The following is a 72,089-nucleotide window of genomic DNA, read 5'->3' on the forward strand; positions in this document are numbered from 1 at the left end:
GCCAAAGTGCTGGGGCTGCGGAGCAGAGATGACCATGATGAAGTGGAGAAGGTCCATCAGGTAGTTCATGGAGCTCTGGACCCCGTTGACCACACCACGTTCCGACTCACAGATGTTCTCCTGAAGCAGCTGGGTCACGGTCAGGTCAAAGGACCACAGACCTGGAACACACAGGATAAACAGACAACGGTCAGTGGTTGCTTTGGTCTACACAGATATACTGCTACACAATGATCTATACAGATAGACTACTAGACTATGACCTATGCAGATAGACCACTACACTATGGTCTATGCAGATAGACTACTACACTATGATCTATACAGATAGACCACTACACTATGGTCTATACAGATAGACTACTACACTATAGTCTATATGGATAGACCACTATACTATAGTCTATATGGATAGACCCCTATACTATAGTCTATATGGATAGACCACTATACTATAGTCTATATGAATAGACCCCTATACTATAGTCTATATAGATAGACCCCTATACTATAGTCTATATGGATAGACCACTATACTATAGTCTATATGGATAGACCACTATACTATAGTCTATATGGATAGACCACTATACTATAGTCTATATGGATAGACCACTATACTATAGTCTATATGGATAGACCACTATACTATAGTCTATATGGATAGACCCCTATACTATAGTCTATATGGATAGACCACTATACTATAGTCTATATGGATAGACCACTATACTATAGTCTATATGGATAGACCACTATACTATAGTCTATATGGATAGACCACTATACTATAGTCTATATGGATAGACCACTATACTATAGTCTATATGGATAGACCACTATACTATAGTCTATATGGATAGACCCCTATACTATAGTCTATATGGATAGACCACTATACTATAGTCTATATGGATAGACCACTATACTATACTATATATGGATAGACCACTATACTATAGTCTATATGGATAGACCACTATACTATAGTCTATATGGATAGACCACTATACTATAGTCTATATGGATAGACCACTATACTATAGTCTATATGGATAGACCACTATACTATAGTCTATATGGATAGACCACTATACTATAGTCTATATGGATAGACCCCTATACTGTAGTCTATATGGATAGACCCCTATACTATAGTCTATATGGATAGACCACTATACTATAGTCTATATGGATAGACCCCTATACTATAGTCTATATGGATAGACCCCTATACTATAGTCTATATGGATAGACCACTATACTATAGTCTATATGGATAGACCACTATACTATAGTCTATATGGATAGACCCCTATACTATAGTCTATATGGATAGACCACTATACTATAGTCTATATAGATAGACCACTATAGTCTATATAGATAGACCCTATACTATGGTCTATATAGATAGACCCCTATACTATAGTCTATATGGATAGACCACTATACTATAGTCTATATAGATAGACCCCTATACTATAGTCTATATGGATAGACCCCTATACTATAGTCTATATGGATAGACCCCTATACTATAGTAGACATTTTTGTAGACATTTGAGTCATTTAGCAGACTATAGTCTATATAGATAGACCACTATAGTCTATATAGATAGACCCCTATACTATGGTCTATATAGATAGACCCCTATACTATAGTCTATATGGATAGACCACTATACTATAGTCTATATGGATAGACCACTATACTATAGTCTATATAGATAGACCCCTATACTATAGTCTATATAGATAGACCACTATACTATAGTCTATATGGATAGACCACTACACTATAGTCTATATGGATAGACCCCTATACTGTAGTCTATATGGATAGACCCCTATACTGTAGTCTATATGGATAGACCACTACACTATAGTCTATATGGATAGACCACTATACTATAGTCTATATGGATAGACCCCTATACTGTAGTCTATATGGATAGACCCCTATACTGTAGTCTATATGGATAGACCCCTATACTGTAGTCTATATGGATAGACCCCTATACCGTAGTCTATATGGATAGACCCCTATACTATAGTCTATATGGATAGACCCCTATACTATAGTCTATATGGATTGACCACTATACTATAGTCTATATGGATAGACCACTATACTATAGTCTATATGGATAGACCACTATACTATAGTCTATATGGATAGACCACTATACTATAGTCTATATGGATAGACCACTATACTATAGTCTATATGGATAGACCACTATACTATAGTCTATATAGATAGACCACTATACTATAGTCTATATGGATAGACCCCTATACTATAGTCTATATGGATAGACCACTATACTATAGTCTATATGGATAGACCACTATACTATACTCTATATGGATAGACCACTATACTATAGTCTATATGGATAGACCACTATACTATAGTCTATATGGATAGACCACTATACTATAGTCTATATGGATAGACCACTATACTATAGTCTATATGGATAGACCACTATACTATAGTCTATATGGATAGACCCCTATACTGTAGTCTATATGGATAGACCCCTATACTATAGTCTATATGGATAGACCACTATACTATAGTCTATATGGATAGACCACTATACTATAGTCTATATGGATAGACCCCTATACTATAGTCTATATGGATAGACCCCTATACTATAGTCTATATGGATAGACCACTATACTATAGTCTATATGGATAGACCACTATACTATAGTCTATATGGATAGACCCCTATACTATAGTCTATATGGATAGACCACTATACTATAGTCTATATAGATAGACCACTATAGTCTATATAGATAGACCCCTATACTATGGTCTATATAGATAGACCCCTATACTATAGTCTATATGGATAGACCACTATACTATAGTCTATATAGATAGACCCCTATACTATAGTCTATATGGATAGACCCCTATACTATAGTAGACATTTTTTGTAGACATTTGAGTCATTTAGCAGACTATAGTCTATATAGATAGACCACTATAGTCTATATAGATAGACCCCTATACTATGGTCTATATAGATAGACCCCTATACTATAGTCTATATGGATAGACCACTATACTATAGTCTATATAGATAGACCCCTATACTATAGTCTATATAGATAGACCACTATACTATAGTCTATATGGATAGACCACTACACTATAGTCTATATGGATAGACCACTATACTATAGTCTATATGGATAGACCACTATACTATAGTCTATACGGATAGACCCCTATACTATAGTCTATATGGATAGACCCCTATACTATAGTCTATATGGATAGACCACTATACTATAGTCTATACGGATAGACCCCTATACTATAGTCTATACGGATAGACCCCTATACTATAGTCTATACGGATTGACCCCTATACTATAGTCTATACGGATAGACCCCTATACTATAGTCTATATGGATAGACCACTATACTATAGTCTATATGGATAGACCCCTATATTATAGTCTATATGGATAGACCACTATACTATAGTCTATATAGATAGACCCCTATACTATAGTCTATATAGATAGACCCCTATACTATAGTCTATATAGATAGACCACTATACTATAGTCTATATAGATAGACCCCTATACTATAGTCTATATGGATAGACCCCTATACTATAGTCTATATAGATAGACCACTATACTATAGTCTATATAGATAGACCCCTATACTATAGTCTATATAGATAGACCACTATACTATAGTCTATATAGATAGACCCCTATGCTATAGTCTATATGGATAGACCACTATACTATAGTCTATATAGATAGACCCCTATACTATAGTCTATATAGATAGACCCCTATACTATAGTCTATATAGATAGACCCCTATACTATAGTCTATATAGATAGACCACTATACTATAGTCTATATAGATAGACCCCTATACTATAGTCTATATGGATAGACCACTATACTATAGTCTATATAGATAGACCCCTATACTATAGTCTATATAGATAGACCCCTATACTATAGTCTATATAGATAGACCCCTATACTATAGTCTATATAGATAGACCACTATACTATAGTCTATATAGATAGACCACTATACTATAGTCTATATGGATAGACCACTAGACTATGGATCCATTGCAGTAGTCTCTTTTCAGTCAAGCACTGGTATAATACAAAAATGATTATCTTCCAACGCTATTTGAACTCATTTACTGAGTCTCATAAGAACTGAATACCCACAGCCTATGTTAGAAACATGCATAATACAGTTGCTATTGTTAAGCTGTGGATCAGCAACTCAATCCAATTGTGAAGGGCCTGGGCCTGGTCGTCCCTCTTACTCACCGATGCGTGCTGTGATGACCCCCAAGAACAGCAGGATTATAGAGATGTAGGAGTCTGGCTCCATGCCTGATGGCATATTCTCAAATAGCACCGTGTTGTTGGTCCAGTGGATGGACGAGCGGTCGGGCAGCAGCGGCTGATTAATGCCACCCCGCATCGGGTAGGTGTGTTTCTGCCTCTGGCCCTCCACCATCCCCCCAGCCTCCACCAACGTCGAGTTGGCGTTGGCGTCCAGGAAGGGCATGAGCAGGCGGAGGTCCATGGGGCTGCCGGGGGCGAACACAGAACACACACACAGCAGCAGACAGCAAAGATGGAGACAGCTGGAGATGATGCCTGTGTTAACTAAACCATAGGCCTTCCTCAGCTTGGTGAACATGACAGTGCCCATGAGGCCTGTTATAGCCGAGACCCCCATCAGCAGACTGAGCAGGGAGCCACTGATGCCCTGGGTGTAGGCGTAGCCCGTGGTGATGCAGTCGAAGCCCAGGACAGTTGTGTAGAGGAAGGCCAGGCCCATCCCAGCCAGGAAGACATCCTGGCGGTAGTAGGCCCTCCAGCCGTCCTTACAGGTGCTCAGCAGCCAGCGGAAACGTCCGAAACACAGAGGCAGATTGGTGATCTCCTTGAGGTTCAGGCTCATGTCGTCATCACTGAGGCCCGGGGCTGATGTCACCACCTCACTTTGCTCTACTGAGAGGGAGAGGACAAGCATCAGTCAAGCTACTAACAATGATCTACTGAGAGGACAAGCATCAGTCAAGCTACTAACAATGATCTACTGAGAGGACAAGCATCAGTCAAGCTACTAACAATGATCTACTGAGAGGACAAGCATCAGTCAAGCTACTAACAATGATCTACTGAGAGGACAAGCATCAGTCAAGCTACTAACAATGATCTACTGAGAGGACAAGCATCAGTCAAGCTACTAACATGTTCCATCAACTAACTTAGGGCAACAGTGTTTCAAGTAATACTTCGTTTCCATAGAGATGAATAAGCATGTACACTACCGTTCAAAAGTTTGGGGTCACTTAAAAATGTCCTTGTTTTTGAAAGAAACGCACCTTTTTTGTCCATTTAAAATAACATAAAATTGATCAGAAATACAGTGTAGACATTGTTAATGTTGTAAATGACTATTGTAGCTGGAAATGGCAGATTTTTTAAGGAATATCTACATAGGCGTACAGAGGCCCATTATCAGCAACCATCACTCCTGTGTTCCAATGGCATGTTATGTTAGCTAATCCAAGTTTAGCATTTTAAAAGGCTAATTGATCATTAGATCATGATCTAAAGTGTTTCCAAGATGGCGTAGCAGTCAGACGTCTTTGTCCTCATCTTGTCGTGTCCCGTGTATATATCTTTTTATATCTTATTTCTTCACATATATTTTTTAAAATATTTCTCTTAACCTCAACTTCAACATACTCTCCTGCAATCCGCCTCACCCAATGTGGTGTGGATCTGCAATTTTCTTTACTTTTGAACCGGCACCGCCAACAAAAGCTAGCCAGCTAACTAGCTAATAGCTAGTAGTCGGCTAGCCACTGCTAGTGGTCATCAGCTAACCTTTAGCCCGGACAACTCTTGCCAGTCTGCACAGCGCTTCTCAAACCACAGCAAATCGGACATATTTTTCTCCATATCTCCGGATTCCTACCGCAAGCTCTGAGCCTTTTCACCTGGATCATCGCAGCTAGCTAGCTGCTATTTCGAGTGGCCACTCCTGGCTAACGTCTCTGTCCCGAAGCAAGAACCAATTAGCCTGGAGCAAGCCTTTGCTAGGCCCATCTCCCGGCTAGCTGAAGAGGTCCATCAGCCACTCCTTGGGCTTCAATACCTATTTTGCCAATTGGCCTGGACCCCTTTTACTGCCGACACGGAGCCCCGCCGATTCCATCACGACTGGACTGCCAACGTAATCTACCCAAGTTTTTTTTTTAACTGGCTCCTCCGTCGCGATGTCCCCTGAATGTCCATCTGCTAGCCTGCTAGCCGGGGCCCGCTAGCTGTCTAGAGCATATCGGACTGTTAGCTGAAGAGGCCCATCAGACTAATTCTTTGGCCACTATACCTATTTTGCCAATTGGCCTGGACCCTTTTACCACACGGAGCCCTGCTGATCCATCACAACTAGTCTGCCGACGTAACAGCACGAGGGGGCTACAACAGACTTCTTCCATTGTGACGTCCATCTAAGGCCCTTCTGCTAGCTTGCTAGCCCCGGCCCGCTAGCTGTCTGAATCGCTGTGTCTCCAGCCCACTGAGCTACTCACTGGACCCCTATGATCACTCGGCTATGCATGCCTCTCCCTAATGTCAATATGCCTTGTCCATCGCTGTTTTGGTTAGTGATTATTGCCTTATTTCACTGTAGAGCCTCTAGCCCTGCTCAATACGCCTTAGCTAACCCTTTAGTCCCAACCTTCCACACATGCGGTGACCTCACCTGGTTTAAATGATGTTTCTAAAGACAATATCTCTCTCATCATCACTCAATGCATAGGTTTACCTCCACTGTACTCACATCCTACCATACCTTTGTCTGTACATTATGCCTTGAATCAATTCTACCGTGCCCAGAAACCTGCTAGTTTTACACTCTGTTCCGAACGTACTAGAAGACCAGTTCTTATAGCCTTTAGCCATACCCTTATCCTACTCCTCCTCTGGTCCTCTAGTGATGTAGAGGTTAATCCAGGCCCTGCAGTGCCTAGCTCCACTCCTATTCCCCAGGCGCTCTCATTTGTTGACTTCTGTAACCGTAATAGCCTTGGTTTCATGAATGTTCACATTAGAAGCCTACTCCCTAAGTTTGTTTTTTTCACTGCTTTGGCACACTCCGCCAACCTGGATGTCCTAGCCGTGTCTGAATCCTGGCTTAGGAAGACCACCAAAACCCCTGAAATTTCAATCCCTAACTATAACATTTTCCGACAAGATAGAACTGCCAAAGGGGGCGGAGTTGCAATCTACTGCAGAGATAGCCTGCAGAGTTCTGTCTTACTATCCAGGTCTGTACCCAAACAATTAGAGCTTCTACTTTTAAAAATCCACCTTTCCAGAAACAAGTCTCTCACCGTTGTCGCTTGCTATAGAGCACCTTCTGCCCCCAGCTGTGCCCTGGACACCATATGTGAATTGATTGCCCCCCATCTATCTTCAGAGCTCGTGCTGCTAGGTGACCTAAACTGGGACCTAAACAACACCATGGCCATCATACATTCTAAAGTTTCTAAATTTAGAACCAGGAACAGATATAGCCCTTGGTTCACTCCAGACCTGACTGACCTTGACCAGCACAAAAAAAGCATTGAAAAGCCCCCGCGATATGCAACTTTTCAGGGAAGTTAGGAACCAATATACACAGGCAGTTAGGAAAGCAAAGGCTAGCTTTTTCAAACAGAAAATTACATCCTGTAGCACAAACTCCAAAAAGTTCTGGGACACTGTAAAGTCCATGGAGAATAAGAGCACCTCCTCTCAGCTGCCCACTAAACTGAGGCTAGGAAACATTGTCACCAGTGATAAATCCACGATAATTGAGAATTTCAATAAGCATTTTTCTACAGCTGGCCATGCTTTCCATCTGGCTACCCCCTACCCCGGTCAACAGCCCTGCACCCCCACAGCAACTTGCCCAAACCTCCCCCATTTCTCCTTCACCAAAATCCAGATAGCTGATGTTCTGAAAGAGCTGCAAAATCTGGACCCCGACAAATCAGCCGGGCTAGACAATCTGGACTGTACGTCCTGACCAGTAAAGGGGTTATTTGTTATTATAGTTTGGTCAGGACGTGGCAGGGGATATTTGTTTTGTATGGTTCGGGGTGTGTGTGTATGTAGAGGGGTGTTTGATTTATGTATTCTGGGGTTTTGGTCATTGTTCTATGTTTGTATATTTCTATGTCTGTTCTAGGGTGTTTAGATCTGTGTTTAGGTAATTGAGATTGGGGCCTTCAATTGGAGGCAGCTGTCTATCGTTGCCTCTGATTGAAGCTCCTATAATTAGGAATGTGTTTGTCATGGGAATTGTGGGAGGTTGTTCTTTGCATAGCTGTGTGTTGCCTGCAAGACTGTTTGTCGGCCGGTCTTTGTTTTCGTGTTTTATTTTGTAGAATAAACATGAGCATTCACGTACCCGCTGCGCCTTGGTCCATTCACTACGACGACCGTTACATTGACCCTCTCTTTCTAAAATTATCCGCCGAAATTGTTGCAAACCCTATTACTAGCCTGTTCAACCTCTCTTTCGTATCGTCTGAGATCCCCAAAGATTGGAAAGCAGCTGCGGTCCCCCTCTTCAAAGGGGGAGACACTCTAGACCCAAACTGCTACAGACTTATATCTATCCTACCCTGCCTTTCTAAGTTCTTCGAAAGCCAAGTTAACAAACAGATTACCGACCATTTCGAATCCTACTGTACCTTCTCCGCTATACAATATGGCTTCCGAGCTGGTCATGGGTGCACCTCAGCCACGCTCAAGGTCCTAAACGATATCATAACTGCCATTGATAAGAGACAATACTGTGCAGCTGTATTCATCGACCTGGCCAAGGCTTTCGACTCTGTCAATCACCACATTCTTATCGGCAGACTCAACAGCCTTGGTTTCTCAAATGACTGCCTCGCCTGGTTCACCAACTACTTTTCAGACAGAGTTCAGTGTGTAAAATCGGAGGGCCTGTTGTCCAGACCACTGGCAGTCTCTATGGGGGTGCCACAGGGTTCAATCCTCGGGCTGACTCTTTTCTCTGTATACATCAATAATGTCGCTCTTGCTGCTGGTGATTCTCTGATCCACCTCTACGCAGACGACACCATTTTGTATACTTCTGGCCCTTCTTTGGACACTGTGTTAACTAACCTCCAGACGAGCTTCAATGCCATACAACTCTCCTTCCATGGCCTCCAACTGCTCTTAAATGCAAGTAAAACTTAATACATGCTCTTCAACCGATCACTGCCCACACCCGCCCGCCTGTCCAGCATCACTACTCTGGACGGTTCAGACTTAGAATATGTGGACAACTACAAATACCTAGGTGTCTGGTTAGACTGTAAACTCTCCTTCCAGACTCACATTAAGCATCTCCAATCCAAAAATTAAATCTAGAATCGGCTTCCTATTTCACAACAAAGCATCCTTCACTCATGCTGCCAAACATACCCTCGTAAAACTGACTTTCCTACCGATCCTTGACTTCGGCGATGTCATTTACAAAAAGCCTCTAACACTCTACTCAGCAAATTGGATGCAGCCTATCACAGTGCCATCCATTTTGTCACCAAAGCCTCATACACTACCCACCACTGCGACCTGTACGCTCTCGTTGGCTGGCCATCGCTTCATATTCGTCGCCAAACCCACTGGCTCCAGGTCATCTATAAGTCTTTGCTAGGTAAAGCCCCGCCTTATCTCAGCTCACAGGTCACCATAGCAGCACCCACCCGGAGCACGCGCTCCAGCAGGTATATTTCACTGATCACCCCCAAAGCCAATTCCTCGTTTGGCCGTCTTTCCTTCCAGTTCTCTGCTGCCAATGACTGGAACAAACTGCAAATATCACTGAAGCTGGAGACCCATATCTCCCTCACTAACTTTAAGCACCAGCTGTCAGAGCAGCTCACAGATCTCTGCACCTGTACGTAGCCAATCTGTAAATAGCCCATCCAACTACCTCATCCCCATACTGTTATTTATTTTATTTATTTTGTTCCTTTGCACACCAGTATCTCTACTTGCACACTCATCTTCTGCACATCTGTCACTCCAGTGTTTAATTGCTATATTGTAATTATTTAGCCATTATGGCCTATTGATTGGCTTACCTCCCTTATCCTACCTCATTTGCACACACTTTATATATACTTTTTTCTATTTTATTATTGACTGTATGTTTGTTTATTCCATGTGTAACTCTGTGTTGTTGTTTTTGTCACACTGCTTTGCTTTATCTTGGCCAGGTTGGTTTGCGCAGTTCTGTGAAGGGAGTAGTACACAGCATTGTTTCAGAAGAAAGGTATTTTCTTCTGGCCATTTTGAGCCTGTAATCGAACCCACAAATGCTGATGCTTCAGATGCTCAAATAGTCTAAAGAAGGCCAGTTTTATTGCGTCTATAAGTAGGACAACTGTTTTCAGCTGTGCTAAAATAATTGCAAAAGGGTTTTCTAATGATCAATTAGCCTTTTAAAATGATAAACATGGATTAGCTAACACAACGTGCCATTGGAACACAGGAGTGATGATTGCTGATAATGGGCCTCTGTACGCCCATGATGATATTCCATAAAAAATCTGCCGTTTCCAGCTACAATAGTCATTTACAACATTAACAATGTCTACACTGTATGTCTGATCAATTTGATGTTATTTTAATGGACACAAAATTGGCTTTTCTTTCAAAAACAAGGACATTTTTAAGTGACACCAAACTTAGTGTATGTGCTGTGCGTGTTGTGGAATAATGTTTCTTGACCTCATGTATCTTTCAACTGATTTCATCAATTTTTACTGTAAAGTAAAGCTATACTTCACTGTAAAGTTGGATGAAATAGCTCGGAAGATCCACTATGCTTTACCAACTCAACTGCTGAAGCAGTCACACAGTGACCAGGACACCAGGACACTGACCTTGTGACCCCCTCCTCTCCACCAGTCCCTCCGTCCTCTCTGCTGGTCTCTCCAGGGAGGCCTGGCCGTCCTCGGGCACGGGGGGTTTGACGGACAGCGCTGGGACAATGCGGTAGACCCGGGAAAGGAAGATAAACTCCACTATGAGGGACACCAGGTTCCAGCCCAGGATGAAGCCGCAGCCGATCACGTTGGAGGCCAGGGTCATGACCTGTCCCACCGCCAGCGGTGCCAGGATGTTGGTCACCTGATCGATGCGCCGCATGGTAGCATTCATCCCTTCAGATCAGAATCAAACCAAAAGGTACAGGGTTTAGTTGTGGTGATATGGTATCTGTGTTACCAGCTTTACTAATGCCTACATTATCAAACTATTCTGCCTCTATGGTAACGCATGTGATACATCCTAGAAAAACGAAATACACTGCTCAAAAACATAAAGGGAACACTTAAACAACACAATGTAACTCCAAGTCAATCACACTTCTGTGAAATCAAACTGTCCACTTAGGAAGCAACACTGATTGACAATAAATTTCACATGCTGTTGTGCAAATGGAATAGACAACAGGTGGAAATTATAGGCAATTAGCAAGACACCCCAATAAAGGAGTGGTTCTGCAGGTGGTGACCACAGACCACTTCTCAGTTCCTATGCTTCCTGGCTGATGTTTTGGTCACTTTTGAATGCTGGCGGTGCTTTCACTCTAGTGGTAGCATGAGACGGAGTCTACAACCCACACAAGTGGCTCAGGTAGTGCAGCTCATCCAGGATGGCACATCAATGTCTGTCAGCGTAGTGTCCAGAGCATGGAGGCGCTACCAGGAGACAGGCCAGTACATCAGGAGACGTGGAGGAGGCCGTAGGAGGGCAACAACCCAGCAGCAGGACCGCTACCTCCGCCTTTGTGCATGGAGGAGCAGGAGCAGCACTGCCAGAGCCCTGCAAAATGACCTCCAGCAGGCCACAAATGTACATGTGTCTGCTCAAACGGTCAGAAACAGACTCCATGAGGGTGGTATGAGGGTCCAACGTCCACAGGTGGGGGTTGTGCTTACAGCCCAACACCGTGCAGGACGTTTGGCATTTGCCAGAGAACACCAAGATTGGCAAATTCGCCACTGGCGCCCTGTGCTCTTCACAGATGAAAGCAGGTTCACACTGAGCGCGTGTGAGTCTGGAGACGCCGTGGAGAACGTTCTGCTGCCTGCAACATCCTCCAGCATGACCGGTTTGGCGGTGGGTCAGTCATGGTGTGGGGTGGCATTTCTTTGGGGGGCCGCACAGCCCTCCATGTGCTCGCCAGAGGTCGCCTGACTGCCATTGGGTACCGAGATGAGATCCTCAGACCCCTTGTGAGACCATATGCTGGTGCGGTTGGCCCTGGGTTCCTCCTAATGCAAGACAATGCTAGACCTCATGTGGCTGGATTGTGTCAGCAGTTCCTGCAAGAGGAAGGCATTGATGCTATGGACCGTTCCCCAGACCTGAATCCAATTGAGCACATCTGGGACATCATGTCTTGCTCCATCCACCAATGCCACGTTGCACCACAGACTGTCCAGGAGTTGGCGGATGCTTTAGTCCAGGTCTGGGAGGAGATCCCTCAGGAGACCATCCGCCACCTCATCAGGAGCATGCCCAGGCGTTGTAGGGAGGTCATACAGGCACGTGGAGGCCACACACACTACTGATCCTCATTTTGACTTGTTTTAAGGACATTACATCAAAGTTGGATCAGCCTGTAGTGTGGTTTTCCACTTTAATTTTGAGTGTGACTCCAAATCCAGATCTCCATGGGTTGATAAATTGGATTTCCATTGATTATTTTTGTGTGATTTTGTTGTCAGCACATTCAACTATGTAAAGAAAAAGTATTTAATAAGATTATTTCATTCATTCAGATCTAGGATGTTATTTTAGTGTTCCCTTAATTTTTTGAGCAGTGTACATAGTGTCTGATAACCTTGAAGTGCTTTAACCAGCAGCCAGTTTAGCAGCTGAAACAGAAACAACAATCCCTCGTGATGTAATAGCGTGTGGCAGGTCTGCCAGTCTCACCGGCGAGGTGACCCCGGTTGTATCCAGTGATAACCACAATCCAGTCCCTCTGGATGGCGATGGTCAGCGCTGTGCTTGCTAGGTTAGCCACATCTGCCAGGACGATCACCACCGTATAACAAACCACCTTGTGTAAGTTTTGTGATGCAACACGTTACTACGCATGACAGCACAGAGCAGCAGGAGGCTCAGAACAGCAGCAGCAACAACATGGACACAGAACAGTGCAGGAGAAACAGCAACCGTCACAGCAGTTTGCAATAATATATCTAGCCTGATTCTCAACAGACCTGGGTTTAAGTAGTATTCATTTTCTTTCAAATACATTGAGAGTTTGATTGAGCATGTTTGGAGCACTGGATGGGTGGAGTTTGTCATTTTAGGACTATTCCATTGGTTCCATTGCACCAGGCAAACTCAATCAAGTGCAAATAAAGTCTTTGAAAGGATACAAATGCTATTTGAATCCATATCTGATTCCAAAACATACTGTTGGTTCACATCATGAGAGTTTAGACAGTGTGGGAGAGAAAATGAAAAATATACTCACAGTTAACCAGCCATCCCAAATGCTCTCAATCCACTGTTTATATAAGAAGACCAACATCAGCACAATGCTACACACCGTCACTGAAATGTTCTGAACCAACAACGATGCATGCGCCACTAAAACCAAGGAGGGAGAAGAAACTAAGATTCTAAAATATTCTGGGACAATGCATTTCAGAGAACCATAAAGACTTCTACAGAACCATAAATGTATCATTGGTCTTAAAGGGGCATTCTGCAGTTGCTATAGCACATTCATTTTTTGACTTTTAAAGTAATGATATATAGCTATTGATTGTAAAAGAATATAACTTAGTATTGACTCATGAGCTTAGTTCATCTGTTGTACCCCATTAGATCCCCAAATATATGCTTCTTTTACTTTGTAATTGTAAACTAACTCTGTATATCTTCAAAACATGATTAAAACTATAATGTTCGTCTCATGGATGGTCAGTACTTGCATCCATAGCTCCATCTATGAATTTGTGAGTGGTTACATTTATCCAGCCAAATCCCTCAACAATTTACCAAAATAGTGGTGGGGTGCAACTTGGTTACTGTTTGAACTGCAGAATGCCCATGTGAGGCAGACAGGCAGGAAATTAGGACTGCGTCCCAAATAGCATCCTATTTCCTATTGTATTACAGTACCTTTAGGGCGCCATTTGGGACTAGATGTCAGTCCCTATAGCTGTAAATAGAAATGATTGTTGGTCTAACCTTTGTTCCTGGGGTTGCGGTCAACCCAGTCCCCAATCAACGCCCCTAGCAGCAGCACTGACCCCGCCACCACCAAGCCGAATATTGCGGTCAGCAGCAGGTTACGTCCATACAGCTCGATCAGGAACACCGAAATGGCAAAGTGCCACATACGGTCACCCTATTAGAAAGACAAATAGTCATCATGATGGAGAAGAACGTTTTTAGCCTTTGGCTTTTAGCTTTTACTCTTTCTAGGGGTAAAGGGCATAAAGACAAATGTAAAGTATGTCCATCTTTCATTGATTTGCAAGACACTACCAGGTTGATGACATAAACCTTATAGTGTCCAGCCGGTATGGCTTTGTAGCTCCCTTACCCATTGTTGTTACATGAAAAGGCTTCTTACCCACATGGACAGTGCCCCACTGACGTAGATCAGGAATTTAGGGCCCCTGAGGTAGATGAGGGCTGACCCTGGTGAGTAAGTTCAACAGAGATACACAGTAACATGAACAATAACCAGAGATAACATCATTATGAGTCTACAGGACACATTCTGCATCTATAGCTGGAAAACCACCTAATATTAAGCACTTAGCATCAGAGTATGTCTGAACATATTTTGGAACAGGATGTGTTCTGATCAGAAATCAAAAGCATTAAGTTGCTCTTACACCTAACACTTTACATTAAGTAGATCGTACAGCTAAAACTTTACATTAAGTAGCTCTTATACCTAACCCTTTACATTAAGTAGCTCGTACATACCTAACCCTTTACATTAAGTAGCTCGTACACCCAAAACTTTACATTAAGTAGCTGTTATACCTAACACTTTACATTAAGTTTCACTTATACCTAACACTTTACATTAAGTTGCTCTTATACCTAACCCTTTACATTAAGTAGCTCGTACACCTAACACTTTATATTGGGTTGCTCTAATACCTATATAAATGTAACGCTGTGATTCCGACAATCAGAACATGTTGTTACATCATCATTAAGTAATAGCTGTGTAGTTGTATTGTCAGGTCATGAGGTCAGGGTAAACTCTTGGTCATCTCTCTCTCCACTCCCGCAATAGACGAGCTGACCTGATGTACTCCTGGCCTTCCTGGCCCGAGCCTCCCTGATGTCATCAGACTCAAACTCCACCACCACCCCTCCACACTGGGCTGCGTCTGCTCGCAGGGACATCGCCTGTACAGAGTCCAAACCAGGTCACCGGTCAGGGGTCAGAGGACATACAACTACTGTAAAAGAATCCAGAAGGGGCTTGTCAACTCAAAGGAACTAGTAGAATTAAGAATGGGCCTGCTCAACTCAATTGAACTAGAATATACAGTTGAAGTCGGAAGTTTACATACACCTTAGCCAAATACATTTAAACTCAGTCTTTCACAATTCCTGACATTTAATCCAAGTAAAGATTCCCTGTCTTAGATCAGTTAGGATCACCACTTTATTTTAAGAATGTGAAATATCAGAATAATAGTAGAGAGAATGAATTATTTCACCTTTAATTTCTTTCATCACATTCCCAGTGGGTCAGAAGTTTACGTACACTCAATTGGTATTTGGTAGCATTTCCTTTAAATTGTTTAACTTGGGTCAAACGTTTGGTAGCCTTCCACAAGCTTCCCAAAGTAAGTTGTGTGAATTTTGGCCCATTCCTCCTGACAGAGCTGGTGTAACTGAGTCAGGTTTGTCGGCCTCCTTGCTTGCACACGCTTTTTCAGTTCTGCCCACACATTTTCTATAGGATTGAGGTCAGGACTTTGTGATGGCCACTCCAATACCTTGACTTTGTTGTCCTTAAGCCATTTTGCCACAACTTTGGAAGTATGCTTGGGGTCATTGTCCATTTGGGAAACCCATTTGTGACCAAGCTTTAATTTCCTGACTGATGTCTTGAGATGTTGCTTCAATATATCCACATAATTTTCCTCCCCTCATGATGCCATCTATTTTGTGAAGTGCACCAGTCCCTCCTGCAGCAAAGCACCCCCACAACATGATGCTGCCACCCCCGTGCTTCACGGTTGGGATGGTGTTCTTCGGCTTGATAGCCTCCCCTTTTTCCTCCAAACATAACGATGGTCATTATGGCCAAACAGTTCTATTTTTGTTTCATCAGATCAGAGGACATTTCTCAAAAAAGTACGATCTTTGTCCCCATGTGCAGTTGCACACCGTAGTCTGGCTTTTTTATGATGGTTTTGAAGCAGTGGCTTCTTCCTTGCTGACCAGCCTTTCAAGTTATGTCGATATAGGACTCGTTTTACTGTGGATATAGATACTTTTGTACTTGTTTCCTCCAGCATCTTCACAAGGTCCTTTGCTGTTGTTCTGGGATTGATTTGCACTTTTCGCATCAAAGTACGTTCATCTCTAGGAGACAGAACACGTCTCCTTCCTGAGTGGTGTGACAGCTGTGTGGTCCCATGGTGTTTATACTTGCGTACTATTGTTTGTACAAATGAACGTGGTACCTTCAGGCATTTGGAAATTGCTCCCAAGGATGAACCAGACTTGTGGAGGTCTACAATTTTATTCTGAGGTCTTGGCTGATTTCTTTTGATTTTCCCATGATGTCAACCAAAGAGGCACTGAGTTTGAAGGTAGGCCTTGAAATACATCCACAGGTACACCTCCAATTGACTCAAATGATGTCAGAAGCTTCTAAAGCCATGACATCATTTTCTGGAATTTTCCAAGCTGTTTAAAGGCACAGTCAACTTAGTGTATGTAAACTTCTGACCCACTGGAATTGTAATACAGTGAATTATAAGTGAAATAATCTGTCTAAACAATTGTTGGAAAAATTACTTGCGTCATGCAAAACTATAGTTTGTTAACAAGAAATGTGTGGAGTGGTTGTTTTAATGACTCCAACTTAAGTATTTGTAAACTTCTGACTTCAACTGTAACTAGTATTATTAAGAATGGGTCTGTTCAAGTCAATTAAACTACAATATAACTAGTATTATTAAGAATGGGTCTGCTCAACTCAATAGAACTACAATATAACTAGTATTATTAAGAATGGGTCTGTTCAACTCAATTGAACTAGAATAGAACTAGTAGTATTAAGAATGGGTCTATTCAAGGCAATAGTCTGTTTAATAAAGGTATATGGGTGCATTGCCGAGTCCTTAGGGCGTACACTAGTAATAGAAAAACCCAAACTCATTGAACATGTTCTTTAGAACACGTGTCAAACTCATTCCATGGAGGGCCGAGTGTCTGCAGGTTTTCGCTCCTCCCTTGTACTTGATTGAGGAATTAAAGTCACTAATTAGTAAGGAACTCTCCTCATCTGGTTGTCTAGGTCTTAATTGAAAGGAAAACCAAAATTCAGCAGACTCTAGGCTCTCCATGGAATGAGTTTGACACCCCTGCTTTAGAAGTTCAATTCCTTTTAACAGCACATCAACATTTAAATGACAGGTTTAAGAAAAGTTTGTTGACATGAAGTAAAAGAGCACCTTATTAAGCCTCAACCATGTCTAACATGTTCATCTGTTGAAGTCAGTATCTGGTTGCATTTGACAAGATCAGATAATGTTCAGTGACTGACAGAGGATGGATTCTGATTCATAAACCCTCATGTTAATTATCTTAGTGCCACCAGTCTTCACATCTTGTACCTTATCCTTTCATATCTCAGAAACCATCTCAGATAAACGTATCTCAGACAAAATATTGTCAACCAGAAAGTACATCACACCGCAAATGTTGTTCTCAAGTTGTTTGTGCTTTACCTGTCTGAAATTAATACAAATAGTATTTCAGTGTTTTAACATGACTTGCAGTTCAGATTCTGAGGCCTACATATAAGATGGCTCCCATAGGTCATTAGGTCAAACCATCTGCAGCAGGGTACACATTCTGTTTACCTCAAATCTGGCAATAACATTCTGTACCTCAGGAAGACATTTCACAACACATCAAGCCAAGAACACACATAAACACATTTTAAACTTAAATCTCTGAAAACAAATACATTTGAGCATTTCTAGCACTGTGCGTCGATGTGCTGCTTCAATGTGCACTAAACTGCAGAGCAAAACCAAGCCAACATTTCCAGTCCTCCATGTAAAAAAAGATATTAACACTTCTCAAGACATTTCTCAAACAATCCCAACATCACCTTGGCTCTGATGTTAGGGTGAATCCTGGCAGGTGCTCCTTGATGAGGTGTCTTTTGCCATGTATCCTACATGGAGATGCTCCTCTTTCCGGAGAGCTGGAATTCAAGCTATAGTAGTCTGAAAGGCTTGATAGAATCAGTGTGTAAAAATGCACCATTGTATGAAAGTGCCAGAAAAGCAGAACGAGGGACAACAAAAGCAGCCAGAGTATTCCAAAGCACGTGACAATGAGGGGACAATATCTCTGTCCCCCCCGCACCACAGAAAGGATAACCGTGTCACTCGTATGACACATGCACACACAGACAAAAACCCACACACAGACGCACACGCACATGCGTGCACACACACACACACACACAAGGCCAGTTGAGTTCTGACAAAACTGGACCATGATAACATGAAACCATAACAAATAACGCAAAAGTTCTTCACAGTATGTAAGTTATACGGAACAAAAATATAAACACAAAATGTAAAAGTCTTGATCCCATGTTTCATTAGCTGAAATAAAAGATCCCAGAAATTTTCCATACTCCCCAAAATCGTACTTCTTTCAAATTTTGTGCACAAATGTGTTTGCATCCCTCTTTGTGAGCATTTCTCCTTTGCCAAGATAATCCATCCACCTGACAGGTGTGGCATATCAAGAATCTGATTAAACAGCATGATCACTACACATTACACATCTTCATTATCACAAATATTGGCACATCAAACAGAGGATGTAAGGAGCTTTCTGTATTTAGTTGCGTTCTGTGTCTTTCTTTATTTACAGTAGATACAGTCGGCCTGTCTTTCCACATGGATATAATTGTGCAATGATGAACTTGGCTGCCTACTGGTCCTCTTGCATCAGTCTCACCAATAACAAGCCACACATGCCATACAAAAAGCAGGAAGCTGAGGGAGTAAAAAATAGTGCTCAAACACTGTTGAATCATAACAATTAAATAAGGTTTATTTCCTTAAAATGAACCTATCAATTTTATCAATATCATTGGCCATCTGACCTACAGTATGTAGCAATAAGTAATAATGTTTTGAAAGATGGAGAAGGTAATTAACTACTGAAAGGGATAATTAATCCCACAGAAAGATTATGATAGTGAGTGTTGTTTTACTGTAGAGTGCAGGTAAAAAGTATGACACTGAATTCACCACCAAGTACCCTGCCGTGTGTGTGTGTGTGTGTGTGTGTGTGTGTGTGTGTGTGTGTGTGTGTGTGTGTGTGTGTGTGTGTGTGTGTGTGTGTGTGTGTGTGTGTGTGTGTGTGTGTGTGTCTGTGTGTGTGTGTGTGTGTGTATCAAAGGGGTTGGGTACAGCAGAAGACACAGTTCTGTCTGATATGGATAAAGTATTCTTCTTCATTGTTCTACATGTCTCCGAACGTAAGTGTCATTCTAAAAGGGGGTTATGATTTTGTCTGTCCATGATACGTTTCTTCAGGAAGAGGGTGAATCTGTAGAGGGCCACCAGAGGGATTGAGACTCAGGGGAGAGCAGACAGCATCACACAGCAAACACCCAGCGGGATAGGGCTGCAACTCAGCCATGGGGAAGTGGACCTATGGAAAGGAGAGGATGTTTCTTTACCCAGTTCATCTAAAAATATGTCAAGTTTGCATCGATCACGTTTATTGGATGTAAAATGACTGGATTAAACATTAAGTAATATCATAATTTACTATTATCTGTATCTTGTCCTACTTCAGCCTGAAGTGATGCAACATTGCAACATGCAACAAAAGCTGCCTCGTCAGGGTTCCTATCTAATCAGGGTTCCATAGTCAGGGTTCCATGTTTATTGGATGTTCCACGTTTATTGGATGTAAAATGACTGGATTAAACATTAAGTAATATCATAATTTATTATTATCTGTATCTTGTCCTACTTCAGCCTGAAGTGATGCAACATTGCAACATGCATCAACATGCAACAAAAGCTGTCTAGTCAGGGTTCCTGTCTAGTCAGGGTTACATAGTCAGGGTTCCATGCAGCGTAAGTGGGTTGAGTTTCAGCCTGGACAACCGCGTAAGCCAGGAAGACCATCAGCAGCATCAGAAGGCTAATCACTCTGCACGTGGCCTGAAAATGTTAGGCCTTCGCCCGTCCTCCACTCCACGTCATCACTGAACCTGAGAACATAGAAACATTCTCAGATGAGTTGAAGAAAGAAAAACAAAGATTTGATACTATTTTGTTATCTTCGCACTTGAGATTGAGCTTGATCAGAAGTGAGATAATTTATAGATGGAAAAAACACATACAGTACTAACTTGTTTATCCCATAGATGTAAACCACAGCGATAATCTCAAACAAGACTATGATGAGTAGAAGCAGGGATCCTACATAGCTGTTGAAGATCTCCATCCAGTAGTTTCCTGAGCCCATGGTAAAGATCAGAGCCACAGTGAAGGAGGTGAGGCACATCAACCCTAATAAAACAAACAGACAAATACATGATTATCCATGACTGATTCTATGTTATTATTATTTTCTTAAATGTATATTTTTATGTCTTTTCTGACTTTATTAAACAGAGAGAGCGAGAGGGGACGACAGTGGGGAAAGCTAGAGAGAGTTTGAGTCAAACGGCAGTAAAGGCCAGATTTGAAACCTATGCTGACACCGGCATTACCTCTAGACCAGCTAGGCCACGACCAGCTAGGCCACGACCAGCTAGGCCACGACCAGCTAGGCCACGACCAGCTAGGCCACGACCAGCTAGGCCACGGCCACGACCAGCTAGGCCACGACCAGCTAGGCCACGACCAGCTAGGCCACGACCAGCTAGGCCACGACCAGCTAGGCCACGACCAGCTAGGCCACCAGATATTAGAATAGCTGAGAACATTGGGTAGATTGTTTTGGAGTCTGAAGGAGCTTGAATGGTATGTCTATAGCAGTGAAGGCTCCTCAGAGGAGGAGGGGAGGACCATCCTCCTCAGTAAAACTCCAGATTGTGGCTTTAATCTAAACTCACATTCCTCCATACTGAGTTGCGCAAGAGATGACCCCTTGACACAGTTTAATATACCCAGTGGAGGCTCCTCAGAGGAGGAAGGGGAGGACCATCCTCCTCAGTAAAACTCCAGATTGTGGCTTTAATCTAAACTCACATTCCTCCATACTGAGTTGCGCAAGAGATGACCCCTTGACACAGTTTAATATACCCAGTGGAGGCTCCTCAGAGGAGGAAGGGGAGGACCATCCTCCTCAGTAAAACTGCAGATTGTGGCTTTAATCTAAACTCACATTCCCCCATATTGAGTTGCGCAAGAGATGACCCCTTGACACAGTTTAAGTAGGATCAATAGCACAAGTTTAATATACACAGAGAAGGCTCCTCAGAGGAGGAAGGGGAGGACCATATTCACGTCACCAAATAATTGATTAAAACACACTGTTTTGCAATGGTCTACAGTAGCCTCAACATCACTCTGTAGGGTAGCACCATTGTGTAGTCAGAGGACAGCTAGCTTCCGTCCTCCTCTGGGTACATTTACTTCAATGCAAAACCTAGGAGACTCTTGGTTCTCTCCCCTTCCATAGACTTACACTGTAATTATGACAACTTCCGGAGGACATCCTCCAAACTGCTCTTGAAACATGAACTGACATGTTGTCCAACCAATCAAAGGATCAGAGAATGAATCTAGTACTGCAAGCATAAGCTACAGCTAGCTAGCACTACAGTGCATAAAAAGGGGTGAGTAGTTGACTCAAAGAGAGAGAAAGACAATACTTCAAGAGTTTTCAACAAATTCAGTGCCTGTTTTTCCGTTGGGGTTTTGTGGGTAATTGTTTCTGTTGAGTGTTTTGCACCTGACAGGACTGTTTGGCTGTCAGTTTTCTCGTTTTGTTTTGTGTAGTGTTCTTTAGTAAATTAAAATCATGATGAACACTAACTCCGCTGCGCCTTGGTCTACTCTCTCCCGACAGCTGTTACAGCATCCCTGAAACCTATAAAACACTACACAGATATTTCCAACAAACAATCACATTTCCAAATTGTTAGACAGTAACAGTACACATGGAATTATTACACATGTAACTATTTAACATCTGGATTTCCTTCATGCCAAACCAGCCCACCTACTCCTACTAGATTGAGTTCCAAACTCCAATGCTTCCCATGTGGAGCCTCTGTCCAATTGCCAGCTCCAAATGCAGCAGGGGAAGGCCCTCAAACACCAAGGCAATGAGATAAGGGATCAGGAAAGCACCTTTGAAAGCAGACTTAACTTTTATTCAGAATAGCACTAGTAACGGTATATATATATATCTTTTTGTTGTTGTTGTCCGGGACCATGTACAACATGCCATCGCACCGGATTTAGATAGAGAGCTCATATTTATCTGTAGTCCCTGGGCAGAAAACATCTTTGTCTAATCCGAGGTGAGTGATCGCTGTCCTGATATCCAGAAGCTCTTTTCTGCCATAAGATACGGTGGCAGAAATATTATGAACAAAATCATTTACAAATAACGTGAAAAACCACATAATAGCACAGTTGGTTGGGCGCCGTAAAACTGCTGCCATTTCTTCCAGCGCCATTTTAAGAAGCTGCCAAAGCTCAGTAGGTTGTATTTCTTAATGTTATTGCAGTGGTGATAGGTGTTTGGTTTTTTTGTCCAGTACTTTCAGAGTTCAATTATAGAGCTTTTGAAGTGGTTTCATTGCTGTGACACTAGCTTGTGACCAGGTTGTAAAACAGGACGAGAGATGGGATAAAATAATTGAGTGCATGTACAGCATGTACAGTTTAGCAGCATCTGTTGACATTTGGTTTCTGATAAATTTGAAATTCACCATGTTGCATTTTGGTGTTCCATATACTTGTTTTATTCGATTTCTGAAGGAAAGGTCAGTCAATAATTATTCCTAAGTATTTAAAATGTGACACCTCCTTGATACTCTGCCCCTTTACAGTTACCTCAGGCTGATGGGTCTCACTGTACCTGATGGAGAAATACATGCAGACAGTTTTGGTTATGTTTAATGTTAGACATGAGTGGTCCAACCAGTCAGCTATTTTAGCCATTGCTGCTGTAAGTTTACGAGCAGCCTGTTGCTTTGTCTTGGAATGGACATAGAAGACCATGCCGTCTGCATACATCTGCATTTTGATTTCGGGACATACAAATTCATCCTTGAGGGACCCCCGATAGAGCGGTCAGCGGATGTTGAGTTTGATTTTGGTGCGTGGTTTATTTTGGTTACATAAGAGTTCCATCCGTCTGTTTGCGCGAGCTGATAGGTTGTGGGTTGACTAGTTGAGTATCTGGAGCATCAGTATTTGTGGGTTCGATTACAGGCTCAAAATGGCCAGTAACAAAGAGGCAGAGTTGCAAAGAAAAAGCCATATCTCAGACTGCCCAATAAAAATAAAAGATTAAGATGGGCAAAAGAACACAGACACTGGACAGAGGAACTCTGCCTAGAAGGCCAGCATTCCGGAGTCGCCTCTTCACTGTTGACATTGAGACTGGTGTTTTGCGTGTACTATTTAATGAAGCTGCCAGTTGAGGACTTGTGAGGCGTCTGTTTCTCAAACTAGACACTAATGTACTTGTCCTCTTGCTCAGTTGTGCACCGGGGCCTCCCACTCCTCTTTCTATTCTGGTTAGAGCCAGCTTGCGCTGTTCTGTGAAGGGAGTAGTACACAGTGTTGTACGAGATCTTCAGTTTCTTGCCAATTTCTCACATGGATTAGCCTTCATTTCTCAGAACAAGAATAGACTGAATGCTCAGGCATTCAGCGTAGCCGGCCTTCTTGCTGCTGTCGAACATACTGCTGGCAAACGCCCTTCACTCATCAACCCTGGACTTGTCCTGTCATCATTACACACACATGGTTCCAATCCCAACTCTATCACTGTATATATATACTTCTTCTGCCATTTGTCTTTGTCAGTCATTGTAAATGTTACTTGTTTTCCTGAGAGGAATTTCTCCTGCTATTTCCTGAGTACTTTATATGTTGCACTTTGGGTTCGCCCTGTGCCTTTTTGTTTATGAAGATATATTTTGAACACAACAGCGTTTTGGTTTCGTCCCACTTTGTTCTATGGTACTTAAATAAGTTCAGTAGTTCTAAACCTGCGACTGCATCCTGCCTACTCCTCTCCGCCCCAGTGACACCTAATGCACTGTAGATCCAGTCTGGATTTGGCTTCAACTCCAAATCTGCAAGACAACTTTCCCGAAAGGGACACAATAAAAATCATTAATATGGTACAGTTTTCCTACAAAGAAAGTCTCAGTATGAGCTAGTCTATCAACATGAACTGAAGCAATGCACTAACTTGTGTGTCTAACATAACCTGCGAATGTAATCTGTTATGGTCGATTGTGACATAAATATCTTATTGGGTTTTCAATCAGTTTCTACATTTCAAAACTCTGTAGTTTAGCTGCTTATTATGTTTAGAGGGAATATTACTAATTCAGGATATAAAGTTTCTAGAAGAGCTTCTTAGTGACTGTGTCGTCAAAGTAGAAGACAAAAATTATGAACATGAGGGGACTGGTACAATAAATACATGACAATGGTTGTCATTTTATCATAGTAATCAATGGCATTTTGCATCTAGATCAGTACTCCCACCATCTTGAATAATGCAGTAATCCTAGAGATTGTTGAACTGTGTTTTGTGCAGTAGGAACATGCTGTGGGCACTTATGAGGAGATCTCAGGTTTGTCACAGAGAACAGGGATATGCTAAATCCTTAGAATACACGAGGCGGTCCCATGATGCCTATCATAAGCCCGCACTCTGTGAGTATCCCTATAAATTATAGGACTTACTAACAGACGACGAGATCAAGTTTCTGCGAGGTGTGGACACGTCCGTTGGACGAATGATCCCATCTCCTTGGAAACCAAACACAGATCGATGAAAAAGTATCCTACTCAGACAGAAGCGATCATCCCCGAGGGGACCCTGCAGAACTCACTGTTGCTCATTCAAGACCAACGGACTGACTTCACAATACATCCCGACCTGGATCAGAGAAAGTACGAAAACAACTCTAATAGACTTTACCTTCCGGGACTGAGGACTGAGGACTGAGGACTGCACGAGAGAGAGAAGTGGGTCTCACTCCTTTGGCTGTGAGCTATTTTTGGCCTGCTGGCCTCATATCACTACTGTTAAGAGAAGAGGACAATGGACTTTTTTTCCTCCATCCCATCCTAGAGGAATCCACTTGGTCGGGCAACATCGGCATTCAAGTACATGACCTATTGCATTCTTATATTCCTCTCAAAGTGGCGTTGTGTGTGACGTGGTGGAAGTCATTGAGTAATTGTAAGACGGCTGGTCTAATTTACGAGCCCATGGTCAATACTGTCCCGGCATTGTCCACATTCGGAGGCTAACTGATTGCCTAGTTCATTGTCTATTCCTGGTTGGTGAAGCTCTCTATAAGGTCAAGGTTGTGAAAGCCTGTGTTGGTGAACCCCTTTCACATTGTCTCTTTCAATTACTAAGATCAAGGCATTCTCAAAAGTCCTGTGAATGTTCTGTTGAAGTATTGCCTGACTTGAGTAATGAAGTTCATTCATATTGACCTGTGGAGATTCTCACCTCAATAACTGTGTTGTATCCCGTTATACCCTGCTTTTATATAGTATCTTTAACTACCTAATTTTCCAACTGATTTAGTCTAGTAAATAAAACCTTAAATGAATTATTTGTGGCATTGTGTTAATTTGCGAGCTATTGGGTTCTTGAGGTTCCAGACCTCAACGACTGTTCAGAATGGAAACATGGTAAAAATGATTATATTGTTGATAGGATTTACACTGTAACGATTAATGATAACTACTGATAGAGTTAATTCAAGAGTCTCTATAGGCAACCCTTAATGGTGCCCCTTTCATTTGAACAGGATTACCAGATTAATCAAATAAATCTGATCAATTCATTATTCCAGTAATTAATCAGTAAATTATCTGGAATATTTATTAGCCCGAAGTCGCAAGACCAGAACTGCACACTGAATGCTAATCCCCGAGGACTATACTAAAACAAGACCAGAACTACACACTGAATGCTAATCCCCGAGGACTACACTATAACAAGACCAGAACTACACACTGAATGGTAATCCCCGAGGACTATACTATAACAAGACCAGAACTACACACTGAATGGTAATCCCCGAGGACTATACTATAACAAGACCAGAACTACACACTGAATGGTAATCCCCGAGGACTATACTATAACAAGACCAGAACTACACACTGAATGGTAATCCCCGAGGACTATACTATAACAAGACCAGAACTACACACTGAATGGTAATCCCCGAGGACTATACTATAACAAGACCAGAACTACACACTGAATGGTAATCCCCGAGGACTATACTATAACAAGACCAGAACTACACACTGAATGCTAATCCCCGAGGACTATACTATAACAAGACCAGAACTACACACTGAATGGTAATCCCCGAGGACTATACTATAACAAGACCAGAACTACACACTGAATGGTAATCCCCGAGGACTATACTATAACAAGACCAGAACTACACACTGAATGGTAATCCCCGAGGACTATACTATAACAAGACCAGAACTACACACTGAATGGTAATCCCCGAGGACTATACTATAACAAGACCAGAACTACACACTGAATGGTAATCCCCGAGGACTATACTATAACAAGAACATAACAAGAACAAGGGATATAAATTTAGTTTAATGTTGACTTTTCAGCACAAAAATTACAACAATGTGTCAATCAATGTAAGCTTTAATGGCTTTTCTGCCATACCTCATTCCATTCAACCTTGTAGTGTGAAACTTGTAGTGTAAAACTATCAAACGTATCTACTCCTTTCAGCTATCAGTGGCATGAATTAAACAAATGAAAACATGTCATGAAAACAACAATGGGACTAGTGATTTGATCACTATCTTCCATCTGCTGTCTCAGGGATGTCTGGTTTGTTCTTAGTAGCCTCATCCGTCAGGTGAACTTGTTTTGCAATAGTGTTTAAGTCATCTTGTTTAAACTCATTATCCTTCTTGCAGCAGCGGTTCCTCAAACATTTGTAAACAGCCGTAAGAGGTACAGAAAGACCTGGGATTCCTGCCAGGATGAAGATTATAGCAAAGATCCAGGTTGGATATTCCTTCTCCTCCAATGTAGGGAAGTTGTCCTGTGAAGAAACAGTAATAACCTTGTTAAGTGTGTTTATAGGCTACTGATGCCACTGTCTAGTGAGATCTTTTCAAACACCCAATAGAGAACATGTGAATACACGTTGATTTACTATTAGCAAGTGGAAATCTCTTAATTTCTTAACTAATTTGGCCACTGACAACAAAGTGAAACTTTACCGATTCAGGGTTCCAGGCTTTGTACATGGGTGTTTCTTGGACTTTCGTGATAAAGTAGAACACAAAGATGACAAACATGATGGCGGGGCTGACAAATCTCCATGTGATCTGCCAGAAGAGGTTGGGCTTGTGGCCGATCATGAACTCAATATCATCGTTGAACCTGTTAGAATAACATACATAGTCAACATTCATTAGTGCCCAGACTCTAATGAATCTATGGTGAATGTAAGGACCATGTTAATCAACAGAATTTGGTTTCTATACTAACCTGTCAATGCCATAGTGTAACTGAATTAATGTATTACTCACCTATCAATACCATAGAGGTACACAACCCCGACCATCTCACAGAATGCAATGATCAGCAGAGGAATGGACCCGCCATAGCTGTCAAAGAGTGACAGCCAGTAGTTCCCCTGAGCCTTGGACAAATATCAGTCCAACAATGCAGCAGAGGACACATGTTATCCCTGTAACAGAAGAAGAAGATAAAGATATTTAACAAAGGGATCTCCATCCTTCAAATGGTGTAAGGGACATATGTCTTTGTCTCATCTCACCAGCGATGGCTTCTTTGGGCCAACTCTTGGGGAAAACCCCCAGGTCCTGAAGTGGTACCAGAACTCCTTCGATACTGCCAAACATGGAGGACAGGCCGAGACAGAAGAGCATGATGAAGAACAAGACTGACCAAACAGGAGATACAGGCATCTTAGTGATGGCCTCTGTGAACACGATAAAGGCCAGACCAGTTCCTTCAACCCCCTGTAGCAACACAAGGAGAGAATGAATCAGAAGCCTAGCAACTAAGATATATTTACAGTAAGCCTCATATACTCCACTTGTGTTGTATCCATCTCACCAAACCTTATAGAAATATTGGTAACACTTTACATTCAGGTACCCTTTTATAAAAATGATTGAATCACCTCACTAAGGAAAGAATTCAAGTCACAGGTCTTCAAGTTGAGCCCCTGAATGACTTCTGGATATGTTCCATTGAGATTATGAAGAACCTGATCATAGTTGCTTTCAGTGACGTTTCCCTCTGGGAGATCAAATGTATTCAGCAGTGACAGGATATTTCTGCAAAAACATTTATTTAGAGGGTAGTTCATATCTTCATGCAACAACTCTAGTTTAATTCTAGTATAGGTACATACCCAGTAATACAGTCATCAAACTTCTCTGTGCCTCGGAAACCAATGATGGTGTAAATGACTGTTGCAGCGTAGACAGCAGTGGCTCCGTTCACGATAGAGATGATGACTGCATCCTGTTCACAGTTATTACTGGAAAGATAGAACACATTAAAGGACCAATCTGGAATGGCTGTTCACAGTTATTACTGGAAAGATAGAACACATTAAAGCAGCGGTCCCCAACCCCCGGACCGGTACCGGTCCGTGGGTCATTTGGTACCGGGTCGCAGAGAAAGAATAAATAACTTACATTATTTCCGTTTTATTTATTATCTGAGTCTGAACGATGTTTTATTTAGAAAAATGACCGGATTCCCTCTGTTACATCCGTCTATGACTCACTCTTGTCGCTTGTCTCGGTCACGTGATACGTTGCCGCTAAAATTAAACACACAAGCTAGCAAAATGAGTAAAAAACAAACGTCTTTGGAAAGTTTCTTTGCGAAGTGGAAAAGGCCCAGTGAGGAGACAGAAGAAGAGCCTACGACTTCCAAGAAAAAGCAAGCTGCATTTAACCTGTCTGGGCTAGGGGCAGTATTTTCACGGCCGGATGAAAAACGTACCCAATTTAAACAGGTTACTACTCTGGCCCAGAAACTGGAATATGCATATTATTAGTAGATTTGGATAGAAAACACTCTGACGTTTCTAAAACTGTTTGAATGGTGTCTGTGAGTATAACAGAACTCATATGGCAGGCAAAAACCTGAGAAAATTCCAAGCAGGAAGTGGAAAGTCTGAGAATTGTAGTTCTTCTTTTGAATCTCTATCGAAACTACAGTGTCTGTGGGGGACATTGCACTTCCTAAGGCTTCCATTGGCTGTCTAAAGCCTTCAGAAAGTGGTTTGAGCATTCTCCTGTCACTGGGCAGAGTATAGGAGCTCATTCACTGAGTGGTCTGCCTGGCAACAAAGGGATTGGATATGCTCGGTCCCGCGAGCGCCCCTCCTTCTTTTTCTTCTTGAATGAATATGCTTTTGTCCGGTTGGAATATTATCGCAATTTTACGTGAAAAATACCATAAAGATTGATTTAAACAGCGTTTGACATGCTTCTAAGTACGGTAATGGAACATTTTGACTTTTCGTCTCTCGTTCTGCTCTCGCGCATTATGCCTTTGGATAAGTGATCTGTACGCACAAACAAAATGGAGGTATTTGGACATAAATATGGATTATTTCGAACAAAAACAACCTTTCTTGTGGAAGTAGCAGTCCTGGGAGTGCATTCTGACGAAGATCAGCAAAGGTAAGAGAATATTTCTAATACTAATTCTGAGTTTAGGTTGCCCCGAACTTGGCGGGTGTCTGAATAGCTCGCCATGATGGCTGAGCTATGTACTCAGAATATTGAAAAATGTGCTTTCTCCGTAAAGCTATTTTAAAAGCTGACACAGTGGTTGCCTCCAGGAGTAGTCCAACTATAATTCTTTAAATAATTGTTATATATTTTGTCAACGTTTATGATGAGTATTTTTGTAAATTGATGTGCACATTCACCGGACATTTTGGTGGGAATACATTTTCTGAACATCACGCGCCAATGTAAAATGCTGTTTTTGGATATAAATATGAACTTTATCGAACAAAATATACATGTATTGTGTAACATAATGTCCTAGGAGTGTCATCTGATGAAGATCGTCAAAGGTTAGTGCTTCATTTAGCTGTGTTTTGGGTTTTATTGACACATGTCCTTGCTTGTGAAATGGCTGTGTGATTATTTTTGTCTATGTACTCTCCTAACATAATCTAATGTTTTGCTTTCACTGTAAAGCCTTTTTGAAATCGGACAATGTGGTTACATCAAGGAGAAGTGTATCTTCAAAATGGTGTAAAATAGTTGTATGTTTGAGAAATAATTGAATTATGACATTTAGTTGTTTTTGTATTTGCCGCCCTGATATTTCACTGGCTGTGTCCCGCAGGTGGGATGCTAGCGTCCCACGTAGCCCATAGAAATTAACAGACAATACCAGGAGTCCTACTTAAAATATGGATTTATCGCGACAGGTGATTCCCGCGCACCAAGCCCGCTCTGCATAATATGCGGCGATCGGCTCTCTAATGAGGCAATGAAGCCTTCAAAACTGCTTCGCCACTTGGAGACCAAGCACCCTGCATTAAAAGACAAGCCTTCGGAGTATTTTGAAAGAAAAAAGCATGAACAAGAAGGACAGAAGCAATTACTGAGGGCCACCACACCAACAAATGCGAGTGCACTGAGAGCATCATACTTGGTGGCTAATCGTATTGCTAAGGCTAAGAAGCCATTCACCACTGAGGAAGAATTTATCCTGCCCACCACTAAAGACATTTGCCGTGAACTTCTAGGAGAGGCTGCTGTTAAAAAGATAGCACATGTGCCTCTTTTGGCTACCACCGTCACTCGGAGCATTGAGGAAATAGCAGAGGACATTGAGACACAATTGTTGGAGAGGATTAATACATCACCGTGAGTACGCACTCCAGGTTGACGAGTCTACAGATCTTGACAACAAGGCAATACTACTTGTTTATGTGCGATATCTTCATCAGGAGGATGTGCATGAGGATATGTTATGTGCGCTATCGTTGCCAACCAAAACCACAGCCGCAGAAGTATTCAAGTCGCTGGATGATTATATATCAGGAAAACTGAAATGGTCCTTTTGTGTCGGCATATGCACAGATGGAGCTGCTGTCTGGTTTAACTACTCGGATTAAGGAGGTTGCACCTGAATGTGAGTCTACGCATTGTGTCATTCACAGGGAAATGCTGGCTAGCCGAAAAATACCACCGGAACTTAACAGCGTATTGAATGATGTTGTTAAAGTTATTAACCACATCAAAGCACACGCCCTTAACTCGCGCCTGTTCGAGCAGCTTTGTGAGGAGATGAACGCGGAGCACAGACACCTTCTCTTATACACAGAAATAAGATGGTTATCCCGAGGGAGATCGCTGGCCAGAGTGTTTGAATTACGAGAGCCGCTGCAGAGATTTCTCTCAGAAAAAGTCACCGCTGGCAGCACATTTCAGTGACGAGGAATGGGTCGCAAAACTCGCGACATATTCAACCAGCTCAATGAACTCAATCGGTCACTTCAGGGGAAAATGACAACTGTCTTCAAGTTGGCAGATAAAGTAGCTGCATTTAAAGCCAAACTGGATTTGTGGGGACGGCGCGTGAACAGAGGTATATTTGACATGTTTCAAACATTCGCGGGGATTTTGGAAGAGACTGAGCCCGAGCCTTCATTGTCCCAGCTGGTGCACGATCACCTGTCTTTGCTTTTAAAAGAGTTTGAGCGCTACTTCCCAACCACAAAAGACCCACAAACTGCCAAGGAATGGATCCGCGACCCATTTGTCAACAAACCAGGTGAATCCAGCATGTCTATGCAAGAAGAAGATCAACTGCTGGAGATCGCAAATGACGGCGGCCTTAAAAGTATGTTCGAGACAACAACAAAGTCATGGCAGCATACCCTGAGATCGCCACAACAGCACTGAAAACCCTGTTGCCATTTCCGACATCCTATTTGTGTGAAGCGGGATTTTCTGCAGTGACAGCAACCAAAACAAAATTACGGAGTAGACTGGACATAAGCAACACACTTCGGGTGTCATTGTCTCCCATTACCCCTAGATGGGACCGTCGCGTTGCAGAGAAACAAGCTCAGGGCTCCCAATGATTTAGCGTTATGGTGAGTTGTATTTTTCATGCACTTTATATTTGTTTTTGTGTTGTATCTTATTTTTAAGGCATGTTTAAACGTTACCATAGCAACCAGAGAGTGTTAGGGGCAGAGAGGATGTTACTCATGTTATGTTGTTGGTGCGATGTTACGAGGACGCTGCTAATAAAGTTGCATACGAGTACACAGTGGATTCACGTTTATTATTATATTAAAAAAATACCACCGTTTTTATGCCGGTCGTATCATTTTATTTTGTGTATTTATCCGCCACACCATAAAGGCCGGTCCGTGAAAATATTGTCTGACATTAAACCGGTCCGTGGCCCAAAAAAGGTTGGGGACCGCTGCATTAAAGGACCAATCTGGAATGGCTGTTCACAGTTATTACTGGAAAGATAGAACACATTAAGAATCCAGCCATCAGAATCCAGCCATAAAGTTTGAATCTAGTTCAACTGTCGTACCCCATCAGAATCCAGCTATAAGGTTTGAATCTAGTTCAACTGTCGTACCCCATCAGAATCCAGCCATAAGATTTGAATCTAGTTCAACTGTTGTACCCCATCAGAATCCAGCTATAAGGAATTAATCTAGTTCAACTGTCGTACCCCATCAGAATCCAGCCATGAGGTTTGAATCTAGTTCAACTGTCGTACCCCATCAGAATCCAGCTATAAGGTTTGAATCTAGTTCAACTGTCGTACCCCATCAGAATCCAGCCATAAGATTTGAATCTAGTTCAACTGTCGTACCCCATCAGAATCCAGCTATAAGGAATTAATCTAGTTCAACTGTCGTACCCCATCAGAATCCAGCCATGAGGTTTGAATCTAGTTCAACTGTCGTACCCCATCAGTATCCAGCCATAAGGTTTGAATCTAGTTCAACTGTCGTACCCCATCAGAATCCAGCCATAAGGTTTGAATCTAGTTCAACTGTCATACCCCATCAGAATCCAGCCATAAGGCTTGAATCTAGTTCAACTGTCATACTCCATCAGAATCCAGTCATAAGGTTTGATTCTAGTTCAACTGTCGTACCCCATCAGAATCCAGCCATAAGGTTTGAATCTAGTTCAACTGTCGTACCCCATCAGAATCCAGCCATAAGGTTTGATTCTAGTTCAACTGTCGTACCCCATCAGAATCCAGCCATAAGGTTGAATATAAACTAGATATATTGCAGCATAACTTTAACTTTTGCATAAATCTTGGCTGCATTAATGTCAATAAAATATTTTACGATGAAAGTTAAGCGTGCTCACTTTGAGGTAGGTAGGACTGGGTCCTAAGCTTGCAGTGGTTATGTACAAGTTATGATATGTCTTGAATTGATTTAATGTCTCAACTGGGATGTGAACAACAAGTCATTTAGTAGTTATTAGCAAGCAGTATGGACTTACTGCACTGAGTTGTAGCTGGAGAAAGACAGAAGACCTCCAAAGGCCAAAGAGAATGAATAGAAAACCTGGGCACCCGCATCAAGCCAAGTAGTTGGGTTCATTAGTTCATTCATCTGGAGAAACACACACCCAGAGAAAAGTTGTTAGGCGTGTTGTTTTGATTCATACTACCTCATATATTAACGCTAGCTAAAAGGCCTTAGATGCACTCTACGTGGATCTGGATCTGTGGCTGAACTTGGAATATTATATACTTAGAATAAATACTTTTGTTCGATGACGGGATAGTAATGTAAACTACTCACATCTGGGGTGAAGAGGAACTTCACTCCATTCAAAGAGCCTTTCAAGGTCAAGCCTCTGATCAGAAAGATGGTCAGCACCACATAAGGTAATGTTGAGGTGATATACACAGCCTAATGGGAGCAGACCACAGGGTAACGTTGAGGTGATATACACAGCCTAATGGCAGTAGACCACAGGGTAATGTTGAGGTGATATACACAGCCTAATGGGAGGAGACCACAGGGTAATGTTGAGGTGATATACACAGCCTAATGGGAGGAGAGCGGGATGTTGTTATGAGTTACTGTTTTGTGTACTATTATAGCAAATATACTAACATGGACTTATTAGTATATGTCAAAATAGTGACATACACTATCAGTCAAAAGTTTTAGAACACCTACTCATTCAAGGGTTTACTATTTTCTACATTGTAGAATAATAGTGAAGACATCAAAACTAAATAATACATATGGAATCATGTAGTGACCAAAAAGTGTTAAACAAATCAAAATATATTTTATATTTGAGATTCTTCAAATAGCCACTGTTTGCCTTGATGACAGCTTTTACACACTCTTGGCATTCTCTCAACCAGCTTCACCTGGAATGCTTTTCCAACAGTCTTGAAGGAGTTCCCACATATGCTGAGCACTTGTTGGCTGTTTTTCCTTCACTCCGCGGTCCGACTCATCCCAAACCATCTCAATTTGGTTGAGATCGGGGGGATTGTTGGAGGCCAGGTCATCTGATGAAGCACTCCATCACTCTCCTTCTTGGTCAAATAGCTCTTACACAGCCTGGAGGTGTGTTGGGTCATTGTCCTGTTGAAAAACTAATGATAGTCCCACTAAGCCCAAACCAGATCGGATGGTGTATCGCTGCAGAACGCTGTGGTTAGCCATACTCGTTAAATGTGTCTTGAATTATAAATAAATCACAGACAGTGCCACCAGCAAAGCACCCCCACACCATAACACCTCCTCCTCCATGCTTTACGGTAGGAAATACACATCCGAAGATCATCCGTTCCCCCACACCGCGTCTCACAAAGACACAGCGGTTGGAACCAAATATCACCAATTTGGACTCCAGACCAAAGGACAGATATCCACCGGTCTAATGTCCATTGCTCGTGTTTCTTGGCCCAAGCAAGTCTCTTCTTATTATTGGTGTCCTTTAGTAGTGGTTTCTTTGCAGCAGTTCAACATGAAGGCCTGATTCACACAGTCTCATCTGAACAGTTGATGTTGAGATGTGTCTGTTACTTGAACTCTGTGAAGCATTTATTTGGGCTGTAATTTCTGAGGCTGGTAACTCTAATGAACGTATCCTCTGCAGCAGAGGTAACTCTGGGTCTTCCATTCCTGTGGCGTTCCTCATGAGAGCCAGTTTCTTCATAGCGCTTGATGATTTTTGCGACTGCACATGAAGAAACTTTCAAAGTTCTTGACATTTTCCTGATTGACTGACCTTCATGTCTTAAAGTAATGATGGACTGTCGTTTCTCTTTGCTTATTTGAGCTGTTCTTGTCATAATATGGACTTCATTTTTTAACAAATAGGGCTCTCTTCAGATTTGCTCAAACGCATTAACCTCTATGGGATTGGTGTCCCCACCGCGGGATGGTTGAGCTAACGTAGGCTAATGTGATTAGCATGAAGTTGTAAGTAATTTTTAAAAAATCCCACGACATAGACATATCTGATATCGGCAGAAAGCATCAATTCTTGTTTATCTAACTGCTCTGTCCAATTTACAGTAGCTATTATAGTGAAAGTATACTGTGCTATTGTTTGAGGAGAGTGCACAATGATGAACATTTGGGTAGTCTTGATACAACATTTTGAACAGATATGCAATGGTTCATTGGATAAGTCTAAAACTTGGCACATAATCTGCTGCCATCTAGTGGCCAACATCTAAATTGCGGCTGGGCTGGAATAATACATTATGGCCTTTCTCTTGCCTTTCAAAGATGATGGTACAAAACAAAACAAAAAACGCATGTTTTTTTCTTTGTATTATCTTTTACCAAATCTAATGTGTTGTATTCTCCTACATTAATTCACATTTCCACAAACTTCAAAGTGTTTCCTTTTAAATGGTATCAAGAATATTCATATCCTTGCTTCAGGTCCTGTTACAGGCAGTTAGATTTGGGTATGTCATTTTAGGCAAAACATTTTGTTTTAAAGGGTCAGATCCTTAAGAGGTTTTAAGAAGGAAAGAAATTCCACAAATTCACTTTTAACAAGGCACACCTGTTAATTGTAATGCATTCCAGGTGACTATCTCATGAAGCTGGTTGAGAGAATGCAAAGAGTGTGCAAAGCTGTCATCGAGGCAAAGGGTGGCTATTTGAAGAATCTCAAATGTAAAATATATTTTGATTTCTTTAACACTTTTTTGGTTACTACATGATTTCATATGTGTTATTTCTTAGTGTTGATGTCTTCACTATTCTTCACTATTTTACAATGTAGAAATTAGTAAAAATGAAGAAAAACCTTTGAATGAGTAGGTGTTCTAAAACTTTTGACCGGTAGTGTATAACTATTGTAAATATGTTACGCAAGCTGACATTAGTTAAATATATGTCACTATGGATACATAAAATAATCACATATTACGATTGCAGTTTAATGTCACAGAAGCTGAGATATATGAGTTACAGTGTATGTCATTAGAGTGATATACTACTGATATGTCATTAGGGTGATATACTACTGATATGTCACCATGTCAGACCTAGGATAACTATAAGTTTAACAATGCTTTGTGGAAAGTACAACTAATTCTGGGGTAACAAATAGTTACTTTGGAGGTGACTACAACAATTTGAATATAGATTTTATTTTTTTACTATTTGAATACAGATCTCAGGAAGTGACTATTTTTCTGAAACTATTGGATTGGCTGCCTTCAACTGGCAGGGCTGTATCTAGAACTGCATGTTGAAGATAGGAATAGAATGAATAGACAACACACAATGCCCTATACTATTCCAATTTATCTGACAGTCTTGATCTACATGATACATTTCTATCTGAACATTTTGTAAATGTATATTCTCTTGTATTTCTATTGCCCCAGGTGCACATAATCAAGTAAAACCAAATATATCAATGATATTTTGTACAGATGAGTATAAATAAGTTGTGATGCTCAACTACTGTATGACTCCTTCAACATGCTACTGAAAAGGTCGAAAGCTGCCATTCATTTTATGACACCTGAAAATACCGCAGAGTAATTCAAAGCAATTTGCAAACATTACTAACAGCAAGTTGAATGCTTAGCAAAAACAACTCCGAACCTCTTTGTCCATCTGAGGGCTTGTGTTCTTGTCAAACACACACTATACCATCTTTAAAGGGATAGTTTACTCAGAATGCAAACTAACATGATTTTCCACCTACCTTGTCTATAGTTGGGACATTTAGTTTCCTTTCGACACTTAATGCCCGTACTTTGTTACTGTTAGCTTCTCAGTAACACTTAACATTAAACTGTTCTTGTACCTGTGTAATAAACTTTAATTACTTTTGGAACAACATTTTATTAGCATGTTGTTACACAATACTTTGTCAATTGCATTTTAATCGCATAGCAATGACCTGAGTGTTTTTGTAACTGCTGTACACAAGAGGAATTGTGACTGTTCCTTATTCCACTTATGTAATAACTCCATTATTATTCAATTATAAATCAACTGCTTAAGTCAAATTTAAAAACAATGTTCTTGTTGTAATAATGACAAAGTTACTATACAAGTATAAGAACTTAATGTCATGTGTTACTGTATTACCTTATGTCTCACTCATTATGAAAATATATTTGTTAGTTTAAAGCTGCAAATGTGTTCTACTCTAATGTGGCGGTGATTCCATGTCCCTCGTGTATTTCATTCTAGGTTATAGGCTAAATTACGACTCATATCTAAGAGCCCTACGAACCACATGGTTATAATAAAATATTTTGACTAATTCAACTAACTGGTTTATTTTTTGGATTCTTCATCAAATATTTGACAGCCATATATTCAAATACCTTCAAATATTATTTGGTTTTCTGAGAGGTATTCAAAATACTACATTTGTTTGTCTTTTAGCTGAAACTCTATATAAACTATATTTGTCTACATCGAGTGTTTGAAAAGTTGGTATTTTCAAATAAACTACACATTTTCTGTCCAGGTTTGCACCATGGTGCCATACACTGTATATACAGTATATAATACAATATGCAATACAAATATATAAAATACATTAAAATTAGAACGTGAACACTGTCTACAACTGTTTACACTGTCGAAGTGGTGTCAGAAAGGTCAACAAAGCTGTTATTAAAAACAGCTGGGTCATTTGAGTGCTATGGTAACATGCTTTATTGCATCAATATATAAACTGAACAAAAATATAAACTCAGCATGTAAAGTGTTGGTCCCATGTTTCATGAGCTGAAATAAAAGATCCCAGAAATGTTCCATATGCACAAAAAGCTTATTTCTCTCAAATTTTGTGCACACATTTGTTTACATCCCTGTTGGTGAGCATTTCTCCGTTGCCAAGATAATCCATCCACCTGACAGGTGTGGCATATCAAGAAGCTGATTAAACAGCATGATCATTACACAGGCACACCTTGTGCTGGGGACAATAAAAGGCCCCTCTAAAATGTGCAGTTTTGTCACACAACACAATGCCACAGATGTCTCAAGTTTTGAAGGAGCGTACAATTGGCATGCTGACTGTAGGAATGGCCACCAAAGCAGTTGCCAGAGAGTTGAATGTTAATTTCTCTACCATAAGCCACTATGTCATTTTAGAGAATATGGCAGTATGCCCAATCGGCTTAACATACGTGTAATTGGCTGGGCCTGTGCCTGGCTCCCAAGTGGCGCCCAGTCATGTGAAATCCATAGATTAGGGCTTAATGAATTTATTTCAATTAATTGATTTCCTTGTATGAACTATAACTCAGTAAAATTGTTGAAATTGTTGCATGCTGCATTTATATTTTTGTTCAGTATAGTAAAACAAATCATTCTGTATTTCTTTGTATATGGCTATAATATCATAAAAAGGAAACATTGATTCAGTGCTTCAATAACCAAATGCCTATAAACATAACCTTGATCATTTTGACATTGACAGCTGCTGCTGCTTTAGTATTATAAAGTGATTTGCTGTCCAGAGGTTATGCCGTACCTTCCCAGTAGTCTCAATGCCTCGACTTATGCAGATAAACAGCAACGCCCAGGCAGACACATGGCATAGGACCATCCACCACTGTAGCCCACCTGCGTTGTCTATGTCTGGGGTGGTGTTCAGGGTCTCTCTGTACCAATAGTAATCCACTGGAGAGCTTCTTTCACACTCTGACACCAGGCCTGGGTAAAGTTCATTTAATTCATTCACATGGCAAAATACAATAGAATGAAGCAACTGAAGACAGAGTTACAGGAAACGAAATAAGGGGTGTGTATAAAGTTAATAATTTTCCATCATTATAGCTTAACTACCTATGGATGCCTTACCTGTCATGTTGGCATTGACTGGACATTGGCTCCAAGGCAGCGGATCTTGGAAGGAGTTAAAGAAGTACCACATCACCCAGGCCATGATGGTGTTGTAGTACAGGCTGACCAGAAAGGACACACACATGGATCCAATGCCTATGGAACACAACACAACACAACACCGTGGCCCAATGAGATTTGGTCTATTTTTACCCATGTCTAAATTCCTATGGAGTGTTTTGCTTACCAATGCCAGTCAAGTATGGATGGATGGTAGACCAGACACCTACACTGCCTTTCCTTAGACGTTGACCAATAGCAAACTCCAGATGGAGCAGGGGAACACCTTCTAGAACCAGTAGGATCAGGAAAGGAATCATGAATGCACCTGAGAACAGAACAAGAAGCAGGGTGGAGGAGAGGTTATCTGTTGCTGTTGTATGTACATAAAGAAACACAGGGTTGCAAAATTACAGTAACTTTCCCAAAATGTCTGTATTTCCTGCTTATTCCCCTTTGTATTAAGGGAATCTTCAAACCAGGATTTCTGGAAGACACATCAATTATTGGAAAGTTACCGGTATTCTGCAACCCTACTCCTCAACAACACATTCAGCAACACCTACCTCCCCCATGGCTCTGGCAAAGGTACGGGAAGCGCCAGACGTTCCCCAGCCCCACACAGAAACCTACGATAGTCAGCATGTACTGGGCCTTGTTGTCCCATTTGGGTCTGTCCCCAGCCTCCTCATTCTCCAGCTTTTCCAGTTCCTCATAGGAAGGGATCCTTTCTTCCAGGCCTTGGTTGGGTACCTGTAAACACCTCATGGTTCCTTCCACGCAGATGGACAGGCTCAATGCAAATGGAAAATGTTACTACTTTCTATGGAGTCCAATGTATGTGTAATCTGTCCACTGTTCAAAAGAGGCTATTTATAAGGGCAAACTGTTCCGATTATAATCAATGTCTTGGATGGATGTGAGGCGCATTGCACACGCCTACAACCCCATTCCGTATGCCTCATGCTAGTACACCATGGTAATCTATAGTCATTAGCCTCTGATAACGATCTCTATGACTCTTTTATGAGTGGTATCAATTCCAATGAAGGTTCAACATTCAACACTGTTATTTGTATCTAATATACTGTTGGGTTCTTCTCTATAGAGTAGAACTAACTCCAATTAGATGGTGGTTGTGATGGTGAGGATCATTATGTTATTGTTGGTTACTGTACAGAGTACTTTAGCTGTTTTATCTGTGTTATTCATGGGGATTCTCTGTATCCACAAAGTTTTGATTTGATCATGGCATAAGAATTATTATAAACTGGGTGGTTTGAGCCCTGAATGCTGATTAGGCATTGTATGGTGCCTAAGAACAACCCTTAGCCGTGGAATATTGGCCAAATACCACACCCCTCGGGCCTTATTGCTTAAATATACCATCTGCACACTTATCTCAAGAGGGCAGCCTCCCAACTCACCCATGTGGACTCTGTACAGCACATCCATGGTCAGACCAGTCACTACCATCTATTGGCTCTCAGGCCTGACAGCAGTATCCATTCATATTGAAATGGCATCATATTAGAATCAATCGTGCAATCAACTCCGTCAAATAAGTTGAAATGTATTAGGAAATATTTAGTTGGAGGATGGCCATGCTACCCTTTTAGAAACAACAACCTGAACCTAAACCCTCGTTAGAGCAAGCTAATACAGAGTAGCAAAAGCAGTGGAGATTCATAAAAAACTACAGCAAGAAATAATGAGAACTACATTTGAAGAGGAGTAATTTATGACTTCCGTTGAATAGCTAACTCTGCCCTCTAGTGCTGCAGAATGAAAGTATGCCCTCAGAACAGCCTCAATTCCCTGGGGCATGGAATCCTACAAGGTGTCGAAAGCGTTCCACAGGGATGCTGGCCCATGTTAACTTAAATGCTTCCCACAGTTGTGTCAAGTTGGCTGGAAGTTCTTTGGGTGGTGGACTATTCTTGATACACAGGGGAAACTGTTGAGTGTGAAAAACCCAGCAGCGTTGGAGTTCTTGACACAAACCGGTGCGCCTGACACATACTACCATACCCCGTTCAAAGGCACTTAAATATTTTGTCTTGCCCATTGACCCTCTGAATGGCACACGTACTCAATCCATGTCTCAAGGCATAAAAATCCTTCTTTAACCTGTCGCCTCGCCTTCATCTACACTGAGTTGGAGTGGATTTAACAAGTGACATGAAAAAAGGATCATGTCTTTCACCTGGTCAGTCTACGTCATGGAAAGAGCAGGTGTTCTTAATGTTTTGTACACTCAGTGTATGTTAAGTATTATGTTTACCAATAGATGGCAGTATTGACTCAATATGTAGTTTGCTTCCCACTTTCCGTAGCCCTTTAATGTCTGCTATAACCTCAAGAGACCTCAGGTAGCTAATGCCAGCTACATTCCTCTAATGTTATTCTAAGTTACAATGAAATACTAAAATGTACTTACATGTCCGGAGTCCTCGATCTAAGAAGCATCCTCAGATAATACAGTTTTCATTCATAGACATTTCAGTTTACAAGATATACAGCAATACTATGCTAAAAATATCTCAGTAAGATTCAAGTCAAATCACAATTTAAAGTCACAACACACTTTACAGAATGAAAGAAATGAAATAAATAATCATGAATAAATAAAAACAGTACATACGTTTATGAAAATGAATAAACGTTAAAGGCTTTGTATTTATGAAGTTTTTATTGGTGGGGAGTTATTACGGGTAATCAGGTACGGGATGTACCATCCTGAGCCTTGTCGTTCATGTCAATTTGGTTAGAGACTGTTTTGAGCTCTTGCTGTTCAGACTTCTATCTCTCTTCCTCCGTAAACATTTGAAGAGAGCAGTGCCAGGCACAGCTAGACTGGGTATCCCTGCCAGGATAAAGATTATCACATAGATCCAGGCTGGATAGGGCTTCTCCTCCAATGTAGGGAAGTTTTCCTGTAACGGAAGATGAATGGTATAAGGCTTTTAGTATGTCCGTGTTGTCACTGTAATGTACAGTACTGTACCATATGGAGATTATGTGACTAGTGGAGCTATACATGTAAATATAGGCATATGGAAAATCTTTGTTTGTGAGTAGTATGTTAAGAGGCCTGAAAACAAATGACAGCAACATTTATGTGTTGCAATTTGAATGTTTTGATTTCAACAGATTTATAGACTTGACAGAGCAAAAACCGTACCGATTCAGGATTCCAGGTTTTATATAGGAGCGTTTCGGTGACTTTAGTGATAAAGTAGAACACAAAGATGACAAACATGATGGCGGGGCTGACAAATCTCCATGTGATCTGCCAGAAGAAGTTGGGCTTGTGGCCGATCATGAACTTTATATCATCGTTGAACCTGGCACAGAGAGAGACACACAAAACAATTGTCATTATACAGTACCAGTCAAAAGTCTGGACACACCTACTCATTCAAGGGTTTTTCTTTATTTTTACTACTTTCTACAATGTAGAATAATAGTGAAGACGTAAAAGCCATAAAATAACACATATGGAATCATGTAGTAACCAAAAACGTGTTAAAAATATATTTTATATTTTACATTCTTCAAAGTAGCCACCCTTTGCCTTGATGACAGCTTTGCACACTCTTGGCATTCTCTCAACCAGCTTCATGAGGAATGTTTTTCCAACAGTCTTGAAGGAGTTCCCACATATGCTGAGCACTTGTTGGCTGCTTTTCCTTCACTCTGCGGTCCAACTCATCCCAAACCATCTCAATTGGGTTGAGGTCGGGTGATTGTGGAGGCCAGGTCATCTGATGCATACTACCTCAATTGGCCCAACCAAGCAGTGCCCCGCACATTGGCTAACCGGGCTATCTGCATTGTGTTCCGCCACCCACCATCTGCCAAACCCTCTTTTACGCTACTGCTACTCTCTGTTTATCATATATGCATAGTCACATTAACCATATCTACATGTACATAATACCTCAATCAGCCCGACTAACCGGTGCCTGTATATAGCCTCGCTACTGTTATAGCCTCACTACTGTATATAGCCTCACTGCTGTTATTTTTCACTGTCTTTTACTATAGTTTTTATTTATTTCTTTACTTACTTACCTATTGTTCACCTAATACCTTTCTTGCACTGTTGGTTAGAGCCTGTAAGTAAGCATTTCACTGTAAGGTCTACACCTGTTGTATTCAACGCACGTGACAAATAAACTTTGATTTGATTTGATGTAATGTTTCGAACTCAACCCCCCCATCTCACAGAATGAATGTATTACTCACCTATCAATACCATAGAGGTACACAACCCCGACCATCTCACAGAATGCAATGATCAGCAGAGGAATGGACCCAGCAAAGCTGTCAAAGAGGGACAGCCAGTAGTTCCCTGAGCCTTGGACAAATATCAGTCCAACAATGCAGCAGAGGACACATGTTATCCCTGTAACAGAATAAAGAACATGAGTTAAAGATATTTAACAAAGAGGCTTCAATCTCTCAACATTGGAAAAAATAGGTCTGGATTTCTCTTGTCCAGAAACAGACTGGCCATAGGGCAGTTCGGGCAATGACAGATAGGCTGGTCCATCTTTAGACCAGCGGGGGTTTTGGTCCGAAGTAAATTAATGGTGTGTTGCCTGAGCTGATGTCCAGTCCCAGTCTGTCCCAACTCTTGTCTCACCTGTGGTGGCCTCTTTCGGCCAACTTTTGGGGAAAACCCCCAGGTCCTGAAGTGGTACAAGAACTCCTTCGATGTTGCCAAACATGGAGGACAGGCCGAGACAGAAGAGCATGATGAAGAACAAGACTGACCAAACAGGAGATACAGGCATCTTAGTGATGGCCTCTGTGAACACGATAAAGGCCAGACCAGTTCCTTCAACCCCCTGTAGCAAGACACATAGAGAAGGAGAGGAATTAGAGCCTGTTTTAAATAACATTGTGTTACTACACTGTATAGGACTAGAATATTCAGTGTATAGTTCCCTTTGGGATTGCCATTGCCATATAGTCAAGCTAAAATAATATTCTTATATTGTCAGTATTTATACGATGAAATTAAAAGCATGTGGAGCATGTACGTAAGAGACCTTAGCTAGTTTTAAAACTCTGGTTTCCCATTTACAGATTAGGCCTACTGCTGGACTAAAAAGCACTTTCAATGGAGAATCTCATTGAGCATGCTTTTTAGTCCGGGACTACGGTTAATCTGTGTCTGGGAAACCAGCCCTAAAAATCATACCTCGCTGAGGAAAGTGTTCAAGTCACAGGTCTTCAAGTTGAGTCCCTGAATGACTTCTGGATGTGTTCCATTGAGACTCTGGAGAACCTGATCATAGTTGCTTTCAGTGACGTTTCCCTCGGGGAGATCAAATGTATTCACCAGTGCCAGGATATTTCTACAGAATCATTGTGGAAAATTAGTTGACGTCATGGTAACTTTCGTGGTAACATTACATCTAACTATGTCACATCGGCTATTATACTGTCATATCGGATGTAGGGGGCACTGTTAGGTACATTTAGGGTTGCAAAATTTCCCGATTTTACAGAAATCGTGGTTGGAGGATTCCCAGATGTCCTGCTTATCCCATCCTGATTCCATGACTCTTCCAACTGGGATTTCTGAAAAACCTGGGAATTTTGGGAAAGGTGACGAATTTTGGCAACTGTACTCATATCATATCGGATGCAGTGAGTACTGTAGTAGGAACATGTCATCTACAGAGACGGGTAGATTCCTACCCGCCAAGACAGTTGTCAAATCTCTCTGTGGCTCTGAAACCAATGATGGTGTAGATGACTGTTGCAGCGTAGACGGAGGTGAAGCCATTGACGGCAGAGATGATCACTGCATCCTGTTCACAGTTGTTACTGGGGATCAAAAACAACAACGTCCTGCTCAAATCAAATCAAATCAAATGTTATTGGTCACATACACATGGTTAGCAGATGTTAATGCGAATGTAGCAAAATGCTTGTGCTTCTAGTTCTGACCATGCAGTAATATCTAACAAGTAATCTAACAATTTCACAACAACTACCTTATATACTGTACACAAGTGTAAAGGAATGAATAAGAATGTGTACTGTCATGACGTTGCCGTGTTGGTGAGGTTTATGACCCCCATAAATATCTTCCCCCTTTCCTCTCTCTACTCTACAGATGTGACTGTTGGAAAGCCCTTTGTTAACATAGAGAGAGTCTGGTAACGTCAAAAGGGTGGGGAACAGAACCCTATTTCGGTAATCCAACCAGCTGAAAATATGCGTTGGTACTTAAAGAATATGATGTCAGATCACTTGTCGTCTGAGACATTGTTACTGATGATAGGATGACATAAAATGTATCTTGGAAAGTCTAGTCAGATTCACATGGAATTGTTGTGCAATTTAAATGTTTAAATATGAAACTATTTGTGAAAAGATGAAATGTAATTTTAGCTTGTAAATGAGAGAATGGTTTTCATAAAGTAAAAACTCTGCTCACTCAGTGCCCAAGTGAACAGACATTGGTTGTAAACTATGAAACACGCCCTTCTCTCCCACCACTACATAAGCCCCTTTACGAAAATGTAACTTTGTTGTTCCCGAGGACATGAGGACTGCTGTCCATACGTTAAAAGGGCTAATATCAACTACAGAACTAAGCCAACCTCAGCGTGAGCTCTGGTTGAGAATGTTTGAACGACAATAAACTAACGAAATTAGCATCGTGTTCCCGGTGACGTGAGGACTGCTGTCCATACCTTAAAAAGGGTGAATTTCAACGTGGAGGTGACGATCGACACGCCGGAAGGATGAATTTCGATTATACCAGCCAGAATATAGCATAAGTGTATAGTATGGCAACCTGGTATGAACTTTGAACTCTTATTCCCTAAAGAAGAGATACCTCCTAGCCGTTGAGTTAGCAGCTGCAGCTGTAAACGTGGGCTAGGAAAGGACGGACAAAGTATTTGATCTACCACACGACAACGGTACTACAACGTATCCACTTTACCACCAGACATTCTTCAGAGGACAAGAGATCCCTGCTGGGCAACCCAGCCTTCCATCTACGACCAATCTATCGAAGCGCAGCTCAGAGTAAATATTTCTTGCATTTTCCTTTTCCAAGTGGGCGGTTATTTAGAATGCATAAGATTACAATAGCATAGCTTCACGAGGTCTGATAGCGACCCAAACCTTTTGTTCCTCAGTCTTCCCGCGCGCTTTCATTCAAACCCAACCCCCTTTCTTTGTGTAACCGGCCGTCATATCGGTTCCGTCCACTAGGGACGTTTTCTTGTATGACATAATTAGTAATCAATGTATGATCCATCCTGTGTATATGTAATTCTGTGTGATTATTTAGAAAATAAATAATTAAACCAAATGTTGTATTGCTGATTCAACTTGTTAGCCAGGGTTTGTGAAGATAACCAAGAATTTACGACGTTCAGATGAGACTGAATACGGTGACAATTAATGATTGACTACTTTTGGGGTAAAAGATTACCAGGTCTTTAAGAGTTTATTCAGAAGATAACAGGTCTATTAACATTCTTTCTAGATAATTACATTTACATGATTAGTTTAATCAGGTAATATTAATTACAGAGATATTATTTTATAAAATAGCATGTCATATCACTTAATCTGGCATAGCAAAGACACAACAGTACATATAAATATATGGATGAGCGATGGCTGTGCGGCATAGGCAAGATGCAGTAGATGCTATAGAGTACAGTATATACATATGAGATGAGTAATGTATGGTATGTAAACATTATATAAAGTGACATTGTTTAAAGTGACTAGTGATACATTTATTACATATAATATTTTATTATTAAAGTGGCTAGAGATTTGAGTCAGTATGTTGGCACAACCACTCAATGTTAGTGATGGCTGTTTAACAGTCTGATGGCCTTGAGAAAGAAGCTGTTTTTCAGTCTCTCGGTCCCAGCTTTGATGCACCTGTACTGACCTCGCCTTCTGGATGATAGTGGGGTGAACAGGCAGTGGCTCGTGTGGTTGTTGTCCTTGATGATATTTTTGTCCTTCCTGTGACATCGGGTGGTGTAGGTGTCCTGGAGGGCAGGTAGTTTGCCCCCGATGATGTGTTGTGCAGACTTCACTACCCTCTGGAGAGCCTTACGGTTGTGGGCGGAGCAGTTGCCATACCAGGCGGTGATACAGTCTGACCCGATGCTCTTGATTGTGCATCTCTAAAAGTTTGTGAGTGTTTTCGGTGACAAGCCAAATTTCTTCAGCCTCCTGAAGAAATGCTGTCTGTGTGGGTGGACCATTTCAGTTTGTTTGTGATGTGTACGCCGAGGAACTTAAAACTTTCCACCTTCTCCATTACTGTCCCATCGATGTGGATAGGGGGGTGCTCCCTCTGCTGTTTCCTGAAGTCGACGATCATCTCCTTTGTTTTGTTGACTTTGAGTGTGAGGTTATTTTCCTGACACCACACTCCTAGGGCCCTCACCTCCTCCCTGTAGGCCGTCTTGTCGTTGTTGGTAATCAAGCCTACCACTGTAGTGTCATCTGCAAACTTGATGATTGAGTTGGAGGCGTGCATGCCCACGCAGTCATGGGTGAACAGGGAGTACAGGAGAGGGCTGAGAACGCACCCTTGTGGGGCCTTAGTGTTGAAGATCAGCGGGATGGAGATGTTGTTTCCTACCCTCACCACCTGGGGGCGTCCCATCAGAAAGTCCAGGACCCAGTTGCACAGGGCGGGATCGAGACCCAGGTGCTGAGACTGAGCCTGTCCTAATATGGACACCATAACGCTCTATTTTAGCACAGTTGTCGTGCTTTATAACGCAATTCAAAAGTGTCCCAATACAACATAGTAAACCACTTTTTCTAAAATATATAACACATTGATTAAACAATAGTAGTTTAGATGGATGATTGTGACTTACTCCACAGAGTTGTAGCTGGAAAAAGAGATGAGTCCGCCAAATGCTATGGAGAAGGAATAGAACACCTGGGCACCTGCATCCAGCCAGGTAGTTGGGTTGGTCAGCTCTGTCAACTGGGACAACACAACGTTTTGTTACATGAATCACATTTACCTGATTTATATATGACCTATTTATCTGATATCATTTCAGGGATGGGTTTGTATTTCTTTTAGTGTGAGTTTTTTTGTGAAGTGTAACGGTGTCCCAAATGGCATCCTATTCCCTGTATAGTGCACTACTTTTAACCAGGGCCCATATGGCTGTAGTCAAAAGTAGTACACTATATAGGGAATAGGTTGCCATTTGGACCACAACACTTGACTTACGTCTGGGGTGAAGAGAAACACGACTCCACTCAAAGAGCCTTTCAAAGTCAGACCTCTGATCAGGAAAATGCTCAACACGACGTAGGGTAGCGTTGAGGTGATATACACAGCCTATGATGAGAGGGTAGACAGTGATTTCACTATATCTTTATTTGTATTCGCAATCACTGAGACATGATACATAAAACTTCCTTTATACTATTTTATTTGTCCATTTGTCCATTTTCATCCATTGTTATTGGTCATAATTGGATATAGATGTGAACGTTAACATGTAGTCCTGGTCTCAGATAGATTGAGCTGCTCTACCTTCCCAGTGGTCTCGATGCCTCGGATGATGCAGATATAGAGCACGGCCCAGGCACTGACCAGACACAGCACCATCCACCACTGTAGACCCCCGTTCTCACCGATGTCTGGGGTGGTGTTCAGGGTCTCTCTGTACCAGAAGTAATCCACCGGGGAGCTCTGCTCACACTCTGACACCAGGCCTGGGACATTTAGGTAAAGAATTTACAAATAATACATTATTATAATTAGACATACACGACTGGATGATTCATACATAGGTTGCATCCCAAACAGCACACTATTCCCTAGTGCAATACTTTCGACCCGGGCCAATAGAGCTCTGGTCAAAAGTATTACACTATAGGGAATAGGGTGGCATTTAGGATGCAGACAATGTTCAGCCATAGTACATGTAGAGTATCTTCAGATTCCATAATAAATGTACTTCTTCCTTGTAATGCAGCTGTCATCCTGAGTGTGAAGCATGTTTATCAGGGTTGAGGTCAATTCCACTTTCAATTCAATTAATTAAATCAGAAAGTAAACTAACATTTTTCTCAGTTCTCCTCTATGAAATATCTGTTGGCTTTCTGAATTTGCTGAATTTTAAATGGAATTGACCCCTGACCCCCATAATGTCTCAAATACTATACAGTACATCTGCTACTCTCGGTTGTCATCTATGCATAGTCACTTTAATAAGTCTACCTACATGTACATACTACCTCAACTAACCGGTGCCCCCACACATTGAGTCTGGAGTGGCACCCCCTGTATATAGTCTTGCTATTGTTATTTTACTGCTGCTCTTTAATTACTTGTCACTTTTATCTCTTATTCTTATACGTATTTTTTTTAACTGCATTGTTGGTTAGGGGCTTGTAAGTAAGCATTTCACTGTAAGGTCTACACCGGTTGTATTCGGCACATGTGTCTAATACAATTTGATTTGATTTGATTTCTCATTTTTACCAGTCTTGCATGGAGACTGTGTCTGTACTGAACTCTTACCTGTTAGATTGTAATTGAGGGGACACTGGCTCCAAGGCAGCGTCTCTTGGAAGGAGTTAAACAAGTACCACATCACCCAGGCCATGATGGTGTTGTAGTACAGGCTGATCATCAAAGAAACAAACATGGACGCTATGCCTGGCAAGAACACAGAGCAGTGAGTCCATGATGACTTAAGGTTTATTGAAGCATCGACGGTAGCTCTGGTCCCGGGCGTTTTCTGCTGCTTACATGCAGCAAACTGCACGTTATGTATTTGCCCTGGACCAGAGATAGGGAAAGTGTTGCTTACCAACTCCAGCTAAGTAAGGATGAATTGTTGACCACACGCCTAAACTGCCTTTCCTTAGACGTTGACCAATAGCAAACTCCAGATGGAGCAGGGGGAACACCTTCTAGAACCAGTAGGATCAGGAAAGGAATGCATGAATGCACCTGAGAACAAAGGGGCCACAATCAAAGCTCTTAAATCATTGGTACATATCCATGACTCTTAGTGACATCTCATGACATACAGACACCTGCAGATGTAATGGAGTGTATATTACAAGTCTTCTGTATCATATATGGGGTGGCAGGTAGCCAAGTGGTTCGAGCGTTGGGCCATTAACCGAAAGGTTGCTGGATCGAATCCCCGAGCTGATAAGGTAAGAATCGTCGTTCTGCCCCTGAACAAGGCAGTTAACCCACTGTTCCCCGATAGGCTGTCATTCTAAATAATAATTTGTTCTTAACTGACTTGCTTAGTTAAATAAAGGTTCAAATTTAAATATGAAACACCTGTACTGGGGTATGGATAAAAACACAGGGCTCATAGATACACATACCTGTCTATGTAAACATACTGCCAAAAAAAGGATAGAAACAGATGGAGAGAAACAATAAAACCACTTGAGAATCACATAACACTGATGTCCTTTTAAGGAGACAAGTCAATACACCTGTTGCAGGCAGGAATGGCTGAAGTAAAGGATTTACTGTGGCACGGGATAGTGATGGTGTTGGTGGTTCAATGTGCAAGTGATTCTCCCTCAGTTCACAACAAACACTTCTCAAGGCTTTCCTGTCCATTATCAATCTTCAGTAGATAACAGTCTTTATCTGCCTTAACAGTCCTTATGTGTCATTCTGGCACTTGTAGTCAAACGGTTTCCATAGAACGTGATGGGATGTAACCGTAAGTCCATTTAGGCACTCTCTCTGTATTTAGATAAGATAAGAGCAGAAGTGTTTCATTCTATTTATCACACTGGGTGGATTTTACTGGGCTACAGCACCCTATCTACCCTGGGTCGGCACAAGAGAACACATGCTGTAGTTACAGCCCTCATTATCCCAGTGTATAACCATTAGAAATAGTCTTCTCAATGTTTGCCAACAATACAGTAGATGGCTATACAGTGTCTTCAGAAAGTATTCACACCCCTTGACTTTTTCCACATTTCGTTGTGTTACAGTCTGAATTTAAAATGGATTCAATTGAGACGTTGTGTCCGTGGCCTACACACAATACCTCATCATGTCAAAGTGGAATTATGTTTTGTGAAATTCTTACAAATGAATAAAAATGAAAAGCTGAAAATGTAAGTATTCAACCCCTTTGTTATGGCAAGCCTAAATAAGTTCAGGAGTAAAATGTGCTTAACAAGTCACAATAAGTTGCATGGACTCTACAGTAAAGTGTTTTACATTATTTTTTAATGACTACCTCATCTCTGTACCCCACACATACCTTTATCTATAAGGTTCCTCAGTCAAGCAGTGAATTTCAAAAACAGATCCAACTACATAGACCAGCGACTTTTTCCAATATCTTGCAAAGAAGGGCAACTATTGGTAGAAGGATACAAAAAAGCAGACATTGAATATTCCTTTGAGCATGGTGAAGTTATTAATTACACTTTGGATGGTGTATCAGTACACCCAGTCACTACAAATATGTAGGTGTCCTTCCTAAATCAGTTGCCGGAGAGGAAGGAAACCGCTCAGGGATTTTACCATGAGGCCAATGGACTTTAACCCTCCTGCTGGGTTCCGGTCGAATTTGACAGATTTACAAGGTTTCTCTCTGAAAATGTAGTTCATTTAATCTGATTGTCATAAGGTTCCATGACTTTGTCCACACAGGGCATCTGAACACACAAAATACATTTTGGGTGTTTTATTTAACTTTTGTACACCTGTGGTGTTCCCGGTCAAAAATGACCGGTCATTAGAAATGAATGGGTGAGACTACAATTAGTGTATAAAATTGAGTTCAAGCACATGCCCATTCATCAGATGGACACACTTCCTCTCCCAGACCCCCACATGCACGTGTGTTTGAACACACACACACACACACACACACACACACACACACACACACACACACACACACACACACACACACACACACACACACACACACACACACACACACCTCACTCCCCTTCTTGGCTTCCATGGCAACCCCCACAGGAACCTTTCCCCAATAGAATCTTTCCCCACGGGAACCACACCTGTTGGTATTCTCACAAACAATCTCAACATTGTTTCAATAATATTTATAACTTTTCTCGCAGCTCTGGTATATAAAGCTTTTTTTGAGGCCTTGCTCACAATTCATTCTGTGGCAGCACAATGACCAAACAATATACTGTATGTGAGGCTCTTGATCATATCTTTGATCATGACACTGGTGAGGAGGAGAGAGTCCTTGTTAAACTTTGACACAAAGTAGTCTGTGATAAATAGCACAATATGTTTCATCTGAGTATTTGTTATAGTCAAAATAATCCATACATTATGCTTTTTCTACTCAAAAACTAGTTGTATGAGCTCAGGTCAATGAGGCCAACAGGCCATAAATAGCAAATAGAAGTTCAAAACTTGTAATGTTCACAAGAACTTAAGTTGATAAAAAGATCTAACACAACATTAGGTGATAATGTATGTATTATTATGGATTTATAATCAGCTATAATGGGGCGGTCATTTTGGACCGGGAACACAGAATGAATTAACATGAAACGAACTCAACAGGAGGGTTATTAAAACAGTTACAGAGTTTAATGGCTGTGATATAAGAAAATTGAGGATGGATCAACAACATTGTAGTCATTCCACAATACTAAACTAATTTACAGAGTTAAAAGGAAGCCTGTATAGAACAAAAATATTCCGAAACATGCATCCTTTATGAAATAAAGCACTAAAGTAATAATGCAAAAAATTTGAATGAACTTTATGTCCTGAATACATAGTGTTATGTTTGGGACAAATCCAACACAACACATCCCTGAATACCACTCTTCATATTTTCAAGCATGGTGGTGGCTGCATCATGGTATGGGTATGCTTGTCATCGACTGGGGAGATTTATAGGATAAAACGAAACCTAATAGAACTAAGCACAGGCCAAATCCTAGAGGAAAACCTGGTTCAGTTTGCTTTCCAACAGACACTGGGAGACGTTCACCTTTCAGCAGGCCAATAACCTTAAACACAAGGCCAAATATACACTGGAGTTGTTTACCAAGACGACGTTCAATGTTCCTGAGTGGGCTAGTTACAGATTTTACTTAAATCAGCTTGAAGATCTATGGCAAGACTTGAAAATGGCTGTCTAGCAATGATCAACAACCAACTTGAGTTAGAAGAATGTTAAAAATAATAATGTGCAAATATTGTACAATCCAGGTGTGCAAAGCTTTAAAAGACTTACCCAGAAAGACTCACAGCTGTAATTGCTGCCAAAGGTGATTCTAACATGTATTGACTCAGGGGTGTGAATACTTTTCTAAAATGTATATTTCAACACATTTGCAAACATTTCTAAAAACATGTTTTCACTTTGTCATTATGGGGTATTGTGTGTAGATTGTGAATAGTGAATTCAAATAAATATAATTGAATTCAGGCTGTAACACAACAAAATGTGGAATAAATCAAGGGGTATGAATACTTTCTGAAGGCACTGTAGCATCATGTGTTTGGCGACATGGGCAAAGTGCAAATTAATAACTAAATTAATACTAACTGACAATCAGTTAGGTATTTTTCCTGGGATCTATCTATAGACTCCAGGCATGTCCTCTCCATCAGTCATTGACAAGTCAATATGACTGGAGGTGTGATGTAAATCAAGCTTTAACACCTATACAAGGCCTGTCAGCATAAGTAGTAGTAATAAGTTACTACATTAGCTAATGAAATGCAGTGTTTGTGGTGCTGGAGCCTACATAGACACAGCTCACCATGGAGCCTCCATAGAGACAGATCACCATGGAGCCTCCATAGAGACAGATCACCATGGAGCCTCCATAGAGACAGCTCACCATGGAGCCTACATAGACACAGATCACCATGGAGCCTCCATAGAGACAGATCACCATGGAGCCTCCGTAGAGACAGATCACCACGGAGCCTCCACAGAGACAGATCACCATGGAGCCTCCACAGAGACAGATCACCATGGAGCCTCCACAGAGACAGATCACCATGGAGCCTCCGTAGAGACAGATCACCATGGAGCCTCCGTAGAGACAGATCACCATGGAGCCTAACCACGGAGAAGAGACAGATCACCACGGAGCCTCCATAGAGACAGATCACCATGGAGCCTCCATAGAGACAGATCACCATGGAGCCTCCATAGAGACAGATCACCATGGAGCCTCCATAGAGACAGATCACCATGGAGCCTACATAGAGACAGATCACCATGGAGCCTACATAGAGACAGATCACCATGGAGCCTCCATAGAGACAGATCACCATGGAGCCTCCATAGAGACAGATCACCACGGAGCCGCCATAGAGACAGATCACCACAGAGCCTCCACAGAGACAGATCACCATGGAGCCTCCATAGAGACAGATCACCATGGAGCCTCCATAGAGACAGATCACCATGGAGCCTCCATAGAGACAGATCACCATGGAGCCTCCATAGAGACAGATCACCACGGAGCCTCCACAGAGACAGATCACCATGGAGCCTCCACAGAGACAGATCACCATGGAGCCTCCACAGAGACAGATCACCATGGAGCCTCCATAGAGACAGATCACCATGGTTAGACTACCGTAAATTCCGGACAATAAGCCGCAACTTTTTTCCCAGCTTTGAACATCGCGGCTTAAACAATGACGCGGCTAATATATGGATTTTTCTCGCTTTCAATTTTTTTTTTTTTAAAACACATTTTGTGACGTGCTCAGTTTTTTGGCGGCATGAAGCTTTCATTAGACCAATGAAATAGCCGAACGGGTTAAGGTCAAACAACTTTTTTGTTTACTGTTTAGATTAAATCGAGCACTCTCGAACTTCCCATCGTTCTGATTACGGTAGTCATTTTGTCACCCTCATCATGGCAAAGACACGGAGAAATGCATATGATGCAGCTTTCAAGTTGAAGGCGATTTATCTGGCTGTTGGAAAAGGAAATAGAGCTGCTGCACGGGAGCTTGGTCTTAATGAGTCGATGATAAGACGTTGGAAACAGCAGCGTGAGGAATTGACTCAGTGCAAAAAGACAACTAAAGCTTACTGCTAATTTTGTATTTTTGTTACAAGCCATGTTTCGTTAAAGCCTATTTATTTTTGTTACAAGCCGTGTTTCGTTAAAGCCTATTTATTTTTGTTACAAGCCGTGTTTCGTTAAAGCCTGTGTAAAGTTCATTTGTTTCAATGTACCGGTAGGCACCTGCGACTTATAGACATGTGCGGCTTATTTATGTTCAAAATAATATTTTTTTTTTAATTCAGTGGGTGCGGCTTATATTCAGGTGCGCTTAATAGTCCGGAGATTACGGTACACATAAACTAGTGACATAAACAGCAGACATGTTTTTCACTGTTCTCATTAGTTCTGTGTTTTTATTGTATTGTAAGTACACTTAATGTACCTGAGAACAGTGGAACAATGTGTGCAATGTGTAATTAGAATATGGGTTAAACTGCACCTACAATAATAAGAACACTGTAAAGTAAAGCAAAATCAGTATTTTCCCACGGTCACCAAATACAGATTGTTCATCACGCAAATCAGATAAGTACATGAGCTTTCCCTGTACAAGTGATCCCATCCAACCCCATCCAACCACACCACAACACAACCCATTCAACCCATCCAACCACACCACAGCCCATCCAACCCCATCCAACCACACCACACCACAGCACAACCCATTCAACCCATCCAACCACACCACAGCCCATCCAACCCCATCCAACCACATCACACTACAGCACAACCCATTCAACCCATCCAACCACACCACAGCCCATCCAACCACACCACACCACAGCACATCCCATTCAACCCATCCAACCACACCACAGCCCATCCAACCACACCACACCACAGCACAACCCATTCAACCCATCCAACCACACCACAGCCCATCCAACCACACCACACCACAGCACAGCCCATTCAACCCATCCAACCACACCACAGCCCATCCAACCACACCACACCACAGCACAACCCATTCAACCCATCCAACCACACCACAGCCCATCCAACCACACCACACCACAGCACATCCCATTCAACCCATCCAACCACACCACACCACAGCACAACCCATTCAACCCATCCAACCACACCACAGCCCATCCAACCACACCACACCACAGCACATCCCATTCAACCCATCCAACCACACCACACCACAGCACAACCCATTCAACCCATCCAACCACACCACAGCCCATCCAACCACACCACACCACAGCACATCCCATTCAACCCATCCAACCACACCACACCACAGCACAACCCATTCAATCCATCCAACCACACCACAGCCCATTCAACCACACCACACCACACCACAGCACATCCCATTCAACCCATCCAACCATACCACTGCCCATCCAACCCCATCCAACCACACACCACACCACAGCACAACCCATCCAACCCTTCCAACCCCATCCAATCCCATCCAACCACACCACACCATAGCCCATCTAACCCCATCCAACCACACCACAAACCATCCAACCCCATCCAATTCCATCCAACCACACCACAGCCCATCCAACCACACCATACCCCATCCAACCACACCACACCACAGCCAACCCCATTCAACCACACCCCATCCAACCCCACCACAGCACTACAACACCTACCTCCCCCATGACTCTGGCAAAGGTAAGGGAATCTCCATACGTTCCCCAGCCCCACACAGAACCCCACGCAGGTGAGCATGTATTGGGTCTTGTTGTCCCATTTGGGCCTGTCTCCACTCCCAGCCTCTTCCGTCTCCAGCTTGTCCAGCTCCTCATGGGACAGGATCCTGTCTTCCAGGCCTGGGTTGGGCAGCTGTAGTCTCATGGTTCCTCCAGTGTAGATGGCCAGGTTCAGCAGTGTGACAGGGGAGAGCTGATTTATAGGTTACTGGTAGCTGGTACACTAGCTGAGGTGTGGAAAAACTGGTTGCCAACTTTGCAAAACAGCCTTTCAACTGAACTTGTTTTAGTAGATGATTGCTTTACCAAGCTGAAGAGTGACACGTGAAGTTATCTTGTCAAGTGTGACTCAACCAAAACAACACGTTCAACAATAATTGATATATTATCTGAGAGGGAGGTGTCAGGGATGCACAGAGCCATCCTGTATCTCTTTGCATATCCTACTGTGCACTCTTTCTGATAATGATGTTTATAACATCCGAGGTTCAGATACTGATGTTTAACCTCTAGGCTATAGGGTTCAACATTCAATGTCAGAGGTGATCAACTTCAGGTGTAAAAAATAAGCTCAGCAAAATGTATGGCCAGGTAGATGGTTTATGATTATAGATCAGTAATCATGTTTAGGCCCAGAGTGTTTCTTTGATCATGTCTGATGGTCAGGTAAAAACCCTGGCCTTAATCATGTTCCTTGCATCTCTCATCTACAGAAAATCAGTGTTTTGATTGCTCAGCAGAATGGGAAAGGGGGAGACCTAGTCAGTTGTAGAACTGAATGCATTCAACTGAAATGTGTCTTCCACATTTAACCCAACCCCTCTGAATCAGAGAGGTGTGGGTGGCTGCCTTAATCGACATCCACGTCATCGATGCCCAGGGAACAGTGGGTTAACTGACCGACATCCGCGTCATCGATGCCCAGGGAACAGTGGGTTAACTGACTTGACATCCACGTCATCGATGCCCAGGGAACAGTGGGTTAACTGACTTGACATCCAAGGCGTCACTGATGCCCAGGGAACAGTGGGTTAACTGACTTGACATCCACGTCATCAATGCCCAGGGAACAGTGGGTTAACCGACTTGCTCAGGGGCAGATCAACATATTTTTTTTACCTTGTCAGCTCGGGGATTCGATCCAGCGATCTTTCAGTTACTGGCCCAATGCTCCTACTGTTCACTCACCTGAATACTTACCAAAGTTATCACCACTGAGTGGAATTATTTGTAATTAATACAACAAACTGTTGTAAACAGAATACAACAGAATACAAACTGTTGTATTCGGGCATGTGACAAATACAATTTGATTTGATTTTGATTTGAACATGGCAACACAAAACCAGAACAAATCATCATCGTTATTAATATAATTATAGCTATAGGTAACATATCATTTTCCTTTATCCAATCAATTCATACAACAACAATCTTCCAAAGTTTCAGTATCTGTCAGTAAGCTACCGTACTGTCCCCACAGGCTACAGGCAACAATGCATTGTATTTCAAGCCTCTCTTCACACGGCCACAGGAGGTCACCAACACGCATATAATGTGAAGGTCCCGTCCTGCATCGCCCTGACAGCGCTGTCTGCTGCTACTGGCCGAGTTTGCGCTAGAGGAGGGAGTCCCTATCCCACTAACGTTACCGTCAGACGCCACAAGTCTAGCAGTACCGTCCTCAGCGCAGTCTGCTTCAGCACCTTGCCAGCCTGGCTGCCTGCAATGCCCTTGGATACTGCCGTCCCTCTCATCGCTACACAATTTACATTATTCTGAACGAGAGAATAATAGCTGGAAAATACTTCAGGACAGGACGAGGGATACTGGATTTATATTACCGTGTGACGGCGTTCAGTGTCTTTATTTCTGTGAGCCTGTATGGGGCGAATGGAGAGGAGGGTGCATCGATAATTGAGGGAGCAGAGCAGGACTTGCTGCCTGCTGCAGAAAACCTGACAGCTCGGTGGATTTGGATTTGCTGCTGGGACCAGCAGTCGGGCGCGGGGTTGCGCGTCATATCAAAGGATTTCTCCAGACGGAGCGCTTCTACTTTTTGAAACCTGAGTTCTAAAAACCGTCTTGCATGGATACAACATCATGGCTACGTTTGTATGCAGGGTACAGTTCTTAGATGATACTGATCCATTCAACAGCACCAATTTTCCTGAGCCGACCAGACCGCCTCAGTACACTTTCAGGGAAGATATCCCCCTTATCAATCAGATTGCTGGAGTCCACAGGCTTCTCAAAGCCCCACACAAGGTATGTCAAGTGTTGTATGTCTTTATTAGTTCTGGCAACTGGATTTTTTTGAATGCTTTGCAATTTTTCTATCCATAGAAATTGGAGAATGTAGCCAATTTGGGTTGTTTTGTCATATCAATATTGACGTCCTAGAACAGTGATGTCAATGGTAATGACATAATAATGCAATTGTAACTGTTGCAAACTCATATCCCTGACTCAAAATTGTTAGTCAACATAGTTATTTTACTGTGTTCACTTTCACATGTGAATTAGTTTTAGGCTTTGGCACCACTGAGTCACCAGTATGACAAAAGTTAATGATTAGATATTTTTTTCTGAAATGGAGGACATATCGATCTATTTCAGGACCAAATGTAACCAATCATAATCAAGCGTCCAGTCAAGTGTTAACAGGTTTCAGGATGGGTACTGTACTGTACATCAGTGATTTGGGTCAGCCTACACAGGATATCCATGGCTATGACTCCCCACAATAGCAATGACTGCATGTAATCCACAGCTCAGTGGCATTAATACTTTCCTCTAATCAGGATGGAGAAACCATTAATGGGTGTAAAGTAAACATCCTCTTGATTGATGCTACTGGCCTGGGAGAATGAGACATCATTGGTTTGACAGTCAATTCAGACCATTTCCAAAATGTAAACAACCTATGAATAAAGTGCCAGAGGGCTAGTTTTAGGAGCAGTGTTCGTGTGGTATTCACTGGAGTCTAGTGGAGCGCTGCATGCATGGACAGCTGATGAGGACCATGCTGGAATGGATGGACAGACCTAGGCTGTGTCCCAAAGAGCACCCTATTCCCTATATAGAGCACTGCTTTTGACAAAAGCATTCCATAGGGTATTCAGCATTCCATAACTCAGAGGAACTAGGTCAAAAGAAGTGTACTACATACCTAGGGGATTGGCTTCCATTTGGGACACAGACTATAGATTGGACGGGTGTGAACTCGACTGCCATGCCATGGCCTTGGTCAGGGGGACAAGCAGCTGTGACCGTTACATGGTATTCTCCCTAGGCAGATGGGTTGCCTTGCCTAGCCCACATTAACCATGTTCCTGTTGCCCTAGGTCTGGAATTTCTGAGACTAGTTCAATGGTGACCACAACAGTAAAGCTCTGTTTAGTTGACCTGATCTCTTCACCACAACTAGGGTTGCAAAGCTACCAGTAAATGTGGTAATTAACAGAAAATCTATGGCAATCTAATGTAACCTTTGTAATTTATACTTGAATAACTTAACAAAATATATATGAATATATATAGTATTCATTTGTTATATCTGTGTCCATATTGTCCATGAGTTTCTAGTAAATAGACCATATGGTTGAAATATAAATGGTCTAATTAATAAAAAAAGCATCTAATCAACAATGGCATTATTTTCAATTAACTCTGCAACTCTTCCAACTATTGACTTTTTTCACACCCGTCACCAGTTTGACGACAAAACATTTACAACAAATACATGTTGACGACATAGTAAAATAATACAAGTGTGTAAAAAAGAGGATATTTCATGCTGAAACCCTCATATTAAACACCAATGATATTTACTAAGTTGATGGTTTATTTTTAAGAGAATGTTTTACAGCTTTGTCATTCTATTTTCTGTTTTAAAATTCATCTTATTCAATGATTTCCTATATTTTACTTGTGATAAGGCCGGAGAGAGGACCAGAGATAATTAGACACCTGAGATAACCTGAAGTACCCAAAAGGGCCACTAGATGTCTTGTGACAGATTACATCAAATCTTTGAAAGATAGCAACATTCTTGTAGTTTACTGGTAAACCTAGAACATTTACAGTAATATACACTCTCTTTGCAACCTAACAATGACTATATTACCGTAGAACAGTGATTCCCAACCAGTGTAACCGATGTGAAATTGCTAGTTAGTTAGCGGTGGTGCGCGCTAATGGCGTTTCCATCGGGTGACGTCACTCGGCTCTGAGACCTGAAGTAGTTGTTCCCCTTGCTCTGCAAGGGCTGTGGCTTTTGTGGCGCGATGGGTAACGATGCTTCGTGGGTGTCAGTTGTTGATGTGTGCAGAGGGTCCCTGGTTCAAGCCCAGGTTGGGGCGAGGAGGGATGGAAGTTAAACTGTTACATTGGTGCCGTCACCCGGATCACTGGTTGCTGCGGAAAAGGGGGGTGAGTGTAACCGATGTGAAATGGCTAGCTAGTTAGCGTTGGTGTGCGCTAATAGCGTTTCAATCAGTGACGTCACTCGCTCTGAGACCTGAAGTAGGGTTTCAGTTGTTGATGTGTGCAGATGGTCCCTGGTTCAAGCCCAGGTTGGGGTGAGGAGAGGGACGGAAGCTAAACTGTTACACCAGGACCATAGGCCTACTGGTAAAATACACATGAGGGGGTACTTCAGGGGTACTCCGGGCAGAGCTAAATTCAGTTGGTGGTACAATAACTAAAAAAGGTTGGGAACCACTGTCGTAGAGGACTGATGCAACAACCACACAATGGCTAATGTGCCCTTTGGTGTCTAACGGGTCGCTGAGAAAGACAATATTATTGTGAGGTTTTAGTGAAAAGACAAACAAATGAAGAAAGAAAGAAATGTAACAGTTAACGCTAAACTATGTTTGACATCTTGTCATCTTGTGGTTCTTTGCACAACTTTGACTTACAACTCCGATTTCCCCGCTTCTATTTGGTCGTTTTAGACCTCATCCAGTGATCTATTGTTCATACACAATGGTATTTACACACTGCTTGTAATTTTGATTAACCAGTCTTTGAAAGTCTATACTCAGAATGTTTTCCGGTACCAATTCTCTCTTGTGACTCTGACATCATAGGTATAGCATCCTTGCCTTGTTTAATCATCTCTGTGTCAACTATGCTGAATCACTGGCTGGCTCTTTTGATTAGTAGACATTTTGACCTATCGTCCTCAACATAGCCCTCAAAGCTAACCTCCTTTTCCATTTCAATGTCATTTCTCAACTTCACTGGATTTACCATTGTTTTTTGGCCAATCATGCCTCATGCCTGTCTTCCTTTATCCCCACTTATTTCAGGAGGCGATATGTTCCTAGATATTCACTGTTATGTCTGCTTCGGCCAATAGTTGGCCTACACCCATATCATTGTATTGCCAGTTTCGACCAGATGAGAGAAAATGGGCTCTCCTTCTGCAGTACCTTGTGGTTACAGGAGTTCAGCGTTCTTTTATAAAATCCCTAACAGTGACAAATGATGTCAACCAGATGCTTAGCTATTCTTTGTCTCTGATGGTCATTCAGAGGATCCCTCCCGCTCCAGTTGAGCTATAAACCTACTTCCCAGTCCTGCTGGATTTATCTGCATCTAAACACATTGTCAGAGGGCCTCTTCCTCTAACCATGACATTTAAACAGAGTGGAGAGGAGGAGAGGCCCATTGGGTTTGGAGACAGAGGAGTTGACTCGTATGTTGAGCATTCATCTCAGCCCCAGTTGAAAAGTCACGCAGGTCCCTAATACAAAGTTCATTTGGGATCTTTCTTCATTCTGTCAGATCAATTGTCTTTTTCACTGGGTTTGAAAAGAGCTTGGTAGATAATACGTCACGGAACCCACAGGATGCTGTGGAACACCACAAGAGCCTGGTTTTCATTCTAGAACCCATTCCAGTCCACTCTGCTCTGACCAACAGGGTGGGAAGGGAACTCTCTCCCTGCTGCCTGCTCTGAGGCAAAGGGGAGAGAGGGAGGCTGACAAAAAGGCTGGCTGTACTTGTTTGGTTTCCACACTCTATTGGCCTCCATCTCCTGCTGCACCAGCCTTAGTTTAAGCTGATGGCAGTTTAGCAGAAGGCCTATGGGACCGCAGGGTGCCAACGAAAAGGCTGATGCACTAGCGGTTAGCTTCAACTGGCTAACCAGACAGCAGCAGCTGTAGTTGTCAATTAGAGCCCAGGCAGATACCAGAGGACTGTCTCAAGGGGGAGACCTTATCCTTTATGTCTATGTTGAAACTTGAAAATATTCTCGGCTTTATGTTTAACATTTTCACATCCACCTGTCTTCAGTGAGTTATTGGTGGGTATTTACTACCATAGACACCAGTAAACACACGTACAAACACATTAAGACAGAAATGCATGTTCCCAATTGCACAGTCATACCATTGACCGCCTGTGTCTCGCAGAGTTGCCTCCCCACCCGCTACATCTGGGAATGACTGAGAGTGGATGTACAGACTGGTATTAATAGCCCAGTGCTAACACATGTACCAGGGGAGTCAGACAGGACAGCACACTAGCAGATGCTGCTGTTGTCCCAGACTTGCCCCCTCCCTCTGCTGCTCCTGTCAGTTCCAACCTGGCTGACTGGAGTCTCTCTGGGGATGAGAGGTGGAGACGGCTGGGGATGGGGGGGAGGAGCGGTGCGGACGGCTGCCTAGAGATGGTGATGCCATGGGGACCTGCCTGCCTGGTCTTTCTCATTGCTGACATTGACAATCAGCTCAAATAGACAATGCCCTGTGAGCATTCACACAGTCAGTATCATATTCAGTTTGTGTTGGATTTACAATCTCTTTGTGCACGAGCATTGATTGCGTTATTTTACTTACACCCAAAGTCTAACCTTCAAATAGCACTCAACTTCCTCTTTGTGTAGATACCACTGAACATACTTGATCAGCGTTAGATAGAACAGAACGTACAAGGCATGGCCTGACTCAGGATTTCATCGCATAATGTATTTTGCTTTTGGACAACTAGGCAGACTGAATAGACAGAGTGCATTCAGTATGCTAGGGCTGTGTCCCACAATCAGCCCAACGCATCACCGGGGCACACTGCCTGCCCTCCAGGACATCTACAGCACCTGGAGTCACGGTCAGGCCAAGAGGATCATGAAGGACCTCAGCCACCCGAGCTACGGCCTGTTCACCCCGCTACCATCTAGAAGGCCGGAGACAGTGCATCAAAGCTGCGACCGAGAGACTGAAAAACAGCTTCTATCTCCAGGCCATCAGACTGTTAAACAGTCACCACCAGCAGGCCTCCGCCCAGTACCCTGCCCTGAACATAGTCACTGTTACTAGCCGGCTACCATCCTGTACTCTACCCTGCACCCTTAGAGACTGCTGCCCTATGTACATAGTCATTGAACACTGGTCACTTTAATAATGTTTACATACTGTTTTACCCACTTCATATGTATATACTGTATTCTAGTCCAGGCTCATCCTATATAACTACTGCTGTACACACCTTTTCTATTCATATACTGTCCATACTGTCTATACACACCACCATATACATATTTATTTTTATTCTGGACTCTGACATTGCTCTTTCTAATATTTTCTGTATTTCTTCATTTCTTAATTTTGGGGATTTGTGTGTATTGTTGTGTATCGTTAGATATCACTGCACTGTTGGAGCTAGGAACACAAACATTTCACTACACCTGCGATAGCCTCTGATAAATATGTGTATGCGACCAATCAAATGTGATTTGATTTGATATGGCACCATGTTCCCTATAGTGCACTACTCTGTACCAGAGCTCTCTTCAAAGGAAGTGCACTATAAAGGGAATAGGGTGCCATTTGGGATTGCACCCTATGCCACAGTTCATCACAGATGTACTGCCCAATGAAAATGTTCACATACTGAGCAAAAGCAATAGTTCAAAGAAACATAGTCAAGTCGCTTTTTTCTTTGTCACTTCTTCCGATATTTTCCTGCCTTTCTAAAATAGTCTGAGGGGTCAGGGTCATTTTATTTGGAATGCCAGAAAGCATCCGCTCTGACACGCTTCAACGCTATGCGAGGGCAGAGGGGAATGCAGGACAGTCAGTCGTTGAAAGATGTACACACTCTTTAACAAATTCACTTCTTTGTGAAGATTGTCTTCCTGCTAATTATTCCAGGTTTGTTCTGTGGGTGGACGGTATTACACATTGTTATGTACAGTTGAGGTTTGGCCTGTCAGTCTCCAAGTTTGTCTGTGTTTTAGGAGCATAGAGTTCTACATTCACACAGAGCTACTGTAGCTCCTTGTTCAGGCTCATCCCTTGCATGCTCGACAGAAGATTACTGTTGTGGTCTCTCTCATGTGTATAGTGTATTTTAAAGAGCGTGCTAATTCCACTGTCTTGGGAAAAGAGACCACAGACGACATATCCACCGTAGACAGAAATAAGGTTGGAACTCTGCCCAGACTTTATGTACTGTAGAGGCAGTGCCATCAGAACGTTCACTGGTTCCATCTGAAACCCTCAAGTAAAGGGCACACAAAAGTTTCCAATTGTTCATTCCCCCCACAAATAAATAGTGTTAAACATTTTTTACATGCAGCGCTGATAAGTGAGTTATTTGTAAATCCCAAAACTTGGGGTATTTTTTCCCCTTGTCAGCCTCTACGCCCGCAACAACGCAGCTGCAGGAAGAAATTGAGGGTGAGATTGCATTTTGAGTTGGAGAATTGTATGTTCTTTATTTTTAGCTGTCACTGCTTAACTGCCTGCCTCTCTGGCCGATGGACCACAGTGCGGTGGTAGGGAGAGGCCAGGCCTCAGTGTGAGACTGTGAGCAGGATTGGTGGTTACTTCTCTGGACTCTGGGACCACAGGGCCTTGTTGCTCGGGTTCAAATCCTGGGCTGGGCAGGAGACAACACATCTCCTGCCACTGCCGTTAATCTATGAGCACTGGTCATGGATTAAGGGCCATTTCTGTGGATCACTAAGGCATTTCTGGCTCGGATACTAAGGCTGTGATCTGTAATCCATTGGGTCTATTATAGCCAAAAGAGAGACTGTGTGTGTGTGTGTGTGTGTGTGTGTGTGTGTGTGTGTGTGTGTGTGCTTCACTAGTGTGGCCTGTCTGCTCTGGCCTGACTTGCCGAGGTTTTGTGTCATAACCTCTATGTAGAGAGAAATGCATTTCTTGGATTCACACTAATTGCTGGTTACTGCTTTGACTTCTGCCCCATGTTTTTATCCATTTCAGCTCTTGATACTGAGTATACTGTGTTAGAGTGTCTTAAGAGAAGAGGAACTCAATGTCTTTTCTGTAGTCTGTTCATTTTCTGTATTTCTATATTTCTGTATCAGTTGTATGAACAGAAGTGGACTCAGAACGTCCTACACTAGACTGAAACAATCGCCTTGTACTGTATGTTGTTCTGTTATGTAATCCTGTCAGTCCAAGATGATTTGTCTAGTGTCTCTTTATAGATGATAGACCCCTGGATAGATGATATTAGTATTTTTAGTCCTTTCCATGTCCTGCTTAGTTTCATGTCACACCCATTCCATTCCATCCTATAGGTCTTCAAGGCATACCTGCTCCTCATGGACCTAAATATAGTAGGCCTAAACTTTGGCCTGTACAAAACACTGATATCCTGTCAGTGCTGAATCTGTCCTGTAATCTGCTGAAACTCCATCTCTCAGACTTACAGTAAGAGCATCTTAAAGAAAACTTATCCCAGGCCATGAAGTAGTCTGTTTTCCCAAGGGTAGCTCTTCACTGTGTTGTCCACTCCTGAATAGATCAGCTTTGTGTGCCGCCTGTGATATTTCAGGTAGAACTTTGAGAAGAATGTTTCCAATAATAATTTTTTGTTGTTGTTTATATTGTTTAAAGGAAAGAGACAAGAAGTTTCAGCTCAGTAAGTGTGTTATCCTAGCTGACCACATGTTTTGTCCACTTCTCCATTGACACAGTCCTTGGGCGCTGCAGTACAGCCAAAAACAAACACGAGGGTGAACAGATCAAAGCTGCCCCTCCATAATGTCTTTTCCAGTTAGCAACCTCCCTTTGCCCTCTCTCCATGTTTAATTAAGTTACAGTAATAAGGGGAGGAAATGGAACCACATCAGAGCGGGAAAATCACAATTTTAATTTCCAAAACAGTTAGTATTGGGATTTTCACATTGGTTGTTTTTCTTCAGCGGGTAGTGGGTACCGCCTCGATGCAGCTAGTTTGTGGGATATTGACAAACTAGAACAAGATACTTTTCCTCTGCCTTGTGTTGTTGTCTCTGTATAGGCCTACTACACCTGAAAATTAAACGGGGGTCAACAACAGGAAAAATTGATTCCTTCTCAAACGGTTATTTACCCCTATAGCACACTCAGGCAGCCTAGACAGCCTAGAGCAGTCAGACCTCAGACACCCTAGACAGCCTAGACAGCTCAGACTCAGGCAGCCTAGACAGCCTAGAGCAGCTCAGACTCAGACAGCCTAGAGCAGCTCAGACTCAGACAGCCTAGACAGCCTAGAGCAGCTCAGACCAGACAGCCTAGAGCAGCATAGACTCAGACAGCCTAGAGCAGCCTAGAGCAGCACAGACTCAGACAGCCTAGAGCAGCTCAGACTCAGACAGCCTAGACAGCCTAGAGAAGCTCAGACTCAGACAGCCTAGACAGCCTAGAGCAGCACAGACTCAGACAGCCTAGACAGCCCAGGGAGCAGCTCAGACAGCCTAGACAGCTTAGGAGCAGCACAGACAGCTTAGATCAGCACAGACTCAGACAGCCCAGAGTAGCTCAGACAGCCGAGACAGCTTAGAGAGCACAGACAGCTTAGAGCAGCACAGACTCAGACAGCCCAGACAGTCTAGAGCAGCACAGACTCAGACAGCATAGACAGCCCAGAGCAGCTCAGACAGCCGAGACAGCTTAGAGCAGCACAGACAGCTTAGGAGCAGCACAGACTCAGACAGCCTAGACAGCTAGAGCAGCTAGACTCAGACAGCTAGACAGCCTAGAGCAGCTCAGACTCAGACAGCCTAGACAGCTTAGAGTAGCTCAGACTCAGACAGCCTAGACAGCTTAGAGCAGCTCAGACTCAGACAGCTAGACAGTTAGGAGCAGCTCAGACTCAGACAGTCTAGAGCAGCTCAGACTCAGACAGTCTAGAGCAGCTCAGACTCAGACAGCCTAAAGCAGCTCAGACCTCAGACCCCTAGAAACCAGAGCAGCACAGACCCAGACCCCCTAGACAGTCTAGAGAGCACAGACTCAGACTCCCTAGACAGCCAGAGCAGCACAGACTCCAGACCCCCAGACAGTCTAGAGCAGCACAGACTCAGACCCTAGACAGCCTAAAGCACACAGACTAAGACTCCCTAGACAGTCTAGAGCAGCTCAGACTCAGACTCCCTAGACAGCCTAGAGCAGCTCAGACTCAGACATGTTAGCTCTGGACGGCTACATCATCCAGCCTTTGTACAGAGTTCAAACGCTCATCTGGGCAGTTGGAGGAAACCGAGCACCATGGTTTGTCCATGGACAGCAAGTGGGTGCATGGCGGCGCTAACGCGCAAACAAGGGGTTTGTTATTTGATGTTTCCATGTTGTATAGTGGACATAATGCAACAGTTTGATACTAGCTTGCGATTTAGTTGCATATGCTGTAGCTAGGTAATCTATAATAGCTATGCTGTATAATAACTTTAGCCGTATGAAGGGAATAAATAATGCAACCCTCTCTTTATCTCCTATCTAGCTTGATGACTGTGCCCTCCAGCTCCCCCAAAATGGGAGCTACCTGGACCTGGAGTCTACCCTGGCAGAACAGAGAGATGAACTGGAGGGCTTTAGGAGGGAGGGTAAGGCCTTCATAACGCTCTGTCTCAACAACCTATTTCAATAGCTGATCATGCCCTTATATGTCCATTACATGAGGTCTTTCCAAAATAAGAAAACAAACGATAATCTTAGAAATGATGTTCACTGAGGAATATGTACAGGATTGTAAAACTTGTACCGTCAGCACATTTATATTTGTATTGCACAGGTAACAAAAGGTAGGTCATATTCTCTACACTTTAAAAGATCAGTCTGGGATTGAGTCCAGAGGGGTGCTGTTTGAAGTTCAGGCTTGGGTTGAGTCAGAGTGGTGCTGATTGAAGATCAGTCTGGGATTGAGTCAGAGTGGTGATGTTTGAAGATCAGGCTGGAATTGAGTCAGAGTGGAAGCTGATTGAAGTTCAGGCTTGGGTTGAGTCCAGAGTGGTGCTGATTGAAGTTAGGCTGGTTGAGTCCAGAGTGGTGCTGTTGAAGAGTCAGGCTGGAATTGAGTCAGAGTGGTGATGATTGAAGATCAGGTGGAATTGAGTCCAGAGTGGTGCTGATTGAAGATCAGGCTGGAATTGAGTCAGAGTGGTGCTGATTGAAGATCAGGCTTGTTGAGTCAGAGTGGTTCTGATTGAAGATCAGGCTGGAATTGAGTCAGAGTGGTGCTGATTGAAGATCAGGCTGAATTGAGTCAGAGTGATGCTGATTGAAGTTCAGGTGGGTTGAGTCAGAGTGGTTCTGATTGAAGATCAGGCTGTGTAGAGTAAAGTGGTTTGATTGAAGGCAATAACTGGCACTACCTTGCAGGTGCATGCACAACAAGCCAAGCCACAGTGGTCTAAGTAAGAATACCCTCATGTTCCTTTCTGGGGTTTAATGAGCTGTTATGAACCATAAATACAATATGAACTCAAGACTGGCTTGAAGTCGTTCTAAGAGTGTGTACGTAGTTAATACTAAGAGAGAGAGAGAGAGAGAGAGAGAGAGAGAGAGAGAGAGAGAGAGAGAGAGAGAGAGAGAGAGAGAGAGAGAGAGAGAGAGAGAGAGAGAGAGAGAGAGAGAGAGAGAGAGAGAGAGAGAGAGAGAGAGAGAGAGAGAGAGAGAGAGAGAGAGAGAGAGAGAGAGAGAGAGAGAGAGAGAGAGAGAGAGAGAGAGAGAGAGAGAGAGAGAGAGAGAGAGAGAGAGAGAGAGAGAGAGAGAGAGAGAGAGATCAGAGATTCCTCCAGCGTAATAGCAGGTCAATACAATGTCATCATTGGTTTGAGGAAGAGAAGAGAAAGAAAAAAGGTATTTCAATCCCTTCTTGGGGATATGTATTATTTCCTGCTCCCCATATTCCCCCAGTCTAATTTGATTTTATTACAGTGATGAGGATCACAATGACACCCATTCTGGTTCAGGTTGAATGACTGAAATAATCCCTTTTCCTGGCCTCCCCAGTTTTAGCCAATTGAGCTGTCCCGCCCTTAAGCTGCTCTCTGTAGGTGGGGTGGGTGGAGTGGGTTGGGGGGGCTTGGGGGTTTGAAGAGTTAAGATGACAGGCTTTACTTCACCTAGAGCCCAGCGCTCTCTAGTCTAGGGAATAAGGCCAATCCTGTGATTCAACTATAAGGGATTTCAACAGTAATACCAAAAGCCTTATGATTCTTTTGTCAGTCAATGGAGCCTGTTTCAGACGCAGACGAAACACTTCCGGAAATTTCTCTCACACATTTTCTGACGTCTAAGGTGGTTTGATACAGTATCAGCCGAGTGTCAACAGCTATTGGTGTAGAACCTTCCATTTGTCATTCCTTCAGAGGGTTCTCAGTGACATCTGGATGGACATCTTGTCATTGCTTCAGAGGGTTCTCAGTGATGTCTGGATGGACATCTTGTCATTCCTTCAGAGGGTTCTCAGTGACATCTGGATGGACATCTTGTCATTCCTTCAGAGGGTTCTCAGTGATGTCTGGATGGACATCTTGTCATTCCTTCAGAGGGTTCTCAGTGATGTCTGGATGGACATCTTGTCATTCCTTCAGAGGGTTCTCAGTGATGTCTGGGTGGACATCTTGTCATTCCTTCAGAGGGTTCTCAGTGATGTCTGGGTGGACATCTTGTCATTGCTTCAGAGGGTTCTCAGTGATGTCTGGATGGACATCTTGTCATTCCTTCAGAGGGTTCTCAGTGATGTCTGGGTGGACATCTTGTCATTCCTTCAGAGGGTTCTCAGTGATGTCTGGGTGGACATCTTGTCATTGCTTCAGAGGGTTCTCAGTGATGTCTGGATGGACATCTTGTCATTCCTTCAGAGGGTTCTCAGTGATGTCTGGGTGGACATCTTGTCATTCCTTCAGAGGGTTCTCAGTGATGTCTGGGTGGACATCTTGTCATTCCTTCAGAGGGTTCTCAGTGATGTCTGGGTGGACATCTTGTCATTCCTTCAGAGGGTTCTCAGTGACATCTGGATGGACATCTTGTCATTCCTTCAGAGGGTTCTCAGTGATGTCTGGATGGACATCTTGTCATT

General features: G+C 42.3%; 1 protein-coding gene and 2 pseudogenes across 1 annotated transcript in view; all 3 read right to left on the bottom strand.

Moving 5' to 3' along the window:
• LOC106592947 (solute carrier family 40 member 1) overlaps positions 1–15,560 on the bottom strand; it is a 16,904-nt gene extending 1,344 nt beyond the window's left edge. Inside the window, exons 1-8 of the mRNA XM_045712768.1 lie at positions 15,410–15,560; positions 14,719–14,786; positions 14,331–14,490; positions 13,609–13,724; positions 13,059–13,185; positions 10,997–11,275; positions 4,350–5,042; positions 1–161 (exon numbers count right to left, since the gene is read on the bottom strand). The exon at positions 1–161 is cut by the window's left edge and continues 1,344 nt beyond it. Coding sequence (XP_045568724.1) covers positions 1–161; positions 4,350–5,042; positions 10,997–11,275; positions 13,059–13,185; positions 13,609–13,724; positions 14,331–14,490; positions 14,719–14,786; positions 15,410–15,512 — 1,707 coding nt within the window. The 5' untranslated portion in view covers positions 15,513–15,560. The remainder of the gene's footprint in view (positions 162–4,349; positions 5,043–10,996; positions 11,276–13,058; positions 13,186–13,608; positions 13,725–14,330; positions 14,491–14,718; positions 14,787–15,409) is intronic.
• Positions 15,561–27,175: 11,615 nt separating this feature from the next.
• Positions 27,176–40,878, bottom strand: LOC106573668 (sodium-dependent neutral amino acid transporter B(0)AT1-like; annotated as a pseudogene).
• A 1,797-nt stretch (positions 40,879–42,675) lies between these two features.
• LOC106591440 (sodium-dependent neutral amino acid transporter B(0)AT1-like) lies at positions 42,676–58,022 on the bottom strand (annotated as a pseudogene).
• Between the last annotated feature and the right edge of the window lie 14,067 nt (positions 58,023–72,089).

This window comes from Salmo salar, unplaced genomic scaffold, assembly GCF_905237065.1.
Source record: "Salmo salar unplaced genomic scaffold, Ssal_v3.1, whole genome shotgun sequence".
Taxonomy (NCBI): domain Eukaryota; kingdom Metazoa; phylum Chordata; class Actinopteri; order Salmoniformes; family Salmonidae; genus Salmo; species Salmo salar.